The 72,089-nt window shown below is 38.1% G+C and overlaps 1 protein-coding gene across 2 annotated transcripts; it reads right to left on the bottom strand.

The window, feature by feature from the left end:
* Window positions 1-2,892: 2,892 nt before the first annotated feature.
* On the bottom strand, window positions 2,893-38,781 carry LOC149838259 (ras-related protein RABC1-like). Of its 2 annotated transcripts, XM_090006478.1 has the most exons (8): window positions 38,677-38,781; window positions 37,867-38,044; window positions 37,390-37,458; window positions 36,552-36,617; window positions 35,811-35,932; window positions 4,864-4,992; window positions 4,163-4,270; window positions 2,893-4,062 (listed from the first exon to the last, which is right to left on the bottom strand). In XM_090006478.1, exons 2-7 carry the CDS (start codon window positions 38,000-38,002, stop codon window positions 4,166-4,168), a joined length of 627 nt encoding a protein of 208 aa, XP_089862604.1. In that variant the 5' UTR covers window positions 38,003-38,044; window positions 38,677-38,781; the 3' UTR covers window positions 2,893-4,062; window positions 4,163-4,165. The 2 variants fall into 2 exon arrangements, with proteins under 2 accessions (XP_089862604.1, XP_089862603.1); XM_090006477.1 differs by having other exon boundaries at window positions 2,893-4,270.
* Between the last annotated feature and the right edge of the window lie 33,308 nt (window positions 38,782-72,089).

Raw genomic sequence — 72,089 nt, forward strand, 5'->3', positions numbered from 1 at the left:
TAGAGGATTAGGGCATGAATTAGGGCAAGAAGAAGAGCAAAGTGAAGGACTTGAATTAGGGTAAAGAGGCGACCCCGACCCCGACCCCGACCCCGACCCGTTTATTAAACGGGTCAGCCGGGTTGGCGGGTTGGCATACCCCTAACACGAACCCGACCCATTTAATAAACGGGTTAGGCGGGTTGACCCGTTTATTAAACGGGTTAGTTTAAGCAAACCTGAACCCGCCTAAGAGGCGGGTTGGCGAGTCATGTCAGGTTTTGCCACCCCTAAGTTGTACCAATCCTTTGACCTCATAATATTGTAAACAAGAATTAAATTGTTTCATTATAAAGTTTATATAATTATTGAATCGGCGGGTGCCAAGAGAGAGAGAGAGAGAGAGAGAGAGAGAGAGAGAGAGATCAACATTACTAAGGCAGGGGATCAACAAAAAGTTGAGCCCGCAAAAACAAAAAATAACAACAAACCCAAAACAAAGGGCCGAAAGTACAAATGCAGAATTGCGTACACATCAACCAAGATGCAATGGACAAGCATATTGAAAGCAACCAGAATTTGACGGAAGATCGCATTATTGCGAGTCATCCACACAACCCACCAAGAAGTAAGAATCCAAGTTCTCCATATCAGCCGCCACTGCTTGCAACTGTGAACCCATGGCGGACCCCACAGAAGGTCGAGCGCGAAGGATTTCTGTCTCACGATTACTTCAGGCTGATTCCATGTACTTTTAAAGAGATCTACAAAGATTAGGCAGGCCAAAAATAGATGGTAGGCGGATTCTTTCGGACGCACCTACTCGGATACTGAAAACCCACCTTCTTAAGGAAGTTGTCTAATTGTACCCTATCGTGTAAAATTAACCAGACTAAGAACTGAGAGCGGTGAGTTGGCCCATTGGCCCATAAAAGACGCTCAGAAAGTCAGTCAGCTCCACGAGGAAGAAGATACTGATACAGAGTTTTGGTGCACAAAACACTGCTAGGCGCAATTGCCCATTGCAAAAATTGCACGTCAGGACCGAGATCACCATCTTGGATGAGGACGAAAGACATGGCCTTAAGCCACATGCGACGCAAGTGCGAGATATGAAGCCTACGGGGATGATGGATAAAATGGATCGACTCAAAGGAATTGTACTTAACATAGAGCAGAGGAGCACACGGATTGCCTAGACAGTGCGTCATCCAACATTGCTTCACGACAATAGCAATACTTCTTAGTTTGGGAGCGAAGATCCCCAGACCAACCATACGCTTTGGTAACACCAACAAGTTTCATCCAACCAGGTAGCGCTTAGTCCGAAGGTGACAACCAGACCAAAGAAAATCCATCATCAAACTGGAGAACTTAGTGTTTTCTCTCTCTCTCTCTCTCTCTATATATATATATATATATATATATATATATATATATATAGAGAGAGAGAGAGAGAGAGAGAGTATATATATATATATATATATATATATATATAGAGAGAGAGAGAGAGAGAGAGAGTTGCAAGTGGGTCTGGATCCCTAATTCCCTACCCAGGTTCAATTGGAACTGACCTGATGACTTAGTGCTAGATATGGACAATCCATATCTGAATCCGGATTGGAATACATTCAGTCGGGTCTGCTTGCACGGTGGATTAGAAATAACAAATCTAGGTTGGAATCCAGTCTAATCTCATCCGTATATCGTAGAATTTCCTTTTCAGAGCATCTTGTAGCATAGAAATCTAGAATATACTCAAACCTTGAACCCACATGACCTGAGCCAGGTTCAGATCTGGAACCAGACTTGACTTTATAGAAACAGATACCATGCTACCAATGGGGGCTCCGCTTGTCTGGTAGGAGCAGGTAGTGCACGTCTCCTTGTGTTGGGATGTTGCAGGTTCAAACCCCAATGGTATAGTTGTATAACTGGTAGGGGTCTAGCTTGTCTTTCAAAAAAAAATCCAGATACCATGCTGGATCAAGTTTCACCAACAGGGGCTCCGCTTGGTTGGTAGGAGCTATTAGTGCACGTCACCATGTGTTGGGACATTGCAAATTCAAAACCCAATTGTATGTTGTGTAACTAGTGGGGGTCTGCCTAACCCCAACTTGCCTTTCAAAAAAAAAAAGTGAAAAAAATTTATTTTTTTTGTTCGTAGACAATGTCATGAAGGAAAGAGCAACGATTCAGAATCGCAATTTTGACCTGGGCCTTTGGGACAAAATCCAAAGGAACAAAAACACAAATTCGAGTGAAAGTGCAGTGCTCCATTGATCTTGTCAGACTGTCCACCTCCAATAGATTGCCCTGAAGATATGCCGCGATACCTTCAAATACATCTGTGGTCCAGCATTCTGCGACAACCCCAGAAGCAGTGGCGGAGCCAGGAGTTTTTCGTTGGGTGGGCAGACCTCAGGTCTCGGGGACAATGCTATGGTCTTGAAGGACGATCCATTTATTCGGATCAATGGCGGAGCCAAAAAAATTTCGTTGGAGGCACAGTCGAAGAGATAAAACTTAAATAAGCCTCTGAATTATATTGAAATCGATTGGTTATCAATGTAAAAAAAATCAACAATATTTATCACAATATATTCAAATCATTTGAGATCAGTCTTGCATACATTCAGCTCAAATAAACAGTAAGAAACCAGAACATTACGCTGCTTTCCGAAAGCAGTTTCTAAAGCTTAAAACGCACAATCCAGAACCCGGTTGAATGCAGATTTGAACTCGGGGAGTGACAGACGCTGGTCCAGATTAGGTGGAAGCTTAGGGTGTATGTGATACCGCTGCCATGGGAAGACATAAACGTGTCAACACCACTTGCTGATTGCTGTCCTGGGTGAGTGCTCGCCACCTAAAACAAACGGCATCTAAATGACAACACACCACGGACGATAATATCCAGAACAGATTAATTGCTGGATTAAAAGTAAACATACACTTATTTTCTGTTTGTCACACACGACAAATTAAAACACACATAGCGGTAGGCATTAGCATACAAGAGTTAAAATCAGATTCTTTGTTTCTTTAGGCACAGTATTTTTTTTTTCGGTTTCAAATTCTAGGGTGGGCAACTGCCCACCCCTGGCTCCACCACTGCCCAGAAGCCGAATCCAAAGGGGAACACGATTAGATGCCTGGAGTTTCAGGTCCATTCCAGGCGCCCATTAGTGTGCCACCAACGTGCGACCAGCCACTTTCCATGGACCTCCATGTAGAATCCGTGACATCTCTTTCATGTTATTCAACCTTATCAAGAATAAACCTTGATTCATAGAGAAATTTTTGATCAGGGATGCAAATTTCCACAATGCTCTGAGTTCTTGGAAAAGCCGGCTATCTAAGTCCACTTGAAGGGCTGCAACATCTCGTCATGTCTAATCTATAAAGATCTCCAAGAGCATCTTACGTTCATGCTGGACCATGGCACTTTGGGCGATGAGCCAGAATTCATAGAACCCTCCACTATGCTTGTCGCCCATGAACAAGTTGTAGGAGAAGAGGCCGGCAGCCCAGGACTATGAGGAGTGTCATGACGCTCTTCTCCTGCGAGGAGGGGTTGGGAATGTTAGGGGAAACACTCTCCATCCCATCATCCTTCAGTTTGTCCATGCTTTTACCAAACCCATAAACTCTCGTCCCAGCGACCAGTTCCCAAACATTTTGTGTAAGATACAATTCCACATGATCTTTCACACTGCATTTCAAAGTCTTTTTTTCTAAAATGAAAATAGATAGAGTAAATTTCATATGAAGACATCAAGCTAGGAAATGAAAAATCTCTGGCTCACATTTTACAAGGAAAAAAAATAATATTTTTCTAAAAAGAAAACCATGCTGGTTCTGCCGCATAGCTTTCTCAAGGATGCATAAGCAGCCACACGTTGTTTGATCTGCCTACTCAAAGGCCCAATGTATGCATGTGAGCTTGCACAAACAGTAGGTTTTAGAGGGAGAATTCAAAGCAATATTGCAGTCCAAGCCATACATAGCCATTGAATACCGACTGAATAAATAAATGGAATGGTGATTAAAAGGCAGTATCCATGAAACAAATTTACAACCCTGCAACAAATATAACAGGAAAAAGAGACGTCACCATCACAATTATATCAACATCAACATGAAACCATTAACAGGAACAAAAATGCTAGATGAACAATACACTTTAGCAGCAGCCGCTCGTGGCAGCCTCTGGTTGAGGTTTCTGCTTGAAAATATTCCGTTTTACACCTGATGAACCTTCTGCTAAGAGGCTCGGCGTGTCCAAGATCTGCATCAACAGTTATGCCTATTAGAAACCAAAAATGGACAATGAATCAGAGAGACTATTAAACCTAGGCACCACCCTCACACAAGCACACCCACTATGTTTAAGAATCAACAGAACTTGCTTAGTGAAAATGAAATGGTTTCTTCTTTCTTCATCTTCTCTTTTTCCTTCTGTTATTAGTTTGGTCCAGAAAAACACACAATAATTTCAGAAAACTTAATAATCCAACAAAATTTTTTTTTCTTTTTTTAATTGCAATCTGGTAGAGAACATATCTGACAAAATACATGTGATCTATTATTTGATGCCAACATCAAATTCATTATGTATGTGAAGTGAATCAACAACAAAGAATCCTTGAAGTATATAGCTGTTAGGCTGAGCTACAATCCATAAGAATTTGGCATATCTACCACTTCTATTTGCATATGGAGATGGCAGTTAATTTAGCAACATGGCAAACTAGAGACCAACACACATTTATGACTTGCTACTTTCAATACATAACTGAGCATCTAACTAAAACCAAAACAAAATGCAACTATAGAGTCTTCTTTAAATCATGAACCTAACAAGGAATTAGCAGTATGTACCTTTAGAACAAGCTCCTCAAAGCACTGCTCTACATTAACCCGTGTTTTAGCACTACATTCAAGAAAAAGACATTGATAGTCCCTTGCAAACTCGATTCCTTCTTTCTTTGTTACAACCCTCTGACTCTCCTGGAAAACAGAAATTTCCATGATCAGCATAGCCTGGAGAAACTTTAAGACTTAGAAATAGAACATAAAAAGATCTAGAAATGAATCCATGCAAACTGGTGCAAGCACCTGTGTCAATGTGAAGTTTCAAGTGAAAGACACTCCACATAACAGATGACTCGTGAATACAACAAATTTACCAAAACCAACAGAAAAAGTGTCAAGCCTGAGGCTACATCTAAGCAATCTATGACAGTCATATGTCCATTATCTAGCAAGTGCCAACCGCTACCTGCCTCACAATGAAGGACAATGTACTTGTTTGTTTGCTTACATAGCAAAATAGGCAAACATGAAACCTTAAGAGACCACACACACACACACACACATATATATATATATATATATATGTCACAGGGACTCTTCAACTAGGTGCCGCCCCCGCACCCGATGCGGTCAACCTCACCCTGGGTGCAGTCAACGCACCCAGGGTCATTTATGTCCAACTTTTGGACTTTATATATATATATATATATATATATATATATATATATATATATAGAGAGAGAGAGAGAGAGAGAGAGAGAGAGAGAGTAGCTGCCTATGGCAGCCTACCACGACCAAAGGAGGGGTTTCCGAGTTGTTTTTCCCAAATCTAACCATGCTGATGCGTTCGGCATGGTCGATTCTGCTAAGAAATGACACTTGGATAGTGTTTTTTTGATAAAAAAACATTTTTTAAGCCTTGAATATTTATGATATTTATAAAAATTTTACACCATCGATTTTCAAACCTTATAAAAATCTACCTACATATCGGAATTGAATGATGCAAGAGTCCATGTTAAAATGTAAACAACATATATAATAATAATATTATTATTTTATATTTTTGTATTTATACTTTTTTATTTTTTTGTAATTTTTGTTTTTGTTTTTGGTATCTAGTTCTATTAGAACTAGATACATCTAGTTTGGTCAAGTTCCGGTTGGAACTTGACCAACTTTCTAGCTGTTGGAACTAGTCCAACGGCTAGAATTCTAGCCATTGGACTAGTTCCAACAGCTAGAAAAGGAGAGCTCCTTATGAGCTCTCCTTAATACTCTGGTATAAATAGGGGTGCATCCCCGTGTGTAATTCATTCCTCTAAGTGCTTTTTAAGCATTTTGCTCTCATAAATAAAGTGTTGTTTATTTTTATGCTTTTCCATTTATACCCTTTTATGGGTCTTGTCTAAAGTATCTTTTAGATACTTCCTTTTGAGTATATTCAAGTGCATTCGTGGAGCCTACCATTTCATTACATGGTATCAGAGCTACGAAACTCTTAGATCTTCAAAAATTTCTGCCTTGATTTTCATGCCTCTTGTGTAAAGGTGTGTTATCACCTTGTTCTTAGAAAAAGTGTTTTGTCACTTGCCAAGGAGTGTTTCATCACTTGCCAAAAGAGTGTTTTATCACTCTTCTAATGACTACAAGAGGATCCATTTGAAGAAAAGGACTTGAGCAACAATATTGTATTGTATCCCTTTCTCGCTATTTTCCTTTTTTTCGTCTCCTTACTATCTTCTTTACACCCTTGTAAATGATGGATGACCATGATAAGGTCACCATCATACCCATGAAGTTGAATGATACTAATTATGTGATGTGGGCTTCAATTACGAAGCACCACATATGGGGAAAAGACTTATGATGGTTCCGATTCAGAACCTAAACTATCTCCTACCAAAAAAGAGGGTGATAAGGAAGTCCCTATAACGAAAGAGGAGAAGACTAAGGCTTTAGCCTCTTATGAAAAGAAATGGAAAGAGTGGAGGATGGAGCATGCAAAGATAATGTCATGGCTTATTAATAGCGTAGACATTAAAAAATGTTCTAGCCTCGCTAAATTTGAACATGCCGATAAGGCATGAGAATACCTCAAAAATATGTATTCCCTTAAAGATATTGCCCATGTGTGCAATCTTCAAGAAAAAGTTTGGACATTAACTCAAAATGACAAAACTATTCGTGAATATTATAATGAGTTGTCCAAACTTTGGGAAGAGTTGGCTATTCTAGAGTCAAAATGGCATTGCGCTGAAGATATCGAGCTTCGTAAAAAACAACTCGATATAGAACACTTTTACCAACTTGTAAATGGATTAAGGCCGGAATTTGAATCCACCAAATCGGCTCTACTTGATCGTGGTAAAATTCCTACTATTGTGGATACTATTGAAGAACTAACTATGGAGGAAAATCGTCTTAGAAAGAGTACTTCAAAAGTTGTTGATGATTCAGTTTTAGTTGTGTCTAGACCAGGGAATCATACTCGCACTTATAGGCCGCCTCATTTTGGGAGACAGAGTGGTGAGTTTGACAAAAGAAAAGTTATTTGTCACAACTGTCATGAGCCGGGGCACTATAAGCCTCAATATCTGAAGCTAAAAAGGAGAGACAAAAAGAGGGTTGCATTTGTTGAAACCGAGCCAAAAGATCAAGATGCACCTGTTTTCATGGCTCAAGTGATGGAGATTCTTCAACCTCTTCTCAAAGAGGTATCCTCTTTGACTGAAACATCAACTGGAGCGGCAGTTGCATCTGTATCCAGTCCAGGTAACTTTCCTTGGCTCTTAGATTTTGATGCTTCATTTTATGTGACCCCAAATGCTAAATGTTTATCCGAATGTCTTAAAAATAATTCAAGTATATCAAAAGTCTTTACAGCAGATGGAACATCTCTTGAAATAAAAGGAATAGGATGTTTTAAAAGTTTTCAAAAATCCAAAACTTTTTGTATTCTAGAAGTTAGATATATCCCAAAATTAAATTTGAACGTTTTATTAGTTTCACAAATTTCTGATTATGGATGTAATATATCCTTCTCTTCTGATGGTTGCTGGATACAGGATCACCAGTCAGGGAAGCTGATTGGGGAAGGCCATAGAGAATGAGGACTATATTGAAAAACAGTATGGGTCTGGAGCCAGATCAGACCCGTGTGTTTTATATGCCACTTAATGGCTTTATTGTAATTCTCATCTTTGGTTGTAGGGCAGATTAGTACTCTAAATAGTTTGTAAACACAAACTATAAATAATTGATTTCAGAGTTGCAGGTGATATTGGCTGCAGTCGATACACAATTGGTATCAGCCCTTCCCATCATGTCTTCCTCTTCACTGCAACAGATCCTGGTGAGTTCACTGCAACAAATCTTGGTGATACAAAAATTAACATGGTATCAGAGCAGGCCACTGTTGGGTTTGAAGAAGTCTTCAAAAGGTATGACCAAAGAGACGTCTGATCTCTAAGTCAAAATTATTTTTTCATAGCTTTTCTCTCTCTCTCTCTCTCTTCTCTTTTACCGAATCTGCCTCTAAACAGAATCTGTTTTTCACGATCTGAATCTCCCTTTTTGTTGAGATCTATTCATGTGTGAAGTCTTCTTCTTTTCCTTTTTTTTATAACAAGTCTATGATCTGGTAAAATCAGATCATCCACTTCTCGTTATCTCTCTTTTGTCTCTCCCCACTGAATGTTAGATCTGGATATTACATATATTCCCTATTATCTTGCCCCTTCCTTAAGAATCAACGTTCTCCCAGTTTCAAACTTCTATTTCTGAGATCTATTTCATTCACGTGCTTGGGCTTTCTGAGATCCTTTCAATGCTACTGTGTACTGCATTTTATATCGGTTTTGCACGCTATTCAAGGCGAAGTATATATTTATATAAAAAAAGGGCATAAAATATTGGTTAATTGTAGGATCTGAACATGTCTGTTGGCAGCTGATTTCAGATTCGAGCCTGTGAATAGTTGTTGACCCTAAACCCTAAAAAAAAAAAGAGGGGTAAAGGAAGGACGGCTCACGGTTAATCTTATTTACACCTCTTGTGTGTGCTTTGCATTTTCTTTCCTCTTGTGTTATGGATTCTTTCTCGGCCTCCCCCATCTCATTCGGGCCTTTCCTCGAGCTTTCTTAATCAACTTGTTTCTGAAAAATTAAACACCTCAAATTTCTTGACTTGGAAGAGACAAATTATTCCTCTTATAAGGAGTCAAAGCCTCCTTGGTCATCTGGATGGAACTACTTCAGTCCCACCAGAATTTATTGCATGTGAAAGAAAGGATGACAAAGGGGCGATCTCAACTGTATATGTCAAAAATCCAGAATTCGAGACTTGGGGAAAGAAAGATCAGTCAATTGTGGCCTACGTCACTTCAACTTTGTCGCAGGAAGTGCTTGTAGCTATACCTGATGATTGTTCAATTAGCCAGCTTTGGCATAGATTAGTTCAGACATATTCTCAAGTTTCGCAGGCGAGAATGGTGTTTTTGAAGAGAGAATTTCAGTTGCTCAGAAAGGACAGTATGACCATCATGGAGTTTTTAAATAAGATAAAGACTATCACAGACCAACTTGCTATTGTGGGGTGCGTGGTGACACATATATGGTTCAACAGACTCTGAGTGGGCTCGGGCCTGATTACAACATGATTGTTACTTCTCTATTGTGCTTGCCTGCCCTCCCTACTTTTAAAAAGTTGCGCGCCAAGTTGATTCAGTATGAAATGACTCTGAAGGGTTTTTTTGAGGAGTCACACTCTCACACACATGCTCAGGAGGTTCTTGCTACAGGAATGTCATATGGGCGAGGACGAGGAGGTTTTGGGTTTCGTGGAAGAGGAGGACAAGGACGGGGATAACAAGGTGGACGTGGACTGCTGCCTACACCAAATATGATGCCAAATGCGCAAGGGCAAAAGACAGTACCCACTTGTTATCTTTGCAATAAAAGAGGACATATTAAGGCAAATTGTTAGTCTAATCCTCAAAATAAAGGAAAGTCCCCACAAACAGATATCAAGAGAGAGTATGGTAGTGTCAAGGCTAATGATGAAATTAGAGAGTTACTGTTATCTGCATTGGCGGGATTAAATCTGAAGCAAAGTGATCAGGGGGACTTGGTATGTTGACTCCGGTGCAGCAACCCATGTGACTGGTGATGCTGGTAAGATTCTTAATCATATCCCTTATTTTTGTAAAGGTAGCATCGTCACTGGAGATAGAATTCATCACCTTGTCTCTCACATTGGAAACTCCATTGTTCCTATGTCAACCTCTACTCTTAAGTTGTCTAATGTTCTTTATGCTCCCAATATTAAGAAAAACATTGTTTCTGTCTCCAAGTTTGTCGATGATAATCATGCCTCAGTTGAATTCACTCCCTTTTCTGTGCAGGTCAAGGACCTTCGCACGAGGAAAACATTCGTTGAGGGGAAAAGGCAAGGGGACATGTACGTCTTTCAAGAACATATCTTGGATTCTGCTCGCCCTGGTCATTCCATCTCAAAGAATTTCCCCATGTTATCTTCAGCGTTGACTAAGTGTGTTATGAATATTTTTTAATGTAATAAGTCATATGTTTGGCATAGTCGGTTAGGTCATTGTGGGAGTCATTTTATTGAAAAGCTTGTTTTCAATAACCTCATTTCTAAGGATAGTCTGAATACAGGAATGAGTGATCAGATGTGTTTCAGTTGTCGTTTATGCAAGAGTTATGTACTGCCTTTTAATTCTGTTAATAAAAGAGCTTCAAAGCCTTTTGAGATTATTTGTTCTGACGTGTGGGGACCTGCTCTTGTTACTTCTAGTTCTGGGAAGCAGATCCTACTTAATTTTTGTCGACAGCTACTCTCGTTATACTTGAATATACTTTATGAAAAGTAAATCTGAAGTTTTTTCTTTGTTTCAAAACTTCCACTCTCTAGTCAAAAATCAGTTTTCTGAATCTATTCAACATTTCCAATCTGATGGAGGTGGTGAATTTTTCTCCAGTGACTTCATACATTTTCTCCAAATTAATGGGATAGGAAAAAGAGTGTCTTACCCTCATACACCACAACAAAATGGGATAGTTGAACGAAAGTATAAACATATTGTTGAGAGTGCAATGAGTATGATGCACGACAACAATCTCCCTATTTCTTTGTAGATGGAAGTTTTGCATTCTGCTGTGCATGTGATAAATAGACTGCCTATGACTCTTTTGGAAAATAAGTCACCTTATTTCTCTCTTCTTGGTGTACATCCCAACTACCATGACTTACAGGTTTTTTGTTGTGTTTGCTATGTTCATATTGATGGGTCCTTGAGGCACAAATTTCAAGACAAGACATTAAAGTGCAGGTTTGTAGGGTATGCAGACGAGTACAAAGGATACAGATATTATGATCCCATAAGCAAACACATCAAGATATCGAGGAATGTTATATTTGATGAGTTGAACTTTGATCTTCAAACCAACATGACTCCTGCAGATCCTCCACCGGGCAAAATTTATCATCCTTGACTTAGCTCAAAACTTTTTTGCAGAATTGATGATGATTGTCCTTCAAGTTGTATGCAGTCACAAGGGTATACAGGCGCAGAGGATGAGACACCAACCCCAAGAGAAATGACTTTACCGCCTGGACTAGACATGTATAAGGGCATCGTTTACACTCGACGAAATGGAGAGAATCCATCTATTTCGAGACAAGGGACTGAACAACCATCCACTTCCTCGCATACTCTTGATGTCAGGAGATCCACTCGTGTTCGCCACCCAATTGAAAGATGGGTTAATTATGACAATTTTTCTATGGACTTTCAGTTGTTTCTAACGACTTTACAAAAAGAGGATGAACTTGTCACATTCTATCAAGCAAATAACTCTAAGAAATGGGTAGAAGCCATGAAAGATGATGAGATGGAAGCTTTGAATGGGTGTGGAACATGGGAGGTTGTCCCCAGACCGCCCCACAAGAATATAGTAGGATGCAAGTGGGTGTATAACATAAAGTACAAGTCAGACAAAAGCATTGAAAGGTATAAGGCAAGACTTGTAGCTAAAGGATTTACACAGGTGCCAAGTCAAGATTATGACGAGACCTTCAGTCCAGTTGTGAGAATGGGGACCATTAGAATTATCATTTGCCTAGCAGTTGAACATGGATGGAAGCTCAATCAGCTTGACGTAAAAAATGCATTCCTGCATGGCGACTTAAAAGAAGTCTATATGGAACAACCTCCTGAATATGCAGAAGAGGATCCTCGGAACTACCTTTGCAAATTGAGGAGAGCCCTCTATGGGCCGAAGCAAGCGTCCCACTCCTGGTTCGACAGTTTTTCGTCTGAGATACAAAAATATGGTTTTCGCAAATATCTTCTAGACCATTCTTTGTTCATATTCAAAAGTGAAGATGTAGTCACTTTACTGGTTATATATGTGGATGATATTGTTATTACAGGTAACTCAGAGGATCACATTACAAAGGTGAAACAACTGTTAAATCAGAGATTCAAAATGAAAGACCTTGGAGACTTGCGATACTTTCTTGGGGTGAAAGTTGATAGAAGAGAAGATGGGTTGGCACTCACCCAACACAAATACATAGTGGATGTCCTGAGAAAATCAGGTATGAAAGACTGTAAGCCTTTAGCTACTCTGAGCATTCTTCATCAAAAATTGAGTGCCCAAGAAGGGGATTTATACAACGACCCTACCAGATATCGGAGCCTAGTTGGGATGTTAGAGTATCTTACGTTCACCTGACCTGACTGTAATGAAAAGAGGCGGAAGCACCAATAGAGCAAAAGCACTCTTTAAGAGTGACCACAAGAGCCAAGAACACAAACACCAAAGGTGTACACACAAAACTCACAAAAGTAGAAAATGACATAAAGTCATAAGTTGAATATTATTGAAGAAAGAAAGAGAAGGGTGAAAACCCATTGCTTTACAAGAGGAAAAACCTCCTCTATTTATAAAGGAGGGAGTCATAAGAAGGGGACCACAAGGGGCTCCCATGTAGTCGTTGGGAGCCCCAACGGTCATAAATCTGACTGTTGGGGCCCCAACGACTACATGTGTGGGGCCCTTGTGGTCTTACAAAAAGTTGAAAATAAAAAGGAAAAAAGAAAGAAAGGAAAAAATATAAAAAGAAAAAAAGATTACATGTGGTTTTACCAAAATACCCCTATTGGGTATTTTGAGGAAAGAAAAAGAAAAACTATATATATATATATATATATATATATATATATATATATATATATATATACATATATGTATATATATACTTATATATATACATAATTTAACACACCCCCTCAAACTTTACGGGGAGAAGACCGAAAGTTTGCCAAGAAGAAACATAAATCGTGGAGTTGGGAGCGCTTTGGTGAAGAAGTCAGCTAGTTGATATTCTGAAGTGACGTATGGTAATGTGATACTTCCTCTGAGGAATTCATCTCGAACGTAGTGGCAATCCATCTCGATATGCTTGGTCCGTTCGTGAAACGTATGATTGCTTGCAATGTAGATCGCACTTTTGTTATTACAGCAGAGCTTGGTGGGTGAGGAGATGAGGACACCCATGTCCCCAAGGAGTCCTCTAAGCCACACGATTTCCATTGTTGTCATTGTCATAGCCCGATATTCAGCTTTAGTGGATGATAGAGAGACCTTTTGCTGCTTCTTACATCTCTACGAGATGAAAGATTCACCTAAAAAAATGTAAAGACCAGTAATTGAGATACGATCATTGAGATTTTCTCCCCAGTCAGCATCAGTAAAAACAGTTAATTCAAGAGATGAGGAAGAGGATAAGAAAAGTCCCTTGGAGATGGTATTTTTGATGTATCGCACAATTCTCATTACGGCTGCCATATGAACCGAAGTAGGTGCATGCTAAAACTGGCTTGCTGCATGAACCGCATGAGCTATATCTGGACGTGTGATGGATAGATAGGTGAGGGATCCAATTAATTGACGGAAGGGGGTTGGATCCTCAAGAAGAACACCATCTTCAAGTCTCAGTTTTACATTGATAACTTCGGGAGTCTCAACTTTCTTTTCATCAGATATTCCTGATTTGGTACAAATTTCTGCAGCTAATTTCATTTGAGATAGGATGTATCCTCACGCGGAATAAACCACTTCAATTCCTAAAAAATATCTCAAGTATCCAAGATCAGACATATCAAAAGTTTCTTTTAACATAGACTTTACATCATTTACCCCCTTTTTGTCATTCCCAGTGATGATCATATCTGTTAAAATATGTATATATATATATACATATACTTATATATATATATATACATCCGTATATATATATGTATATATATACATATATGTATATATACTATTTCTTCTTTAGTGAAATACCCGATAGGGGTATTATTGTAAAACCACCAATGTACTTTTCTATTTTTTCTTTTTTACTTTTTTCCTTTTTTTCTTTTACTTTTTTTTCTTTTATTTTTTCCTTTTGTAATGACCACAAGGGGCCCCACACTTGTAGTCGTTGGGGCTCCAACGATCAGATTTCTGACCGTTGGGGCTCCCAACGACTACAAGGGAGCCCCCTTGTGGTTCCTTTTTAGAGCCTCCCTCCTCTATAAATAGAGGAGGTATTCTCCTCTTGTAAGCATGGGTTTTTACACCCTTCTCTCTCTTTCTTCAATAATTCTAACTTATGACTTTAAGTCATTTTCTATATTTGAGAGTTTTGTGTGTGCACATTTGGTGTTTGTGTTCTTGGCTCTAGTAGTCACTCTTAAAGAGTGACTTTTTGCTCTATTGGTGCTTCCGCCTCTTTTCATTACATGGTATCAGAGCTCGGTTTGTGATTGAGCTTTTCCTTTGTCATCTTGGAATGCGTGCCTCTCAAAGTTTTGAAGAAAGAAAGAATATTTGGTGCCCATGGAACGTGACTCTAAAGTGGAGCTTTCTTTCAAGCTAAATGGGTCCAACTATCTCATGTGGGCCTCCGCTATGGAAAATCATCTTAGAGGTAAGAAACTTTGGGGCTTTGTTATGGGAACTATTCCCGAACCCTCTCTTGTTCTTACCAAAATTGAAAATGAAGTTGAAAAAGCTTTAGATGGCGATGAGCGCATCAAAGCCATTAATGAACATCAATCCAAAATTGAGGATTGGAAAAGTAACCATGCCAAAATTTTGGCATGGTTTATGAACAATGTAGACCTTAAAAATTGTGCTAATATTGCCAAATTTAGAAGGGCCAATGAGGCTTGGTTTTTCCTTAAGGGTATGTATACCCAAAAGGATCTTGCCCGGCAATTTTTTTGTCAAGAAAAAATTTGTTCCACCAAACAAATGGATATGAGTGTCCGGGACTATTTTAGCTCTCTAACCCCTCTTTGGGATGAACTTTACTTATCAACCCTAAGGGGGTAGGATAAGTAAGAGTCTAATTTGTAGAAAGGATGTACGTTGTAGATGTCGCATTATACACGCAGAGGTGCTTCGTCCTCTACTGCTGCTCCCGCAGACTGGCAGGAGCAAAGGGATTTCATGATGGAAGCCATTCATACCTTGACGGAGACCATGACGGCTCAGGCGACACAAACAGCACAGGCGCTGCAAGCGGCCCAGAACCTCCAGGCAGCACAGGCTGCACAAACGGCGCAAGCGGCACAGGCTGCCCAGGCAGCTGCGCAGGCAGCCGCACAAGCAGCAGCTCGTGACCCTCCTGTCAATATTGTTCCAAACGTGGGTGGAGTTTCTTTCGAAAAGTTCCTGAAGTTAGACCCGCCTTCCTTTTCAGGAGAGACAAACCCAAAGGCAGCGGAGCACTGGGTTGAGGAATTGGAACGGGTGTTCGACGTCTTGTCTGTTCCTGAGGACAGAAAGACATCTTTTGGCACGTACCGTCTGAAGGGCGATGCCAAGAAGTGGTGGGACACCCTGCGGAGAGTGAAGTTCGCCGATTGGGACGAGATCCCCTGGGAGACGTTCAGGGAAGAATTTCTGGACACGTATTTCCCCGCGTACGCCGAGGAACAGATGCAACGGGAGTTCCTTGATCTGACTCAGGGAACCATGAGTCTGGTAGATTACACTACCAAGTTCCGGAACCTCGAGAGGTATTGTCCGAACCTCTTCAAAAATGAAAAGGCAAGAGCGTCGAAGTTTGTGCACGGACTAAAGGATAGATTACGAGCTCGCGTACTGTCAGGTCGGCCTCTTACCTTGGCCGATGCGATCGAGTCCGCCACTTTACCCGGGAGTGGTGTGTTAGTCACAGCTGTGAGTTTGTTTTGGTATACCAAGAAAGTGGCACCAGTGGATGCTGTTTTCTCTGGTGTCCCCGACTTTGGATGTTGTTTTCCAAGGTTCTGATTGATGGTGTTGTTTCCTGATATCGGTCGAGGGCTGAGTTTGGAACCCGGTAATAAAATACAAATTGTGTGTGAAGCTACCCCGGGAACTCTACTTGACCTCGGGAATTGTACCCGTTTGGTGTATCTGCGGGCAATGATAAATTAAAAAGAGGAACTTAAGGATTGTGTGCATTTAATATGACATGCATATGGAAAGAGGGAAACTTAAATGGAAGATAATAAATGGTTCATGCATTGTACACAAATCATGCATATTCTTGCTCTGCATTAGTTCATTCCTGTTTACCTGTTCACTTAGTTGTTTATGTTGATCATTGTATGATGTTGATCTATTTTACATTTAATTGCCTTATTGATTAAGTTGTGATCAATGTTGCATATTTCGTGTTCCCTCTTGTTAAATGTTTAATTATGCATGAATGGTTAATTGACTTAGTAATTGATTATAATCGTATTCCTCAAAATATTACATGGATCTTATTTATGCTCTTTTTCTTATTTGATTCATTAGGGAAACCTGTACGCAGAATTCTTCGGATTTCTGACCCTCTTATTTTGTTGGTTTTTCCCAGGCACAGGTGATCAGTGAAGTCGACTCGCTTCTGAGGGATACGAGGGTCACATTTGTTTCAGACGGCTTCACTTACGGACAGAGTGGCTCTACCTGTGTTTTCTTTTAGTTCTTCTGATTTCCTGCAATTTGATATTTCACTTTTGACATTGAACATATTACTGATTCATTAATAAAAGAGTTCAGTGGATTGGTTATGATTGATAAATGTAAGTTGCTTTGTGGTGTGTGGTTATCCAATTGAAATTGGAACTGTAGGGACCCCAGGTCTCTGGGAAGTTTTCCGCGACTCTTAGAAAAAAAAAATTCCGCATTTTTCAAAGGTAGGAGTTGGGGTCGTTACACAAGCTCATCCCAAAGAGGGGTTAGAGAGCTAAAATAGTCCCGGACACTCATATCCATTTGTTTGGTGGAACAAATTTTTTCTTGACAAAAAAATTGCCGAGCAAGATCCTTTTGGGTATACATACCCTTAAGGAAAAACCAAGCCTCATTGGCCCTTCTAAATTTGGCAATATTAGCACAATTTTTAAGGTCTACATTGTTCATAAACCATGCCAAAATTTTGGCATGGTTACTTTTCCAATCCTCAATTTTGGATTGATGTTCATTAATGGCTTTGATGCGCTCATCGCCATCTAAAGCTTTTTCAACTTCATTTTCAATTTTGGTAAGAACAAGAGAGGGTTCGGGAATAGTTCCCATAACAAAGCCCCAAAGTTTCTTACCTCTAAGATGATTTTCCATAGCGGAGGCCCACATGAGATAGTTGGACCCATTTAGCTTGAAAGAAAGGATGTACGTTGTAGATGTCGCATTATACACGCAGAGGTGCTTCGTCCTCTACTGCTGCTCCCGCAGACTGGCAGGAGCAAAGGGATTTCATGATCGATAGCCTCTGATCGCCGGAAATCTTCATTAAGGTACGGTTCTTCTTCGAACCTGGGTGAGGAATCGAACAGGGGTTCGATTCCATACGTTGATTTGGGGGTTTTTCTTGATAAACCCTAAATACCCAAATCAAATTGATTTGGGGGTTTTCTTAATATGCCCTACATCTTGAAATAGGAAAACAGTAATCGTATATGCTTATGAAAAAAAATATATGTGTTGTTTCATATTGCAGGCCTCTAGTGCATTGGTAGGAGGCGACAGGCCCAGCCGACTCAGTCGGCTGGGTGCGGTGTTAGCAGGGCCCCAGCCGACCCAGTCGGCTGGGTGCTTTACATCTTGTGGGCCGGGCCATAGCAGGCCCAGCCGACCCAGTCGGCTGGGTGCTGGCCTGTAACTCATATGATTCAAAAAAAATATATATATATATGTATGCTGTGTACGTTAAATCCATAGGAGCTGAGTTTATTTTTAATTTGGTTTGAAGGCTTGGATTAAGTTGCTGCATAAAAATTTGGGCATCACGAGCTCTTATGCAAGATTTTGTTAGGGGTGCATTGTGCATGTTGTTCTATGAACATGAGGGAGTTTCAACAGTAGTACATGGTTTATGCATCCTATTGATTAGATCAAAGTGTGTTTTCTGTATTTCACAAGCTTATTCTTTTTCTTATGTTGCGTAGTTTAAGTAACTGTTCCCTAGTGGTGTCCTGGAACAATTGCTTTTTGGCTATTACATTCATTTTAAAGGCTGAATCTACTATTCCAATGAAGTTTGCGTTTGACAGTATGAAGTTGATGTGTTTTAAATAGTTCTTTGTGTTTTTCAAAACTTAGCAGGATTAACTTTATTGTAATAATTTACTTATTATGGTAGACTGTCCTAAAGAAGTCCAACTTAGGTTACCTTCTTGGGTTTTGACACTAGTATATCCTGAACCAGATATCCTTTAGTATAACTGGAACTCTGACCGGGAAAAATACCTGTTAGGTACCCACCTTTCATGGGCTATTCTAGTGCTGAACAGAAAATAAAATCCCTGTTATAAAACTGTATGTGTGTGCGTGGGTTGTTTTGATGCAGAATTGGTGAGGGTAATCAGCTTGAATACGTGTTGGTATACAGGCATTAAGCTAAATATGGTGGTTAAAGTTAGCGTTATCCATAATACTGATTTCATACATGCATAATAGCTGAAGACATTGCTTATGCTTGAGATTTTTTCTTATGTTCCTGCAGCATATGTACATAGCTGGTCTGGTTAATCAGATTTATCATTTAAATTATGAGTGAGTCCCTATGAATGTACCTGTAATCATGGATTCTGAAAAATCAAATTTGCTCATGATAGTCGGTTCTTATGTGTTTCCCACATGCTTTCCTTTTGGTATAGATCCTCAGCGGTATGCGAACAAAAATTTGATGAAAGCTTATGTTGTGTCAGCATAAACAGTGGATTTGGTTGGACGACCCACTCTAGCTGACCCAATCGGCTGGGATGGTTGACAGGCTCAGTCGATTGGACTGAATTGACTATTTAGTTAAGAGGATAGGGGTCCGGGATTAGTAAGCCCGACCACCTTCCCTAGCATGTGCAGAAATTTACATTTTGCCCGGTGAATATGTAAAATGTTATATTAGCATCTTATTGTACTGTTTGTGCAATCATGAATGTGATCATAGATCGGTTGTTGATATTTTTGTGAGCACGTATGCTTGATGAGAATGTGTAATGTATGTGCATACTGACACACTCAAAAGAGGTGTGCATTGGTGAACACCCATATGTGATGTATGTAATACACACATATTGAAATTTCATATGAATGAATTATGACATGCATATGTTTGAGTTTATTATTTCATATGTGCATATGCTTTTGGCACTTTGGCTTAGTGTTATAAATAAAACACTACTTTTGTTTTGTGATGTGATGCATTGATGGCCTGGTTGGACCATCATCGGCCTGGAGAGCCATGGGTTTGGTTTGCTTTCACATAAGTTTTAAATACATCACTTAAACCACATAAGATGGTTTGACACTTTACTACACTGTTCTAGTGGCTTATACGGGCTGGAGTCCCGATTGGGTCCCCGCAAGGGAGGATGCGGGTTTTCACTTTTCTTTTGCATATGGTGTTGCAAACTTAAAAGATGAACTTTAAATAAAAATATAATGAATAAGAACAGTGTAATACACCTTCTGGGATATCTCATCTGGAGTATGAGAATCTTAGTTATCCGGTCTTGGGGAGACTGTGAGGATACAAAAACTCCGTGTGCGTTGTTGCCCCTGAACCCGATATTGAGGTTCTTCTCCTGGCCACGGTTTTAGGGAGAACCCGCCACTTTACCCGGGAGTGGTGTGTTAGTCACAGCTGTGAGTTTATGATACCAAGGAAGTGGCACTTGTGGGCGTGGGGTGTCCCTTGTGTCCCCGACATTAGATGTGGAGGTCTAATGTTCCGATGGATGGTGTTGTTTCCTGATATCGATCGAGGGCTAAGTTGGAACCCAGTAATAAAATACAAATTGTGTGTTAAGCTACCCTGGGAACCTACTTGACCTCGGGGTTTGTACCCGTTTGGTGTATCCGCGGGCCACGGTAATTAAAAAGAGGAACTTAAAAATGTGTGCATTTAATAGGGCATGCATATGGAAAGATGGAATTTAAATGAAAGATAACAGAAGAAATCATGCATTGCACATAATCATGCATTTTTTTGTTATGCATTAGATCATGCATGTTTGACTCATTCTTGATATCATGACATCATTTGTTGGTAGCATATGACTTACTTTGTGAAATCATGCTGAAAGGTTTGATCATTTAGTTATTGATATATAACACTGTTTACTGTTCTTGACTGGTGAGTAAATGCAATTATTGGTAGTCGTGGATATTTAAATGTTGCAAATTTTATATCTGCACTCACTCAAATCACTGCATGAAATCTTATCCATGTTCTTTCTCTCACCTGGTTTCTTTAGAAGTAGCTGTGCTCAGAATTTCGGTTCTGACACCCTACTTTGTTGGTTTTTCACAGGAATTGGTGGACAGTGAAGTTGGACATACATCTGGGGATAGATGAGTTATACTTGGGCTTGTCAGCTTCAGCAGAGGACATAATGGCTCTTTCTTTTGTCTTTCAGTTCTTTTAAATTCTGCAATTGTTACTTTACTTCAGTTGAAGAAAACCTTGTCTTTGAAATTTACTTACTCATTAATAAAAGAGTTTTAGTTGGTTGATTTGGATGATAATTGCAACTTCGTTTGTGGTGGATGGGCTATCCAATGGAAAGTGGAACTGTGAGGACCCCAGATCTCTGGGAAGGTTTCCGCAACTCTTAGAAAAAAAAAAATATTCCGCATTTTTAAAAGGGTCTGGATTGGGGTCGTTACGGCTTGCCCTTCTTGAGCCTAAATGGGTTGTTCCTCAAGATATTGAATTAAGAAGGGAACAAATTGAAAAGGAGCACTTTTTTCAATTCCTTCATGGACTTCGCCCGGAATTTGAACAAGTGAGGGCATCTCTTCTCCACAGAAGCAAAGCCCTACCTATTGAAGATGCCCTTGCCGAGATATGTCAAGAAGAAACTCGACTTGGCTTGAGCATTAGGAGTGATGAAGTTTTGGCCATTAATAGGCCCGGATCAAATGTTAAAGCATATAGACCTCCCCACTTTAACAAAAATAGCAATGGGCCTAGAAAGGGAATTATATGCCACTATTGTAATGAACCGGGGCACATTAGACCGGTTTGTCCAAAGCTTAAAGGAAAGGTTGCCGCGGTTGGAGAATGTTCTCCAAAGAAGGAAGAAAGTACGAAAGAAGGAGATATCAAAGAAACTCTTAATCATATCTCCGAAGTTCTCCAACACCATCTCAAGTCTTCTCCTTCAACATCCGGAGCCGCCATCGCCTACTCTTCATCACCTTCAGGTATGTGGATACTAGACTCTGGTGCTTCTTTTCATATGACATCTCATAAAAACTCTCTTTCAAATGTTTTTTCCGAACCCATGTCTTCCTATGTTTCAACGGCCGATGGAACGTCATTGAAAATTGAAAGTATTGGAACACTTGACTTCAAAAATTCTCAAAACTTTTTCGTTCCTAAAGTAAGAGTCGTTCCAAAAATTAATTTAAATCTCTTTTCCGTTTCCCAAATCACCGACCATGGATGCCAAGTCTCTTTCTCACCTAAAGATTGCACCGTGCAGGATCTCCAGTCAATGAAGTTGATTGGGCAAGGCCATAGAAGGGGTGATCTCTATTTTATGGACTTTTTGACGCTTCCATCTAAATCATCTTGCAATCTTGTTAAAGACAAAAGTATTGGAATTTGGCATAAGAGACTTGGTCATCCAAATTTTGTAAAAATGTCTCTTTTCCCTTTTTTGAACAATACTTGTAAAGACAATCACATGACTTGTAAAGATTGCATTTTTGGGAAATCTAAAGCTACTCCGTTTTCTCAAAGAAGTTACTTTACCACTCGGCCATTTGAACTTGTTCATTCCGATGTGTGGGGACCCTCCCCAATTTTGTCTAAAGGAGGTTTTTCGTATTATGTGGTCTTTATTGATGACTTCACTAGATTTACGTGGATATACTTCCTAAGTCGCAAATCCGAAGTCTTCTCCTTCTTTAAAGAATTTCATGCAATGGTTAAAAATCAATTTTTGAGAAATCTATCTATTCTTAGGTCCGATTCGGGAGGTGAATATATGTGTAATGATTTTCAAAGTTACTTAAAAGAAAATGAAATTTGTCATCAACGTTCTTGTCCCAACACTCCGCAACAAAATGGCCTTGCGGAAAGAAAGCATAGGCACATAATAGAAACTACAAGAACATTATTGATTTCAAAAAATATCCCAAAATCCTTTTGGGCCGAAGCGGTTCTAACCTCAACATATCTCATCAATAGAATCCCTTCATCCTCTTTGAAAAATCTTTCTCCATTTGAAAAACTTTACAATATGTCTCCCGATTATAAAAGATTAAGAATTTTTGGATGTAAATGCTTTGTTTTAACTCGGAAAAATGATAAACTTTCTCCTAGGGCTATTGAATGTATTTTTTTTGGATATGGCGAAAAACAAAAAGGATATCGATGTTTTGACATACTTAAGAATAAACTTTATATCTCAAAAGATGTCACATTCCTCGAAGAAGAAAATGGTTTTTCGCATCAACCAAATGAAAATATTGACTATTCCTTTTTGTTTGACTTGTTACATCAAGAAAACATCATAGATGATCATGTTGATCCTAGTGAACCTCTTAATGAAGATCTTGTTGAACATCCAAATAATGATCAAAACTTAGAAGAAAATGCTTCAAGACAAATACAAGTCTACTCTAGAAGGAATGAAAGAAATCCTCCTTGTGCCCTTGAAAGATTTTCTCAAAGTGAGTCGATAGAAGAAACCTCTCAAAGAAGATCAAATCGCATTCCCAAGATACCAAATAGATTTGTTTCTTATGATTCTTTTTCTCCTAATTATCGAGCATGTCTACTTGCTTTTCACTCCTTTCATGAACCATCTCATTACAATGATGCTAAACAATATGCTCATTGGAATGAAGCTATGGAGCTTGAACTTAATGCCCTTAAAAAGGCACAAACTTGGGAAATCATTGATCCTCCCAATGGCAAGAAACCCATTGGATGTAAATGGGTGTTTAAAGTAAAAACTAAGAGTGATGGTTCATTTGAAAGATATAAGGCTAGGTTGGTAGCCAAAGGATATGCCCAAGAGTATGGGGTAAACCAGGGTTACCGGAAGCGCCTAGCTAAAAGGGGAAGCGTGCTTCCCCGAAGCGCGCTTCGGAAGCGCGAAACCTCGCGCTTCCCCGAAGCGTGGGGGGAAGCGTCCCCCTTTTTTGGGAAGCGCGTTTCCCTTTAATGGGGGACGCATTTCCCTTTAATGGGGGACGCGCTTCCCTTTAATGGGAAGCGCGCTTCCCATCACGCTTCCCCCACGCTTCCCCTGTTTTTTCAATTTTTTTATATTTTTTATTTTTATTTTTATTTTTTTCGCTTCCCCCTCGCTTCCGAGACGCTTCCGAGACGCTTCCTAGGTCGCTTCCGAGACACTTCCCGAATCGCTCCTAAGTGGTCCCACGCTTCCCCGCTTCCTAAAATTTTGAAAGTGCCTCGCTTCCCGCTCCCGCTTCCTCAACTGGAAACCATGGGGTAGACTATGATGAAACTTTTGCCCCAGTTGCTCAAATGACTAGTGTTCGAGCCCTTATTGCTATAGCTTCTGTTAAAAAATGGCCAATCTTTCAACTTGATGTTAAAAATGCCTTCTTGAATGGTAATTTAAATGAAGAAGTTTATATGGAACCACCTCCAGGTATGAATTTAAATGGAAAAGTTTTAAAATTAAAAAAGGCTTTATATGGACTTAAGCAAGCTCCTAAAGCTTGGTATGACAGGTTTAGTAATGTATTAATCAATTTAGGTTTTCCTTCTTGCTACACTGATACTGCTCTTTTTGTTAAAAGGACAAGTGACTCCATTATTATGCTTCTGCTGTATGTTGATGATATGATCATCACTGGGAATGACAAAAAAAGAGTAAATGATGTTAAGTCTATGCTAAAAGATACTTTTGATATGTCTGACCTTGGTTATTTGAGATATTTTTTAGGAATTGAAGTGGCTTATTCTGCACGAGGATACATCTTATCTCAAATGAAGTTAGCTGCAGAAATTTGTACCAACTCAGGAATATCTGATGAAAAGAAAGTTGAGACTCCCGAAGTTATCAATGTGAAACTAAGACTTGAAGATGGTGTTCTTCTTGAAGATCCAACTCCCTACCGTCAATTAATTGGATCCCTCACCTATCTATCCATCACCCGTCCTGACATAGCTCATGTGGTTCATGCAGCAAGCCAGTTTCAGCACGCACCTACCACGGTTCATATGGCGGCCGTAATGAGAATTGTGCGATATATCAAAAATATCATCTCCAAGGGACTCTTCTTATCCTCTTCCTCATCTCTTGAATTGACTGCTTTTACTGATGCTGACTGAGGAGGAAATCCCAATGATCGTATCTCAATTACGGGTCTTTGTATTTTTTTAGGAGAATCTCTCATCTCATGGAGATGCAAGAAGCAACAGAAGGTCTCCTTATCATCTACTGAAGCTGAATATCGGGCTATGGCGATGACAACTATGGAAATTGTATGGCTCAGAAGTCTTCTTGGTGACATGGGCGTTCCCATTTCCACTCCCACCAAGCTCTGTTGTGATAACAAGAGTGCGATATACATTGCAAGCAATCACACCTTTCATGAGCGGACCAAGTATATCGAAATGGATTGCCATTATGTTCGAGACGAATATCTCAAAGGGACCATCACATTGCCATATGTCACTTCAGAGTATCAACTGGCTGACTTCTTCACCAAGGCGCTTCCAACTCCATGATTTATGTTCCTCCTTAGCAAACTTTCGGTCTTCTCCCCATAAAGTTTGAGGGGGCGTGTTAAAATATGTATATATATATATACATATACTTATATATATATACATCTGTATATATATAAGTATATATATACATATATGTATATATACTATTTCTTCTTTAGTGAAATACCTGATAGGGGTATTATTGTAAAACCACCAATGTACTTTTCTATTTTTTCTTTTTTACTTTTTTCCTTTTTTTCTTTTACTTTTTTTTCTTTTATTTTTTCCTTTTGTAATGACCACAAGGGGCCCCACACTTGTAGTCGTTGGGGCTCCAACGGTCAGATTTCTGACCGTTGGGGCTCCCAACGACTACAAGGGAGCCCCCTTGTGGTTCCTTTTTAGAGCCTCCCTCCTCTATAAATAGAGGAGGTATTCTCCTCTTGTAAGAATGGGTTTTTACACCCTTCTCTCTCTTTCTTCAATAATTCCAACTTATGACTTTATGTCATTTTCTATATTTGAGAGTTTTGTGTGTGCACATTTGGTGTTTGTGTTCTTGGCTCTAGTAGTCACTCTTAAAGAGTGACTTTTTGCTCTATTGGTGCTTCCGCCTCTTTTCATTACACATATCATCAACATATAGCAGAAGCATAATAATGGAGTCACCTGTCTTCTTAATAAAAAGAGCAGTGTCAGTATAGCAAGAAGAAAATCTTAAATTGATTAATACATTATTAAACTTGTCATACCAAGCTTTAGGAGCTTGCTTAAGTCCATATAAGGCCTTTTTTAATTTCAAAATTTTTCCATGTAAATTCATACCTGGAGGAGGTTCCATATAAACTTCTTCATTTAAATTTTCATTCAAAAAGGCATTTTTGACATCAAGTTGAAAGATTGCCCATTTTTTGACAGAGGCTATAGCAATAAGAGCTCGAACACTAGTCATTCGAGCAACTGGGGCAAAAATTTCATCATAATCTACGCCATACTCTTGGGCATATCCTTTGGCTACTAACCTAGCCTTATATCTTTCTAATGAACCATCACTTTACGTTTTTATTTTAAAAACCCATCTACATCCAATGGGTTTCTTGCCATTAGGAGGATCAATGATTTCCCAAGTTTGTGCCTTTTTAAGAGCATTAAGTTCTAATTCCATAGCTTCGTTCCAATGAGCATATTGTTTAGCATCATTGTAATGAGATGGTTCATGAAAGGAGTGAAGAGCAAGTAGACATGCTCGAAAGTTTGGAGAAAAAGAATCATAAGAAACAAATCTATTTGGTACTTTGGAAATACGATTTGATCTTCTTTGAGAGGTTTCTTCGATCAACTCACTTTGAGAGAATTTTTCAAGGGCACAAGGAGGATTTCTTTCATTCCTTCTAGAGTAGACTTGTATTTGTCTTGAAACATTTTCTTCTAAATTTTGATCATCATTTGGATGTTCAAAATGATCTTCAATAAGAGGTTCACTAAGATCAATATGATCATCTATGATGTTTTCTTGAGGCAACAAGTCAAATAAAAAGGAATAATCAATATTTTCATTTGGTTGGTGCGAAAAACCATTTTCTTCTTTTAGGAATGTGATATCTTTTGAGATATAAAGTTTGTTTTTGAGTATGTCAAAACATTGATAACCTTTTTGTTTTTCGCCATATCCTAAGAAAATACATTCAATAGCCCTAGGAGAAAGTTTATCATTTTTGTGAGTTAGAACAAAGCATTTACATCCAAAAATTCTTAGTCTTTTATAATCGGGAGACATATTGTAAAGTTTTTCAAATGGAGAAAGATTTTTCAAAGAAGATGAAGGGGTTCTATTGATAAGGTATGTTGAGGTTAGAACCGCTTCGGCCCAAAAGGATTTTGGAATATTTTTTGAAATTAATAACGTTCTTGTGGTTTCTATTATGTGTTTATGCTTTCTTTCCGCAAAACCATTTTGTTGCGGAGTGTTGGGACAAGAACGTTGATGACAAATTCCATTTTCTTTTAAATAGCTTTGAAAATCATTGGACATATATTTGCCTCCCGAATCGGACCTAAGAATAGATAGATTTCCCAAAAATTGATTTTTAACCATCGCATGGAATTCTTTAAAGAAGGAGAAAACTTCGGATTTGCGACTTAGGAAGTAAATCCATGTAAATCGAGTGAAGTCATCAATAAAGACCACATAGTACGAAAATCCTCCTATGGACAAAATAGGGGAAGGTCCCCACACATCAGAATGAACAAGTTCAAAAGGTCGAGTGGTGAAGTAACTTCTTTGAGGAAATGGAGTAGCTTTAGATTTCTCAAAAATGCAATCTTTACAAGTCATGTGATTGTCTTTACAAGTATTGTTCAAAAAAGAAAAACGAGACATTTTTACAAAATTTGAATGACCAAGTCTCTCATGCCAAATTCCAATACTTTTGTCTTTTACAACATTGCAAAATGACTTAGATGGAAGAGTCAAAAAATCCATAAAATAGAGATCACCCCTTCTATGGCCTTGCCCAATCAGCTTCCCTGAATGGAGATCCTGCACGGTGCAATCTTTAGGTGAGAAAGAGACTTGGCATCCATGATCGGTGATTTGGGAAATGGAAAAAACCTTTAGATTAATTTTTGGAACGATTCTTACTTTAGGAACGAAAAAGTTTTGAGAATTTTTAAAATCAAGTGTTCCAATACTTTCAATTTTCAAAGATGTTCCATCGGCCGTTGAAACATAAGAGGATATGGGTTCGGAAAAAACATTTGAAAGAGAGTTTTTATGAGATGTCATATGAAAAGAAGCACCAGAGTCTGGTATCCACATACATGGAGGTGATGAAGAATAGACGATGGCGGCTCCGGATGTTGAAGAAGAAGTCTTGAGAAGATGTTGGAGAACTTCGGAGATATGATTAAGAGTTTCTTTGATATCTCCCTCTTTGGCACTTTCTTTTTCCTTCTTTGCAGAATTTTCTTCAACCGCGGCTACTTTTCCCTTAAGTTTGGGACAAACCGGTCTAATGTGTCCTGGTTCATTACAATAATGACATATCACTCCCTTTCTAGGCACATTACTATTTTTGTTAAAGTAAGGAGGTCTATATGCTTTTACATTTGATCCGGGCCTAGTAACGGCCAAAACTTCATCACTCTTAACGCTTAGGCCAAGTCGAGTTTCCTCTTGGCATATTTCGGCAAGGGCGTCTTCAATGGGTAAGGCTTTGCTTCTATGGAGAAGGGATGCCCTAACTTGTTCAAATTCCGGTCGAAGACTATGAAGAAATTGGAAAAAGTGCTCTTTTTCAATTTATTCTCTTCTTAACTCAATATCTTCTGGAGCCACCCATTTAGGTTCAAGAAGAGCAAGTTCATCCCAAAGAGGGGTTAGAGAGCTAAAGTAGTCCCGGACACTCATATCCATTTGTTTGGTAGAACGGATTTTTTCTTGACAAAAAATTTATCGAGCAAGATCCTTTTGGGTATACATACCCTTAAGGAAAAACCATGCCTCATTGGCCCTTCTAAATTTGGCAATATTAGTGTAAAACCCGAAATTTTTATTATAAAATAATTCAAATTGGGCCTAGATCCATATTTCGGATCTAGGACCCATAAAGGGGGTAATTAGGATTAATTAATTTAAATCCCGATTTAATAATAATAATAGCAATAAATAAATAAAAATTTTAAGTTTTTAAAATTAATCCGAGGATCCACAGTTGGATCCATTTGGATCCAACTTGTGGATCCATTTTGATTTGGGGTCGGGTTACGGGTCTCGGGTCCGGACCCGAGACGCGCCTTGTAGCAGCTCTTTTAAAAGAAAAGGGCAACCCGATAAGGGTTGCCCGATAAAGCTGGAAGCCGAAATCAGAAAGGGGGGGCAGGGGGGTTACGCAGAGCGTAACGACCCCGCGCCTCTCGGCAGAGGAGGTGGGGGTCTTGGCCGATAAAAGGGAGTGGAGAGGGGGGGGGGCTCTTCACTCGTCTCTCTCTTCCCTCGTTTCTCTCTCTCCCCGTCTCTCTCTCTATCTGTGTGCGCGCACCGGAGGAAGAAGAGGTCGCCGGCGAGCTACGGCAACTAGCAGCCATCGCCGACCTCCAGCAAGCTCCCCGTCACGGCAGCAGCAAGGAGCAACCCCAGCCGGCCTTACCCACGTGATTTCAGTCTTCGATCGCCGGAAAAGTCGCCGAGAAACAGGTACGGCTCTTCTTGGATTGGGTGAGGAATCGAACCTGAGTTCGATTTTGGGTAGTGATTTGAGAGGAGGGGTTCGTAACGCCCGGAAAATTATGAGAAATTTGGGGTTTTCGGTAGGGATTTCTGTTTCTTTCTCTTTTGCTGTATTCAAGCAGTATGGGGTTCGGTGAGGCCCTAAATCGAAAAAAAAAGGGGGGGGGGTCCGATTTAGGAAAAAGGGGTTTGCTAACAATGAATGGGGAATTTGGGGGTTTTTGTTGTAGACCTCATCTAGTAAACCTATTGAATGATTTTAGGTCTGAAATTTTTCCTTAAGGGTTCCTAACGTGGGGTTTCTTTATCTTGAATATGCATAGGGAGAGCCATGTATAACTTGGCTTAGTCAAGTTACACGATGTGTATTACGTGCATCGCACAATATAGGTCGTTATGAAGTCTCTTTTAGACAAAGCTTTTTATGCTATGGGATTAAAATTTTCAGGTGTTTTAAGAGGTGTAGAACTGTTTGCTATGATATGATTTGATGATTTCGTGCAGGTTGTCATCCAGTTCAATTACCTATGATTTTTGTTCTTTGAGCTGTGATTAAATTTGATCCCTACGAAACTCTGGGTTCTGTCATTAAACCAGAATTTGTATGCTAATGTATCAGTTATATCAAATATATTCATGTGTGATTATTAATTGATATTCAATCTGAATACATATGTCTTAGTTACCTGTTATCAGACTTGAGTTCTATTCACTTTCTTAACTATTATAATTGAGTTAATCCGAGTTCATGTGATCATGTATGGTCTTACACAGTCTTATATCATTAAAGCATGTATATTTTTTTAAAGAATGTCCTGATTTCTATCAAACTTCCTATTTTCATAAATGAATATACAAAATCCCAAACCATTAAAACATGAATAGTGTAATACACTGCTGCTAGGTTCATGAACGGTTAAAGTCTGATAGAATCTTGCATGCATTACATAATCTGATGTTGTAGGTTGTCTATTGACATAAGATGGTGCTTGAGTGTGGTTAAGCTCAAAGTTTGTAAGATGTAGCGTGGGATCATTGCAACATAACCTGAAAATTTTAGTTATGTATAATAGTGCTCATGTTACACTGTTTAGGGAGGATGGACACATAAAACTGAAATTTTATATGTAATGTATCTTGTTTGGATGTCTCTAGCTGAACTTTATACCTTTGTCTAAAGTTCATGTGTTATTTAAAAGCTTGCGTATTGGATTGTATGGAAACACTTGCCGTGGAGGTTTATGCTTTCACTTGACTGTTATGATTATGGTACGCATGAGTGTGAGCATGATTCAATCATTAATAATTCTTCTTGAACATGTACGCTTGATTATTGTGTGAAATGGTACATGTACACTCATACACTTAAGGAAACCATGGATTTGGTTAATGCCCATATGTGATGTAGGTAACACACACATATTGAGAATGCATATGAAGGAATTATGACATGCATATGTTTGGGTTTATGATTTCATAAGTGCACATGCTTTTGGTACTTTGGCCTAGTGTTATGAATGAAACACTAATTTGGTTTTATTTTGTGGTGCATTGATGGCCTAAATGGACATCATCGGCCTGGAGAGCCGTGGCTTTGGTTTTCTTTTATTTATGTTTTTAAATGCATCACTTAAACCACATAAGATGTTATGAATGAAACACTAATTTGGTTTTATTTTGTGGTGCATTGATGGCCTAAATGGACATCATCGGCCTGGAGAGCCGTGGCTTTCGTTTTCTTTTATTTATGTTTTTAAATGCATCACTTAAACCACATAAGATGGTTTGACACTTTACTACATTGTTCTATGTGTTTACACGGGCTGGAGTCCCGAATGGGTCCCAGCAAGGGAGGATACGGGTTTTCACTTTACTTTTGCATATGGTGTTGCAAATTTAAAGAATCAACTTTAATAAAGATATAATAAGAACAGTGTAATATACATTCTGGGATATCTCATCTGAAGTATGAGAATCTTAGATATCCGGTCTGGGGAGACTGTGAGGATACAAAAACTCTGTGTGCTGTAATTTGGTCCCCTGAACCCGATATTGAGGTTCTTTCTCCTGGCCACGGTTTTAGGGAGAGTCCGCCACTTTACCCGGGAGTGGTATGTTTTGACACAGCTGTTGTTATGGTACCAAGAAAGTGGCACTTGTGGGCGTGGGGTGTCCTTTGTGTCTCCGACATTAGATGTGGAGGTCTAATGTTCCGATGGATGGTGCTGTTTCCTGATATCGGTCGAGGGCTAAGTTGGAACCCAGTAATAAAATACAAATTGTGTGTTAAGCTACCCTGAGAACCTACTTGACATCGGGGTTTGTACCCGTTTGGTGTATCCGCGGGCAACTGTAATTAAAAAGAGGAACTTAAGGATGTGTGCATCTAATAGGGAATGCATATGGAAAGATGAAACTTAAATGAAAGATAACAGAATAAATCATGCATTGCACATAATCATGCATTTTTCTGTTATGCATTAGATCATGCATGTTTGAATCATTCTTGATATCATGACATAATTTGGTAGTAGCATATGATTTACTTTGTGAAATCATGTTGCAAGGTTTAATTATTTAGTTCCTGATATATGTATTGTTTTACTGTTCTTGACTGATGAGTATATGCAATTATTGGTAGTTATGGATAATTTGAATGTTGAAAATTTTATATCTACACTCACTCAAATCACTGCATGAAATCTTATCCATGTTCTTTCTCTCACCTGGTTTCTTTAGAAGTAGTTGTGCTCAGAATTTCGGTTCTGACACCCTACTTTGATGGTTTTTCACAGGAAATGGTGAACAGTGAAGTTGGACATGCATCTGAGGATAGATAAGAGTCGTACTTGAGCTTGACGGCTTCAGAAGAGGACAGAGTGACTCTATTTTTGCTTCTTTTAGTTCTTTTAAATTTTTGCAATTGTTACTTTACTTTCAGTTGAAGAAAACCTTGTCTTTGAAATTTTCTTACTCATTAATGAAAGAGTTTTAGTTGGTTGATATGGATGATGATTGCAAATTTCGTTTGTGGTGGTTGGGCTATCCAATGGAAAGTGAAACTGTGAGGACCCCAGATCTCTGGGAAGGTTTCCGCAACTCTTAGAAAGAAAAAAAAAATATTCCCCATTTTTAAAGGGTCTGGATTGGGGTCGTTACAATTAGCACAATTTTTAAGGTCTACATTGTTCATAAACCATGCCAAAATTTTGGCATGGTTACTCTACCAATCCTCAACTTTGGATTGATGGTCATTGATAGCTTTGATGCGCTCATCGCCATCTAAAGTTTTTTCAACCTCATTTTCGATTTTAGTGAGAACAAGAGAGGGTTCGGGAGTAGTTCTCATAACAAAACTCCAAAGTTTCTTACCTCTTAGATGATTTTCCATAGCGGAGGCCCACATAAGATAGTTGGACCCATTGAGCTTAAAAGAAAGCTCAACTTTAGAATCACATTCCATCGGCACCAAATATTCTTCCTTTCTTCAAAAAGCTTGAGAGGCACACGTTCCAAGATAACAAAGAGAAGCTCAATCACCAACCGAGCTTTGATACCTGTTAAAATGTATCTAATATATATATATATATACTGTATATTACATCAATACCCGATAGGGGTATTTTTGTAATTTCACATAGTTGTTTTAGAAAACAACTATTTTCTTTTTTTGATAAAATGTAATTTTATTTTTTATTTTTTAATATCTTTTTTTATTTCTTTTGAGGACCTAAAGGAGCTCCAACCTTAGAGTCGTTGGAGCCCCCAACGGTCACAAATGTGACCGTTGGGGGCTCCCAACGACTCTATGGGAGCCCCCTTTTGGCTCTCCTTTTAAGGCCTTTTGGCCATCCCTTTGCTCCTCTTCCTTTTGTATAAATAGGGGTGAACCCCTTGTATATTTCCCATTCTTGAGAGCTTTTTCTCTTCTCAATAAGAGGCTTTTTATATTGTTGCCTTCTTAAAGGCTTGTGCTTGTATTGTCCCTTTGTGGACTTGTGATATTGTCTCTTTTATTCATTGTTGTAAGTGCTTGTATGCACTCTTTATATTTCCGCAATATCTCATTACATGGTATCAGAGCCACTCGATTCTTGAAAGAAAGGTGTGGTTTGTGTATCTCATTTTTAGTAGATATCTTCTCACTTCTTGGCAACATCATGGAGGCAAAGATTGACCTATCTTTCCAGCTCAATGGAAAGAATTATATGATGTGGGCATCGGCAATGGAAAATAATCTCAAAGGAAAGAAGCTTTGGGGTTTTGTCATGGGTACCGTTCCGGAACCTAAGCTTATGCTCACGAAGAACGAAGAAGGTCAAGAAAAGGCTCTTGAAGGAGATGCTCGCCTCAAGGCCATTGAAAGTCATCAAAAAGAAGTGGAAGATTGGGAAAGCAATCACGCAAAAATCCTTGCGTGGTTTATGAACAATGTTGAGCTTAAGGTATGTGCTAATATAGCTAAATTTCGTAGAGCCAATGAGGCTTGGTCCTTTATGAAGGGTATGTATACCCAAAAGGATCTTGCAAGAGCATACTTCTTGCAAGAAAAGATTAGAACCACCAAGCAAGGTGATTCTAGCATTCAAGACTATTATAGTGCCCTAAACCCACTATGGGATGAATTGGCTCTCTTGGAGCCAAAATGGGTTTCTATGGAAGATATTGATTTAAGGCAAAAACAAATGGAACAAGAGCGATTGTTTCAATTCCTTTTTGGGCTACGTCCCGAATTTGAGCAAGTGAGATCTTCACTTCTCCATAGATCTATTTTTCCTCCTATTGAGGATGCTATTGCCGAAATCACTCAAGAGGAGACAAGGCTTGGCATAAGTAAGCATGTTGATGAAGTCCTTGCCGTATCAAAACCGGGTAACAATGTTAGAACCTATAAGCCTCTTCATTTTGGGAAACAAGGAAACTACAATGGAGGAAGAAAAATGATTGTTTGTTATTATTGCAATGAGCCGGGTCACATTAAACCCGCTTGTCCAAAGCTTATTGGAACCTTCAAGCCTAAAGTGGCCTCTCTTGAAGAAACCACCACCAAAGAAGATGAAGGCAAGAACAATGACATCAAAGAAAATCTTGGACAAATATCTATGGCTCTTCAACAAATACTAAAAGTTTCTTCCTCCACATCGGGTGTGGCTATTGCTTCAACATCATCACCCGGTACGTATTCTTGGATCCTTGACTCCGGAGCTTCTTTTCATATGACCCCTCATGAAAATGCACTTATTGATGTTTGCACCAATTCAAAGGACTCTTGTGTCTCTACGGCCGATGGAACCTTTTTAAAAATTTCAAGTATTGGCTCTTTTAAAGATTCACAAAATTTTTGTGTTCCAAAAGTAAGAGTTGTTCCCAAACTAAATTTAAACCTATTTTCGGTTTCTCAAATTGCCGACCATGGATGTGAAATATCTTTCTCATCTAATGGTTGTTTTGTGCAGGATCTCCGATCCAGGAAGCGGATTGGGCTTGTGAGTGTGATACCGTTTTGGATCCGGGTCGGGTCCGGATCTGAACCGACCTGAGTCCAAATTAATTTTAATAAATGGATAAAAATAAGCTCGGTCAAAGTTGACCGAGTCCAAAATGTGGATGGACTCGGCCCTAGTACGTTGACTGAGTCTAACACTTAGTTGACCGTGTCCGCCCCGTGTCCGAAGCCGCACCCGTGTCGGGGCGTATCGACACGGGTGCATCGACCTTTTAGCCGAGTCTGTGTGACTTAGCCTTAAAGAAAAAAACTCCCAATGAAAACCTCACCAAGAACAATGTTTGTGGCTATGCCTTCAATTACTATACTATGACTCAAGCTCAAATTTTATAGATTTAGCCAATAGAAACATAATTTTTGTTCCTTGATGCTTTCCAAGATGACCTTTGAAGCTAAATCCTTACATCCTCAACACCTTAAAGGGATTACAGCAACAAATCCCAACAAAGATTTATCTTAGTGAATACACGAGCAAAAAGTGGATAATTGTTGACATCAGAATAACCAACAGATGTTCAGATCAACTCTAACTCAATTTTATAAAAAACTTAGTTATAGATATTAGAACTCTTTTCCCGAGTTTGACTGTAACTTTTACAATTGGATGACTGGTGGTATCAGTAACTAAGGTGTGCTTCTCTGAAGTGTGTCAGTCCAAATTTTACACATGGTGAAGAGTTTCACCTTATGCAAACCTCACATCATAAAAATTGGGTTACTGCAAAAAAAAAGGAAGGAAAAAAGGAAAATCAAGAAATCACCACTAGTATGTTAGAAATTAGATATTGGATTTGCAGATAAGATTTTCTTCAACCAATTACCTAACAATAGAGCAGGGGTGCACACACACACACACAATATCCCAGTGTAAATTATGCACAAAAAACTCTGCAGTTCTCTAGATAGCACACTTAGATGATAAACATTAAAAAAAAGATATGAACCTATATTTAGAAAAAAAAAGATATGAACCACTATTTAGAAGAAAAAAAGAGTCCCTATTCTGGAAAGAACTGCTACCTTGTCCACTTTATTTCCAACAACCATTTTGATGCAGTCCTGATTGGTAGAATATAGATCAATTTCCTTAGCCCATACATCTGAAAGGTTTGTAAATGTTTCACGCTGTGTCACATCATAAGCTGCAGGGATTATAAGATAAAAATGAATTATAATTCAGCATCAGTACAAATAAAATAAACAAAAAACATATATTACTAAATGTAGATCAACTCTAAAATATAATACACAAGGTTCATCAAAATGAGCAGTTCGTCTATAGTTGCCAATCATACAAACCTACATGCACAGGACCACAATTGAACAACAGCAGGAAAATATCCTCTAAAGAACAATGACTGTCAATTAACTCTCTTTTATCACTTTCATAATTTGAAAGCCTAATTAATTGGTCATTCCCATAAGAGTTTCACCTTCTATAAGCTCCTAACATTCACCCCTCGAAGTTCCTTCAGTGAATTAATTGGATGGCCCATCAAGTCAATGCATTAAATCTCAAATATGCCATATCTTTCCTGTAAGTTTCTCATCACTTGTCTGAAACCACCACACCACAAAAGAACACGGACACTATGCTTTTACATCTATATGGAGAGAACTTTCCATAATGATTAACTAGCATTTACATGAATCTTGTTTTCACAGTAAACAAGTTTCTATTAAAATCTCATTACAGTAAACCATAAAAACACCAAAACCAAAGGAAAAGCTAATGTAGATAGCACAAATAGCACAACATACCCATTATTATTCCCTGTGCTCCTCTATAATATGAACTGGTCAATGTTCTGAATCTCTCCTGTCCAGCTGCAATACCAACATGAAATATCCTTCAAATAATGAAGCACTATATTTTCTTTTCCAAGTTCATGATGTATCAATAAATACTACATGAATAAGTTGCATGAAACTTTTGGAGCATTTAAAAATGTCAACTGATTATATTAAAGGATATAGTTTAGCAGTAAAACTTTTGGAGGCTTTCAAAAAATTCATTTCTGAGGAAAATTTTTGGCAATTTTCAGATCAGCAAGTAGGTCAAATTTCTATTAAGAAAAGTTTGTTTTCATTGAAAAGAAGTCTAGTAAAAGTATTGGAAAGTATGTGTTTGGTGGCCAGGCTATACTAATGAACTTACATAAATTATTATGCAAACATACATATGCATCCATCTTTTGCCGATTATTTTATGTGCAATTTACTTATGTACATCAATTTTTAATCTTTATTTTTCGCATTTTCATTTTGAGCATCTATATGCACATATATGCACGATTTATAGGCCTTTATCTCATCACTATTCACATAAGTAAATTTTTTTATATCATAATGCTTATAAACTTATATTATCTCAAGTCTACAGTAGCTTACAGAAAAGTGTTTATTCCTTTCCATGAGCATATATTAATTTATGGGTGTGGCATCCCATTTTATTGAGCACTGTTGGGAGAGTGAACCAGATCCCTTTTCTTGACATAATACATGGATACCACAGGTGTCGCTACATGAGATTGTCATCAAGTTAGAAACATGAATTGGTAAACTTGTTATGCATATGTCATATGCACTAGAACTTTACCTGTGTCCCAGATCGCAAGCTTCAATCTTTTCCCACCGACCGTCATCATCTTGACCTTAAAGTCAACACCTAGAGATGCATCATGATCCCAAATCACAAAGTTAAAGGATAAACCAAAATGTAACAAAATACATATATAAAGTGCTAGCACAGTATCATTTTATTGAAATTAAAGCTTTCAAGATGCTGAATAATCTTCAGATATGCCCTGACTCCTATCTAAGAATTGCAATTCTAAGGTTTTGTCATATCAGATGCAATACCAAATGGTTCAAAACAGCACACAAGTATAAACGTGCAAATTAGCAATCCATCACAGTAGCTTAATCGGAACTTCTAGGGAAGCAGAATAACAAATTTGTGCAACTCCACAATTCGCGAATGATAGAAACATCGACTATTAGCATTTGGAAACCAGGAAGAAGAAACAAAAATAGCAACACAAGGCTCTAGACACAGGAAAATTTGAAGCTTTACCTATTGTTGGTGAGAGATCTTCGAACGTATCTGAAGTGAAACTCAATAGAAGACTGCTCTTTCCTACACCCGAATCTCCAATCAGTAGTAACTTAAACAAATAATCAAATTCTCCTGGTGTTGGAGATATATCCATCAAATCTAGCTCTCAGAAATCCCAATGCAACGTCAATACTACCTACAAATCCATACAGTAACCCATCAAAGACCAAAATTCATCATGCAAAATTTCAACAAAATAAAAGAAGGATTCCACAATTCATAATATAACATAGTTAAAACTAAATATCATCCAACCACAATAAGAACAGTACGATACAAAAAAATGTAAACGACATGCAAACGTCTTCATAGAAAACCATATAACACAATATTTTCAACAATTTAATAATTGAAGCATTCAACAAACTACCCATACCCAAAATTCGCAGAAATATACAATATAAAACGTCACCATGGGAATCTGATAAATTCATTAACAAGAGAACAATTTAATCTCCACCAAAACCCCAAAAAACACATAAATTCCTACCAATTTCGGATCAAATGTACCAAAGAGAGGCAAAAAGAAAACAGAAGCAAAATTTTGGATCACCAATCTACCATGACATAATGACGATACCGAAAACAAAAAATACTCCTTCAATAAACCGTAAAATCTGCCATAAGCCCTAGAAATAACCCGAAATTCCGACCAATTCACGAACTTAAACTATCAAGAAGAGAAGAACTACAACGGGAGGAATCAAGTACGCAAATAAACGAACTTTATCACAACGAAAATTCGTGAAAAATATGAATCTCTCGCACCTCTAAGAATCTGGAAGAGAGAGTGGAAGAGGGTTGTCGTTAGAGAGAGAGAGAGAGCAAGGAATTTTGAGAAATTAATACGAGAAGGTCAGGAACTTCGAAGATCTCGGAAAACAAGGAAGTTAGAAAATCTCATTTAGTGATAGAAAGTTTATTTTGCCCTTGTACATTCTCTCATTTGGCTTTTCTATTCCTGATCGTTGTGTATCGATTTACTAGAACAAGGAACGAACTCGTGGGGCCGGCATTCATATATGGTGAATGGGTGCTTAATCTGGACCGCCAAACTTGAAAAACAGATATCATCTTTTTACGGGTTATGAGATGAGGAGGAGAAAAGGGGCTGAGAGAAGGCAGAATATGAACCGTCAGATTAACTAGATCCCAATGGTCGAATCTTACGAGCTCAATCCCAATCAGATTCACGTCCGATCCGTATTGTTTACATACAAAAGTGAGATTTGGACATGGACCTGGCTCAGACTTACTGTATTTGTATCCAAAATGCATCAACTCATCTTCGAATCGATTGGCCAACTGTAGGATCCAGATGATTTGGATCAGATTCTTTGTCAATGTTACAAATCACAGTATTGGGAAAATCTCGTGATAATAAAAAATAAAATTATTTTTTTGAGGAAGTCTTAAGAAAATACCAACGTATGTAAAATTTAAAATATACAAAAAATATAGATGAAAATATGTTTGCCATTTGATATTTGATAATATCGTGATATTTTAAAGTATGTGATATTTTGGAAGCATCCATGTTATTCTTGAGATGATATTGGTTTTTGAAAATATCAAGATAGGAATGCAGTATTTGATGAGAATCCAACAGATTGGTACACGGAATTGGACTATATTTCTTTTTTATTATGAAAACCGGATCATATCGAATTCGGTACCAGTCATAATCGAATGATACCCAACCCATTGACAAGTCTAGCTGACCGTAAGCATGAGCAGTCACGCCTAGCTAGTCTTTGCTCTCAAAAATCGAGAGAGAGAGGGACGATTAGCGAATGATGGTGGTGGCCTGCAGACTGGTTTCACTTCTGAGCATTCAGGTCAATCCATCGTCGTCTTCCACATGGCCCGCCGGAGTTCTTAGCCGCGGGGCCATCGCCTCGCCACCACCACCACCGACGAGGCGTGTCCTCCTCTCATCTCCTCTATCCCCATCAACGCCATACTGCTCCTTCTCAACTCACCAGTCCTCTCCGCCTCTCCACCGCCTCCGTTCTACCCCGTTGCCCCTTCGGAGAGGGACGCCAGCTTGATGCTCTAGAGAAGGGTCGATGAAGCCGTTCAATTGCTCGACAAAGGAAGGGAATTTCAGGCCAAAGGCGACTTCGGAGATGCCTTGGAGTGCTTTTCGCAGGTACCCACCTCTCTCTCTCTTTCTCTCGTCATCCTTTTTGGAAGCGAAGGCGAATAAGTGTTCCTCACAACCATTCAACCGGAAAGCCTCTTCACTCCCACAAATCTCCTGTGTTGGGGAGTCACTTTGTCTGTCAGAGCTCTAAGCGACCTTCACGACGTACTTCTTTTTCTTCATGGGTGCAGATTGAAGATCTTCAGGAGCTGAAGATTTCTTTTCGTGCCATTAAGATTGGGACTATCTGGGTCCCGGTCCAGTTATCACATGCTCTGCCCAGACAGTTCACCGGAAAATCATTTTCTCCTACCGCTCTGGCTATATCATCACCTCCGGCGTACGTTGCCAAACGACCATCGAACGTGCTGCCGGGGGGCCCCATGATTTCTGTTGCAACTAGTTTTGATTATTATCCTACCGGTGAAAAGTCCATCAGTATTTCTCATGCTCATGCCCATTACGATTTCTCTGTTAGTGACTCAGTACCTTTCACGACTAGGGCCCCTTCTCGAGATGGATTGACAGCTTGGTTAGGCAGTCATGCAAAAGGTGGGAAAAGGTCAATTTTGCTATCGTCCTTCATTAATTTTTCCATTGAGGCATTTTGATTACATGGCGGTTCACATTATGGCGTTTAATGCTCATTCCACTGAGGCTCACAGATGCATGATTATTGGTCTATCGGTTCCTTTTCCTTTATCGTCAGCCGTCAATGAGGCCACCACTACTGCCTCTACCGTCACTGATTTTGTGTGTAGTTTTTGGAGGTGTGTGGCTCTCCATTCCGCTCCACCGGTTCCTCGACAGTCCCTCATTCTGTCGCCTTTGGGTGTTGAGGTTGAAGAGGCAGCCCGGATGCTTGATATCTCTCTCTCATCATCGTAGTTGATTCATATAATTGTCGATATGGTTTCTACCATTTCGGCAGTCTCTACTATCCTAGGTGGCTCCTTAGATCCTTCAATTGATGTTGACTCTGGCCTAAGGGGTGATTTCCCAGGTTCTTCGAGGGCTACTAAGCGTACGGAGGTTGTTCGACACATGCATGTCAGCAGTGGTAGTAGAGGCAAGAGGAGCAACCCTCTCAATGTTACGACTTTTGATGGCAGGTCTCCACGAAGGTCGGCGAGGCCACACACTCCCCGGATTTTTCCAGATTGTGTGTCATGGAGTCTCTGTGTTGGAATATCAGGGGCTTGAATTGCCCATCTAAGGGTACGTTTTTGGCTAATTGGGTTAGACAGAAGAAGCCTGACCTGATTGCTATCTGCGAAACTAAGATGGATGAAGTTTCTCGTTCTGTTGCCTCTGGTATATGGAGGGGTGCTGACTACTTTTTTAAGCCTGCGGTCAGCCATGCTGGTGGTATCCTTATTTTGGGGAAGCAATCTTTAAATATTTCTCAACTGGACATTGGTCTGTTTTCATTGTCTGTTGCCCTAACTTTGCAGAACAGTGGCAGGAGGGTTGTGGTCACTGTTGTGTATGGCCCGAATCACGCTGTCATGAGGCCTGCTTTATGGAATGACTTAAATAGGATCGTCATATCAAATGGGGAGTATCATTTTCTTATGGGAGACTTTAATTGCCTTTTGTCTATCCAGGATTCTAATAACCAAGTTCTTCTCAATCCATCCATGAGAGGTTTTCAAAATTTTGTTAATCAGCATCACCTTTACCCAATTCCTTTTATTGGGGAACATTACTCTTGGTCGAATAGGCGGATTCGCCCATGCTGCAGAGTTCTTGACAGGGTTTTTGTCACTCCAAATTTGCTGGATCTCATTCCCGATGTCAAGTGTGTCTTGATGGCTCCCTCTATCTCGGACCATGGTCAGTTAATCACTATTTGGGGGGATGGTTTTAAACAAGCCAGGAGTTTTGTGTTTGAACAATGGTGGCTCCAAGAGCCAGACTTTCACACTATTATTTCAGACTCTTGGAACAAGCCTTTCAATTAGCAGTGGGCAGCTATTCGGTGTCATGAGAAGTTGTCTCGTCTAGCTAAGGATATCAAAGCTTGGCTCCATAATCAAGATGTGGCTAAATTTCATCAAATGACTACTTGGGAGCAAGAGATTTCAACATTGTATCAAACTATGTCTTCCCCAGAGTCTCTATATGATTCTCACCTGCAGAGTTTGCAGGACAGATCTACTGACTTATCAACACTTTTGAAGAACTGGAGGGTCAAAGAGGAAATTAGATGGAAGCAACGGGCAAGGGTGAAATGGCTTGCGAGCGGAGACGATAATACTAAATTTTTTCGCTCATATGCTTCTCATCGTCATAGGAGGAATGTCGTCCCATCAATCACCATTGGGAGCGTTTCGTACCTTAATCAACACGTTATTTCAGCTGTCACTCAGTATTTTAAAGATTTATATTCTGTTTCACTTATTGCGAAGGGTCTCATTGGCCCTGTTTCTGTCGGTTCGATTCGACAAGATCAAGCCAGAATTATGCAAATGAGGTTCTCTAAAGATGAGATTTTTAGGGCCATCAAAGGTTTGTCTGGGTGGAAAGCTCCAGGTTCTGATGGGTTTCATGTGGATTTCTTCAGAATTTTTTGGTCTTGTGTGAAGCCTGATATTATTAACATGTTTGATGAGTTCTATCGCAACTCCAGATTGCCTATTCAAACCCACTTGACAATTATTTCTTTAATTCCGAAAGAGGATGTTGCCACTGATATCTCTAGGTTTCGCCTGATTTCTGTTATGAGTGCCCTTTATCGGATGATTGCTAAGGTATTGGCTAATAGGTTGAAGGTCGTGGCTCACCAAATTTTTTCGAACTCTCAGTTCGCCTTTATCCACAATAAAAGGATTCACCATTCATTCATCTTGGCCTCTGAAGTCATTCACTCCTTACATCTTAGTGGCCAACCCTATTTTTCTCTTAAATTGGATTTTCATAAAGCCTTTGATTCTGTGCATTGGCCCTTCTTATTTCAAATGTTATCCAATTTTGGCATTGGTCGTCATTTTTCTAGGTGGGTGAGAGAATTGGTCTCTAATGTTCATGCCATGATTAAGATTAACGACACTAGAGGTGGCCAGATCAAGTTGGGGCGTGGATTAAGGCAAGGCTGCCCTCTATCGCCTTTGTTGTTCAATGCCATTGCTGAGGGTCTCGTGGTGTTGCTCAAGCGTGCTGCGGAGAAATGCCTGATAGATCCTCTAGATGTTCCAGATTTTTCGGACCATATTCTTATTTATGCTGATGATATGATTATTTTTGGGCGAGCAAACGTGCAGCAGATGCTTAGATTCAAGCTTATTCTCGAGTTCTTTCTTTCTCTTTCTGGGATTCCCCTAAATGATAGCAAATGCTCTCTTACTATGTTCAATGTTCAGTCTCCTATGCTTGCAGTGGGTAAACAGATTTTTAATTGTGCAATCTCTGAGTTGTCGATGACATATTTGGGTCTGCCGTTACAAGTGAAATGCCTCTCTTCCGCTAATTGGGCTCCAACTATTCAAAAAGTGAAAAGCAAGCTTCTTTCGGGTCAGGCTTCTTATCTCTCCATTGCTGGCTGTCTGACTTTAATCAGACATGTTCTTTCTTCTATCCCTGAATTCTTCATGTCAATGTTTGTGATGCCTGTGGGCGTGGAGAAGCAAATTTGTCGTTTAATGTCGGATTTTCTTTGGTCTGGGTGTCAACTTAAGAGTAAGCGTCATTTGGTTGGTTGGCGAACGGTGGTGTTACCGAGGCGTATGGCTGGCTTAGGTGTTTTTGCTCCAAGACAGAGGAGTATTGCTCTCGTAGCCAAGCAATGTTGGATGACCCATCAACCAGGCTCTCCATGTGCTCGCTTGCTCCATGCTAAATATGGTGCTCCTGATTTATCTCTTTTTCGCCATGGAACCCGGGGTCTGGCGATCTCGCACTTGCGAAGCATGTGGCTGAGAGCCTTATCGTCCTTCAGAAATCAAACTGGGGATGCTGGAAATTATGATCAGTGGTTGTAATGGGCGATTACTCCAAATGGAGCGTTCCACACCCACAAAGTGTATAGATCGTTGCTCCCCCCAGGGGTAGATTGGTTCCCTGAGTGTGTGTTATGGTGTAAGGGCCCCTCTCCAAGATCTCGGTTCTTGGCTTGGTTAATTTTGCATGATAGGGTTCAGACTCACAGTTATTTAAAGAAGTTGGGCTTTCAGTTTCCAAGTTGGTGTGTGTTGTGTCAAGCTGCTGAAGAAACTACTTTTCATTTATTTTGGGGACGTGGAGATCTCCGAACGTAATTGTCAAAGAAGAGTCTTTTGCGCTTGATCTTCTCCTGGGCCCTATTGAAATTAGACGATGCAAGCGGTGGAGACTGATCTGGAAGACATGGTTGCTTACTACTTGGTGGTTTGTTTGGATGGCACGCAATGATGCTACTTTCCGTCAAATTCCGGTCATCTTTAATCATCTTGTCCATAAAATTCTGGTTGATGTATATGCAATATTACGTATGCATCTTAGAGACCTCTCCTCTTATTTGAACGACGTTCACTCAGCGGTGGTTTCTTCTAATCCTGCGGATCCTGGTTGAGTAGGCTTTGTTGTTTTGTTGCTAGCTGTCTGTAGTTTCTTTTTCTTTAGCTTTGTTTTTTCTATATTTTAGTTTTGTTTCTGCTTTGTTCGGTTCATGGGTTCAACATTTTGTTGATCTTCATGAGTATTAATGTTGATCTTCTCTCTCTCTCTCTCTCTCTCTCTCTCTCTTACTGCTATTGATTTGGTGATAAAACAGAAGAAACAAGGCATTATCTCATTAAGGTGTTTGTTAGTGTGAGAGTGATGGGGCCTCGGCCTTCATGGATCTTCAGTTCATGACCAATTTTAGCTGTTACCTAAACGGATAACCTTATTGAACTCTTCTCTGGTTGCACCTGAAGAAACGGTATGCTTGTGATCAATAGTATGTCGGTTGCTGAAGCCAATGTGAGGGAAAATCTTGTGATAAATTTAAAAAAAAAGTTCTCGGGAAAATATCAGCATATATAACAAATAAAAAATTTAAAAAAGACATTATAAAAAAATACAAAAAAAATTGAAAGGTGTTTTTATCTTTATTAATATCACAATAGAAACACAATCTTTCAAAGCAAATGAAATTTCAATATCACTTTTTTTGGAAATATATAGGCTTCTGAAACTACTGCTACAAAAAATGACAAATTTTGAAATATCATGCATGCTTGTTACAATAGGATAAAACTACCGAGCTATTAGGTCTTAAGAACCGCTTCTTAATGTATATCTTCATCAAAATGCTCATTGATAAATTTTAGGTTCCTTGCTTGATGGGGATGGAAGTTGCTTGCTTTTGCTGATTGAATAAGCTTTCTGGGTTTGCTGCCTGAATTTCTTTTCTATGAGAAATTATGATCCTGTATTGGTTCTTGTGTTGGGAAAGCGTTCTTTTTTTCCGGATATTGGTACTGCAGGCATGAAACATTCCATCTGGTATGGTCTTACGTGAAGGTATTTGATAAGACCAGACAAGAAGGCACTCTATTCTGCAAGCCATACTTCCTCCTCTTTGTTGCTTAAATTGAACAAAACATGATTCATTGCCTTACAGTGGAAGCAACTTAATTTGAATTTGAGAAACTCAATGGCATTGATGGAATACCTGCCTCCCTTAAGATATTTCTGTCATATGTTCGAATACTGAAGAATTATCATAATCTGCTTATCTTGATAGTTTGGATTTCAAATTTATTGCCTAAGTGAGCCGCTTATGACGTGTGCAAGTTTTTGTACAGTTCTTAGGGCATTTATGATAAGGCATTTATGAGCTCGTCTTGCATCATTCCAACATTATCAGCAAAGGATTGCATCTGCATCTCACACAAGTGATATTTTACCACACTGGTCATTGTCCAAGTGATCCCTAAGTTGCTTTTACTGTTTGACCACAAGCTCTACTGATTACACTTCTTTTTCATTTCTTCTATATGATGAAGCTATTATCATTTGATTTTCTTTACTATTGGAAACAAAACTTTCATATGACCTTAACCTACTAAACTGTCATCGTGAAGCTCAAGCTGCTCACTTCAACCCACATGAACACGATCCATTGTTCTAATGCATGTTCCTTTCATAAACAAAGCCTAGAATTGAGATTCCACAGACAGCCTAGAAAAAAAAAACTTTGTTAAGCCTGTTTGCACTTTTGCCACGTGGTGAGTGTGCCAAAGAATTGTACTATTCATTTTTGGCACATTGGATAAGTAATCAGATATTTTCTACGATCACTTGAGCACTAATTAGTCACATTTATCTTGATTGTTCACACATACGCTTGTAGTTTGTTCTGACTTTTTATTCTTTTCACCTGAATTCTTTATTGAGATAATGTAATGTTGTAGATTCTATATTCTTTGAGTTTGTCATTTAGAGTTGTATAGATGAACTTTGTAAACTTCATTCTTGTGGTTGCATCTTACATAAAACTTTGACATCCTCCTTACCTCATGGTTTGAAATCATCGACCCATCTTGTGCCTTTAATTTGCATGAATCTAACCTTCCTTTCTTTGGATAAGTCATCCAATGCTTGGTTTGTGCAAGATCTTGCACAAAATACCCTCTTCAGGTGCAAATTAAGGTAGCTCTTGGAAAAAAATGACTTTTAGGGTTCGGTCATTTATAAAAGCATACCTAGTCTTTTCTAATAATTCAAATTCATATCTAGAAAAATCTATAACTCAAAATGATACCTTGTTTTAGCGTTGTTTATTCAAATTCATACACATGGTAACTATTCTCCCTTTAACCACTATTAATAGTTAAAAATTCAAAACTATACTAGTTTTACCCTCATTAATTATGCTTTTCTTTGCCCATTTTACCTCTCTCTCTCTCTGATTAGCAAGTTGGGGTTAGGCAGAACCCCTTACCAGTACAAAAGAATACAATTTATATCATATCAAGAATAAAAAACCATCAAGAGCTGGGGACCAATCAGGTGGTTTATCCTTCCAGACTTTATCCTCAATTATGCCAACCTCTCCAGGCTACAGGCAACTAAGTTACATTCCTTATCCACCAATTGGCATCACTCTTGAGCAAACTCAAAAAGTTGACCAGCAATATATCTCTATGTATCCATGATGGTTTACCTCTGCCTTCCAACATCCTATTTGTAGCTGCAACAATGTCTTGTCTGGAAGATTCTATTAATATCTTCTCACTCTTATGAATGTAGTTCAAAAATTTTTACCACATCACCCATTCTCTCATATATGTTGAATAGTGTAATATTTAGTTGTATCATATGCAATGTTGTAAGTATTGTATGATATGTATCGGAACTATGGCCTAACTTGATACATACACACTCATATCGCGATACAAGTGTGTATGGTATCTGTATGGACTGTATTGTACGATACAGGGTGTATTGTACGATATGTGTCTTGCGCACTTTAAAAGGGCTGGAACTCAACTTTTTTAATTTTGAGTTTTAAAGACCTTCCTAGGGTCGATTCTCTCATTTGTATAGAGGTGTTTAGAGGAGAACCCATGCACCCTAAGAGGCGTGAGAGCGATTTGAGGGCCGATTCGAGTGCAAGGGAGAAAGCTTTTGCAGATTTCTCACGTAAGAGTGCATTTCCATCATTTTTCATTTAAGGGAGTGAGCTAAGGTAACAAATCCATATTCTTTGCTTTCTATTGAATTTTTTTTGGGAAAGATGGCATCAAATGATCCGGCATAGCAATGGGGCACTCAAGTAGTGAGCAGAAATTGAATGCAACTATTGCCATCATATTGTTTTGGGTGGTATCTCTTGGTTGAATCATCATTTAACTGAGACACATCACAATGCTGCCCCCTTATGTCAAGGGATTTGCCGGATGTCGTGAAATGATAATGTCAGCAATTACTCACTTGTTTGAGATAAAAAAAGACAAGAAAAAAAGATGAGTGAGACAGAAGTAGGGTATTCACAACTTTGGGATGATGTGGATGTCGAAAGAGGAGGAGGAGAAGAAGATAATGATGATGATGTTTGAGGTTATATTTTCAAAAAACTTGGTTATTTAACACTTAAGTGTTTATAAACTTGGTTATTTCGTTTTTGTTTATGTAATATGAAAGTTTGAGTCTTGTGGCATGTTCTTAATTGCAAGATATTTAATATTTTGCATTGTTCTTGTGATATATGCATGCAATATTATCTATATTAGTTGATGTCTTATGCATTAAATTCTTCATATGTGATTTAATGGTTGTATTTTATGCAATTCATCATTGTTTCATATGTTATTAATTTTTTAAGGTTTTTACTATTTTTTTCTGTTTTTTCTTGGTTTTTTAAAAAAATTGAAATTTTTTTTGTTAAAAAATTATCATTTTTTACGATATGTTAGAATATGTATCTGACTTTTGGCCCGACTGATACAGGTAACAATACACTACTTATAAGTTATAACTTTGATCATATGTATTACTTCTCATTAATTATGTTTTTCTTTGCCCATTTTACCTCTCTCTCTAATTAGCAAGCTGGGATTAGGCAGAACCCCTACCAGTACAAAATACAATTTAGATCATATCAATAATTAAAAACCATCAATAGTTGGGAACCAATCAGGCGCTTTATCCTTCCAGACTTTATCTTCAATGATCCCAACCTCTCCAGGCTACGAGCAACTAAGTTACATTCCTTATCCACCAATTGGCATCACACTTGAGCAAACTCGAATAGTTGACCAGCAATATATCTATGTATCCATGATGGTTTACCTCTGCCTTCCAACATCCTGTTTGTAGCTGCAACAATGTCTTGCCTGGAAGATTCTATTAATATCTTCTCACTCTTAGGAATGTACTTCAAAATTTCTGACTGCATCACCCATTCTCTCATATATGTTGAATAGTGTAATATTCAGATGTATCATATTTATTACTTCTCATTTGTGTTACCCCACTGCATATATATATATATATATTGTTATTTATTAGGGGTAACAATGTAACTTGTTAGGTAGTTAGAGGTCATCAATATTTGTCTTGTAGTGGGAGGAGGGGTCGACCTCTATTTGTTGTATGTTTTCCATCTTTCTTCTCAATGAAGTTTCACGTTTTCTCTTCTCTTTCTTCTCTTGGTTTCATCATCCTTTATGGCTGAGATTGGTTTTGTACATGGTATCAGACAGAGTTACAGAAAGCTTCTTAGATAGGTGGGAAGCGAAGCGCAATACTCCTCGCTTTCGAAACTTGATGGGAATCTCAATTCTCCCACGCTTCTCATATGCTTTCCAATCACTTCATCTATTCTTATATATTTTCTCACTCTACTTTTTATGTTTTTTATGTGTTTGCTCTCACACTTCTCGCTCACTTTCATGTGCTTTCTCTAAATTGGTGATCATTATTTTTAGATTTTGTTAAAAAATTAATTCGTACAATAAAAAATCATGAAATTTAAGAATAGTCACTTTTATTTTAGTTTTTATTTGTGTTCAATTTTGATTCTCATTCAATTCTTATATTGTTTTTTATTCCTCGCTTCTCGCTTATTCATTTTAAAATGCATCGCTTTTCACTTCCGCTTTCTGTATAGTTTTCTAGTTTGACAACCTAGGTATCTGAGCCAATTCCATCATTTAGAAGAAGATTTTTGGTGTTGTGGAGGGAGGAAACTGCTTCATTCATCTGCAGTGGGATCTATGCCAGATTATGTCATCTTGAAGGTGTCACCTGAGTTGAAGGTTGGCATCTGGCAAATCTAAGTTGGGGCTTTGACATAGGCAGATTTTAGAATATTTCTGAATCAAAGATCGGGTGATTTGCATAAGTATCTAATTTTCTGTGAAATTTCTTCTATTTTCTGGATATAATGTGAAGTTCAGTCCAGATTTGAGAAATATGTTGTTTCTTATCTTATTGGTAGATTTTAAGGTGTTGGGTTACTTCTATTTTGATCATTTTTTTGTGTTAGAAGTAGTTTGGGCTCTATTTTGTGAGGTGTTATAAAGGATTTTGAGGGTTTTATTGATGTTCTTGAGGTGTATAGCAGGTGGTACCCTATTTTGAGGTTTCTTATGATCATCGGCTGAATGTTTTGGGTCTCTATTGTTGGGCTTCTTGATTCTGTAGTGTGGCTGACTCGTATTTTGTGCATCTTGGATGCGATATTAGCCCATTTTGTGCACTTCGAGTACTACTAGATTTTGTGTACAGTGACCTAGTAGCACTCTATCGATTGTGAGTCTGCATGTTGATATGGACAGTCGCTTATTGATATTTGGGAGTTTCCTTTGTTGCAGTATATTTGTGGTGGTGTTATTGTCTCATCTGCTTTTTTTCTTTTGTGCAACAACATATTATTGTAGTTGGGGGTTGTGAAGAGTAAGGAGAAGAAGAAAAATATCCAAATTATTCCTTTGAAGTTTGATGGGACTAATTTTGCATATTAGGGAGAATTTATGTGAACGGTGATCAAGGGTTATAGATACATTGGATTCTTAGATGGGATAAAACCAAAGCCCAAGGCAGACGATGCCAACTATGAGGCAAGTCTTGTAAAATGGGAGAGAGATAATGCCAAGGTGTTGATGAATAAATTTGTACGTTGGGAAGATCTGACTTGAATTTGTTGAAATCGTACGGAACGTCGTTACAAACTCCAATCGTCATTCACTCGACGGGAAGGTAAAGACAAGGCAGGTTTTCTTAATCTTCATAGCCCTAATCGCACAACCGCGGATTCCGATATGCAAATCAAAAGATATAAACGTGTATAAATACCTAATCCAAGGAATATATGGAATAGAAATAAGCGGATTAGGGATAAGGGATTTGGGAAAATACATTTTTCAGACTCAAGGGTATGTTTTATCGTTCAAGCTCGTTCTTCTATCCATTAGCATATAGATGTGGGCGTTCTTCAATGGAGTTTGGACAGCGTATTGCAAAGCTTGGGTTGGCTTGATCTTTAGAGCCAACACGTAGGTATGGGATTTCCAGATCAGTTTCAGATGCTCAAGGTATAGGGATGAATCCTTATTTATAGAGTTTAACACACTTATCCGAAGGAGTTTTCTCGTACAAAAACTCATCCCAAGAAGAGTTCTCTTGTCCTGGAAGACGTGCCAGACGGTTGGAATCGGATAGGGATAAGCCTCAAAGCTTATCCACGTGTTTGGTACAACGAACGATATTCTGATCATGTCATCCTCTAGCGGACGACACTCCTTGTTATATCATCCAACAACAGACGATGTTGCTTGTTTTGTCGTCCAGTAATGGACGGTGGTGCTAAGAGGAGCCCGATTCATGTACCTGCAAACACTTATCTTCAAAAGATGTTAGCATTTAGGCATCATGATTTTTTTGGTTTTTATAGATGCTCATCTTTGTCATTAATTGATGTGATTTGATTTATGACAAAGAAGTAGACACTCAAGGCTTGGAACACTAGGTTGTCAGGACTGAATTTAATCTTGCCAAACTAGGTTGGACTGGTGTCCGAAGGAGAACTGGATTGCTGAGACCGTAATTGGTCTCCCCGAATGAGGTCGATGCCAACATTCAAAAGAAGAGGTTAGACTATTGAGACCGATATGGGTCTCACTGAGCAAGGTCGGATTAGTCCAAGGATAACTGGATTGCCAAGACCATTTAGTGATGTTGTCGAGTGAAGTCGATACTAGTGTCATGAAGTGAACCATATTTTTGAGATCGTTTGTGGTCTCACCGAGCAAGGTCAGGCTGGTTTGAGAAACACTTTGTTCAGAGTGAAAAAAATGTTGGGCATCAGGCAGGGATAGCATAAGAGAAATATTGCTCTCTTTTATGTCTTTTAGGTCCGTTTTGATTTTAGATACCTTTTGATTAATTTTTCTTTTTGAGAAATTGTGAGGGAAAACATCTGGAATCCTACACCTCTTGTGGGTTTATGGATAGGGTAGAGTTGCCCCAGTAAGGTCTTAGAGTGAAGATACCTTTCTTAAGATGATCAATTTAGACGTAAGACTTCTTGCTCCAATGAGGGGAATCAGACATACTTTGGTCAGGTAGCACCGAATAAAGGGTATATCTTTTTGTGTACTTCTTAGACTTAGGATCTATATGGCTAGACTCTTTAATGCATGCAATAAGCTTTTATGATATGCAGTGTGACTCATGCATTTATAATAGAGTGGGTAACCTATGACAACTATGAATGATTAATCATATAAGGTCGCAGATTTTTGCTCTTTCTTCAAAAATTAGAACCTTCTTAACAAGTTGATTCTTACAGTTAATATTCATACACTTTAGACTTTTCTTTCTCTCAGGTTGATCTATGATAGCGGCACTCGGTTTCATTAAAAATGTTCTCCTCTAATTTTGCCTTGGTTTTTTCTTTTTTAAGTGACTAGTTAAAGGACATGAAATTAGGTCTCAAGGCATTCATGTTAGGTCTGATAATCCCTACTAAGTCTTGAACTCTAAAGGACTAGGACTTGGTGAGAACATATTCAAGTACATCTTTTGCCCTTAGGTAAGTTCATTGAAATCTTTGTTTTTAACTCAGAGGGTTTTATTCCTCACTTTCACTATCATTTGACCTGGTAACCATGGGTCTCATGGTTTTCTGATCCAGGAGGGATGCTCCTAGCTATCCAACCTCTGCCTCCAAAGACCATATGACTGGAGTCTGTCACCTTGCCATAGGTCGAGAGGTAAGTATTGGCTTTCTACTAGTATACATTTTTCTATTCCAACCTCTACCCCTAAGACAATCTTATAACCGAAGCCTACCACCATGCCATATATCCAAATGTGAATATTTGTTTTTTTTTCTCAGCGAGATAAAAGAATAAGGCTCCTCAAGGGACCAGCCTATAAAATTGATTAGCATTGAAGGTATTTAATACCCAACCTCTTTTCCTAGAGAGTTGGTAGCCTAGGTGGGTTTTCATCGGATCTACATTTATGCATTGATAATAATCTTGTGCCCCTATAATTTATCCTTATAGACCCACGAGCTAAAATTATTGGATTAAAGTTTCTTGGCCTCATTGTGTTGTTGCCTTATCTTTCTTGAAGACTGATGTCTTACGTGGTAGACTCTCGTGTGTAGGGATACACTTGCAGGAATGACCATTGTGAAGGGAGTTGAATCTGTTTTGGAGAAGTCTCTGACATTTAATGATCTGTCAATGCTATGCTTTGCATCATGATAAAGTTTTATCCTCTTTCTATGATTATGGGAGTCAAGGTGAACTGGACTACCAATGATGTTGTGGGTTTTGCCTAACGAGGTCGGATCAGTTTGAGGACGATTGGGGCATCAAGACCATTTGTAGTCTCGTCGAACGAAGTCGGGCCAGCATTCGGGAGACCGCCATGTAGTCTCGTCGAACGAGGCTGAGCCAGTGTTTAGAGGTAAACCAATATTTCAAGACCATTTGGGTCTCGTCGAATGAGGTTGAACCGGTTTGGATGTATACTTGGCTACTAAAGGTTTCTTTTTGTCTAAAAGATTTAAACTTTCAATGGATTTTCTATCCCTAGGTTTTAGATAGGTTCAGACTCGTTTGACATGCCCTCACACTATTTTAAATAGAAAGGCATCATTGAGAATGGTCTGAAAACTTGACAAAAGCTTCCTTGATTTTATCAACATGAATAACATGCTCCTTTGACGAAGGGGATAGCTTTGACCATAAATTTTTTTTTTGAATTTTCTTATATTTTTTATTTCAAATTTTTTGAAAAATTTTCCATTTTTTTTGAGGATTTTTTATTTTTTTTATTTTTTTCTTCGAAAAGCTATTTACAGAGTCCTGATTTTAAAGGCTTGCCCAGGGTCGTGGGATGGTGACCCGTCGAAGATCTTTTCTTTTGCAGACCATGGTGGTTCTACCCTGACATGTGGTAACCTTGTTCTGAGCAGGGTGTCTTCCTTTTGCTGAAGGAAAGATAACGGAGTTCAGGCTGCCTTGGAGCTTTTTCTGTCTGAAGATGAGTTTTTGAAGAGGAAGACAGTCCTGTGTTATCACCTGTGATGGGCCTCTCTACTAAGCTGATGTTGGTTGACCCCTTTCTGCAATGCTCATTCAGGACCCACATGAGCTTTTCTCTTTTGCCCCTTTTTTGTTTGAGCCCTTTGTGGCCGAGACCCTGGGTTTTCCTTTTGGGTGGGACTGAAAGGAATTTTCTTATGACCTGGGGCTTTTTGGAAAGGTTTTTTACACACTTGGCTCGAATTGGATAATGCCTCACAACTAAGCTTGTTAATGGGGTCATTTCTTTTTTTTTACCAAACGGTTGCCATGTCAGTTTGCCCTTTGGGTTAAGACAATGAGATTGTATTCTGCATAACCAGAGGGTTGCTCCATATACACCTCTTCTTTTAGGCTACCATGAAAAATTGCATTTTTGACATCAAGTTGACTGAGAGTCCATCCATACTGAACCGACAAAGACAAAATTAATCGAATAGTTCTCATTTTGACCACAGAACTAAAGGTCTCATCGTAATCTTGCCCATATTCTTGAGTGAAACCTTTTGCCACCAACCTCGCCTTATAGCGTTCAATAGATCCATCAGGTTTATACTTTATTTTGTAGACCCATTTAGACCCTACAACATTTTTGTCTGATGGTCTAGGAACAATCTCCCAAGTCCCACACTCATGTAAGGCTTTCATTTTCTCATTCATGGCTTCAACCCATTTGAGTGACATAGATGCTTGTGAAAGACTAATAGGTTATTTCTGCTTTTCAATCTGGGAGATGAACAGTTGTAAGTCTGTAGAGAAGTTGTTATAACTAACCCATCTTTCAATAGGATGACGAATCCTCTCAGGCCTTCTAGTCTGCACATTAGTTTGTTGAACATTGTCTTTATTTCGCCGAACATATACAACACCTTGGAACTTTGCAATATCTGAAATGCTAGGCACAGTGTCCTACATATTTGGCGATTCTTCCCTTTGTAATTGCACATCAGGTTTATTTTGTTCAGTCGTTAGTGTATGATATGAAGAAGCACTGTGAGTAGCCATTTGATCGAACATCTCAGCAGCGAGACACGGTTGATAACCTTCATCATTAACGTTGTGTTCTACCTTTTCTGAGCTCTCAGTATGATTTTCATCAAACACAACATTCTGTGAAACTCTGATGTGATTAGTAGTGGGATCATAGCAATGATAACTTCCGTGCTGATCAGCATATCCAACAAACTTACACTTGCATGCCTTGTTCTGAAACTTGTTACGTTGGGAACTGTCAATATGAATATAACATATGCATCCAAACACTCGTAGTTCATTATAATCAGGATGAATCTCAAAGAGTGTAAAATAAGGATATTGATTTGCAAGTAATTTCATTGGCAATCGATTTATGACATATATGGCAGAATGAAAAAGCTTTCGTCCACAAGCTTAAAGGAACATGAGTGTCATGTATCATGCTCAATGCACTTTCTATAATGTGTCGATATTTTCTTTCTGCCGCACCATTTTGTTGCAGTGTGTGAGGACAAGATATTCGATGACTTATTCCATTATCCTGGAGAAATTCAATAAATTCCTTTGATAGATATTTTCCCCCACCGTCATATTGGAAATGTTGTATTGGAGATGAGAATTGATTACAAACTAGGACACAAAATGAGCGAAAAAGTTTGAACACTTCATATTTGTGTTTCATAAAGTAGATCAAGTGTATCTAGAATAACTATCGATAAAAGTGACATAATAGCGGTTGTCTGATAAAGAGGATTGCGGGGCAGGTCCCCAAACATCAGAATAGACAATTTCAAAAGGCATAGAAGCTTTTTGATTTATTGATTGAAATGGAAGAATATGACTCTTATATAAATGACAACTAGAACAAAGAGAAATATCAGACTCAATACTCAAACTAGATTGTAGAACGAGTCCACTAGACACAAGTCTTTCAATGAATGAACGATTACAATGACCCATACGACGATGTCAGATTTCTGGCTTATTACACTGAGACAGACTAAAACAATCTTTAAATGACACTGGTTGAACTGGCTGTGAATTTATTTGAGCAACACGAACAGAAGGAGACTCCTTGAGGACATACATATTTCCCTGTCGTTCTCTTTCAAATAGAGCCTTCTTCGTGAGAAGATCCTTGATACATAAAGAAGAGGGAGTAAATTCGACATAAGAATTAGTATCATCGACAAGTTTAGAAACAGAAACAATATTTTTAACAATGTTAGGTGAGTGATAAACATCAGATAAACGAAGTGAAGAATTGGGGAGTAGAAGGGAAATGTTTTCAACATGCGATATAGGGTGGAGAACTGTTAAATTATGTATATATATATATATATACATATACTTATATATATATATATAAGTATATATATACATATATGTATATATATACAGTTTTCCTTTTCTTTTCTCAAAATACCGATAGGGGTATTTTGGTAAAACTACATGTAATCTTTTTCCTTTTTATATTTTTTATTTTCTTCCTTTTTCTTTTTTCTTTTTTCCTTTTTTATTTTCAGCTTTTTGTAAGACCACAAGGGCCCCACACATGTAGTCGTTGGGGCCCCAACGGTCAGATTTATGACCGTTGGGGCTGCTAACGACTACATGGGAGCCCCTTGTGGTCCCTTCCTCATGACTCCCTCCTCTATAAATAGAGGAGGTTTTCCTCTTGTATAGTAAGGTGTTTTTCACCCTCCTCTTTCTTTCTTCCATAATATTCAACTTATGACTTTAAGTCATTTTCTACTTTTGTGAGTTTTGTGTGTATACTTTTAGTGTTTGTGTTCTTGGCTATTGTGGTCACTCTTAAAGAGTGTTTTTGCTCTATTGGTGGTATCAAAGCAAGGTTGGTGATCTGGCTTCTACCTTCTCCTTTTGGTGCCTTGGGACGCATGCTTCTCAAGCTTTTTGTAGAAGAAAAGAAGTTCTTTTCGGCTCCCATGGAACGTGATTCTAAAGTTGAGCTTTCTTTCAAGCTCAATGGATCCAATTATCTTATGTGGGCCTTCGCTATGAAAAATCATCTAAGAGGTAAGAAACTTTGGGGTTTTGTTATGGGAACTACTCCCGAACCCTCTCTTGTTCTCACTAAAATTGAAAATGATATTGAAAAAGCTTTAGATGACGATGAACGCATCAAAGCTATAAATGATCATCAATCTAAAATTGAGGATTGGGAAAGTAATAATGCCAAAATTTTAGCATGGTTTATGAACAATGTGGACCTCAAAAATTGTGCAAATATTGCAAAATTTAGAAGAGCCAATGAGGCATGGTTTTTCTTTAAGGGTATGTATACCCAAAAGGATCTTGCTCGACAATTTTTTTGTCAAGAAAAAATTTGTTCCACTAGACAAGCGGATATGAGTGTCAGTGACTACTTTAGCTCCTTAACCCCTCTTTGGGATGAGCTTGTTCTTCTTGAGCCTAAATGGGTGGCTCCGGAAGATATTGAGTTAAGAAAAGAACAAATTGAAAAGGTGCACTTTTTCCAATTTCTTCATGGTCTACGAACGGAATATGAACAAGTTAGGGCATGTCTTCTCCATAGAAGTAAAGCCTTACCCATTGAAGACGCCCTTGCCGAAGTATGCCAAGAAGAAACTCGACTTGGCATAAGTATCAAGAGTGATGAAGTTTTGGCCGTTTCTAGGCCCGGATCAAATGTAAAAGCATATAGACCTCCCCACTTCAACAAAAATAATGGATATAGAAAGGGAGTGATTTGCCACTATTGCAATGAACCGGGTCACATTAAACCGGTTTGCCCAAAGCTAAAAGGGAAAGTGGCCACGGTTGGAGAAAACTCTCCAAAGAAGGAAGAAGAAAGTGTCAAAGAGGGAGATATCAAAGAAACTCTTAATCATATCTCTGAAGTTCTCCAACATCTTCTCAAGACTTCTTCATCTTTAACATCCGGAGCCGCCATCGCCTACTCTCCATCACCTCCAGGTACGTGGATACTAGACTCTGGTGCTTCTTTTCACATGACATCTCATAAAAACTCACTCTCTAATATTTTTTCTGAACCCATATCTTCTTATGTTTCTACGGCCGATGGGACATCTTTAAAAATTGAAAGTATTGGGACACTTGATTTTAAAACTTCTCAAACCTTCTTTGTTCCTAAAGTAAGAATCGTTCCAAAAATTAATCTAAATTTTTTTTCCGTTTCTCAAATCACCGATCATGGATGAAAAGTCTTTTTCTCACCTAAAGATTGCACCGTGCAGGATCTCCAGTCAGGGAAGCTTATTGGGCAAGGTCATAGAAGGGGTGATCTCTATTTTATGGATTTTTTGACTCTTCCATCTAAGTCATCTTGCAATCTTGTAAAAGACAAAAGTATTGGAATTTGGCATCAGAGACTTGGTCATTCAAATTTTGTAAAAATGTCTCTTTTTTCTTTTTTGAACAATACTTGTAAAGACAATCACATGACTTGTAAAGATTGCATTTTTGGGAAATCTAAAGCTACTCCATTTTCTCAAAGAAATTATTTCACCACTCGGCCTTTTGAACTTGTTTATTCTGACGTATGGGGACCTTCCCCTATTTTGTCCAAAGGAGGATTTTCGTACTATGTGGTCTTTATTGATGACTTCACTCGATTCACATGGATTTACTTTTTAAGTCGCAAATCCGAAGTTTTCTCTTTCTTTAAAGAATTCCATGCAATGGTCAAAAATCAATTTTTAGGAAATCTATCAATTCTTAGGTCCGACTCGGGAGGTGAATACATGTCCAATGAATTTCAAAACTATTTAAAAGAAAACGGAATTTGCCATCAACGTTCTTGCCCAAACACTCCGCAACAAAATGGTCTTGCGGAAGGAAAGCATAGACACATATTAGAAACCACAAGAACCTTATTAATCTCAAAAAATATTTCAAAATCTTTTTGGGCCAAAGCGGTTTTAACCTCAACGTATCTTATCAATAGAATTCCTTCATCTTCTTTAAAAAATCTTTCTCCATTTGAGAAACTTTACAATATGTCTCCCGATTATAAAAGACTAAGAATTTTCGGATGTAAATGCTTTGTTTTAACTCACAAAAATGATAAACTTTCTTCTAGGGCTATTGAATGCATTTTCTTAGGATATGGCAAAAAACAAAAAGGTTATTGATGCTTTGATATATCAAATAATAAACTTTATATCTCAAAAGATGTTACATTCTTAGAAGAAGAAAATGATTTTTCGCATAAACCAAATGAAGATATTGATTATTCCTTTTTATTTGACTTATTGCCTCAAGAAAGGGTCATTAATGATAATATTGAATCTAGTGAATCACTCATAGACGATTTTTTTGAACCTTCAAATGATGACCAAAATTTACAAGAAAATGTGCAAAGGCAAATACAAGTCTACTCTAGAAGAAATGAAAGTAATCCTCCTTGTGCCCTTGAAAAATTCTCTCAAAATGAGTTAAATAAAGAAACCTCTCATAGAAGATCAAATCGTATTTCAAAAATACCGAATAGATTTGTATCTTATGATTCTTTTTCCCCAAATTTTCTTGCATGTCTACTTGCTCTTCACTTAATTCATGAACCAACTCATTATAATGATGCTAGACAATATGCCTATTGGAATGAAGCAATGGAACTGGAACTTAATGCACTTAAGAGGGCTCAAACTTGGGAAATTGTTGATCCACCCAATGGCAAGAAACCCATTGGATGTCGATGGGTTTTTAAAGTTAAGACTAAGTGTGATGGATCTTTAGAAAGATATAAGGCCAGGTTAGTGGCTAAGAGATATGCCCAAGAGTATGTGATAGATTATGATGAAACCTTTGCCCCTGTTGCTTGAATGACTAGTGTTCGAGCTCTTATTGCAATAGCCTCTGCTAAAAAATGGCCAATTTTTCAATTAGATGTCAAAAATGCCTTTTTAAATGGAAATTTGAATGAAGAAGTTTGCATGGAACCACCTCCGGGTATGAATTTAAATGGTAAAATTTTGAAATTAAAAAAGGCCTTATATGGACTTAAGCAAGCTCCTAAAGCTTGGTATGATAAATTTAGTAATGTATTAATCAATTTAGGATTTACTTCTTGCTATACTGACACTGCTCTTTTTGTTAAGAAAACAGGTAATCTCATCGTTATTCTTCTGTTATATGTTGATGATATGATCATCACTGGGGATGGCAAAAAAGGGGTAAATGATGTGAAGTTTATGTTAAAAGAAACTTTTGATATGTCTGACCTTGGATTCTTGAGATATTTTTTAGGAATTGAAGTGGCTTACTCCCCGCGAGGATACATTTTATCTCAGATGAAATTGGAAGCAGACATTTGTACCAAATCTGGAATATCTGATGAAAAGAAAGTTGAGACTCCCAAAGTTATCAATGCAAAACTGAGACTTGAGGATGGTGTTCTTCTTGAGGATCCAACTCCCTATCGTCAATTAATTGGATCTCTCACTTACTTATCCATCACCCGTCCAGGCATAGCTCATGCAGTTCATGCTGCAAGCCAGTTTCAGCACGCACCTACTACAGTTCATATGGCGGCTGTAATGAGAATTGTGCGATACATCAAAAATACCATCTCCAAGGGACTCTTCTTATCCTCTTCCTCATCTCTTGAATTAACTGCTTTTACTGATGCTGACTGGGGAGGAAATTCCAATGATTGTATCTCAACTACTGGTCTTTGCATTTTTTTAGGTGAATCTCTCATCTTGTGGAGATGTAAGAAGCAACAAAAGGTCTCTCTATCATCCACTGAAGCTGAATATCGGACTATGGCAATGACAACAATGGAAATCGTGTGGTTCAGAGGACTCATTGGTGACATGGGTGTCCTCATTTTTTCACCCACCAAGCTCTGCTGTGATAACAAAAGTGTGATCTACATTGCAAGCAATAATACGTTTCACGAACGGACCAAGCATATCGAGATAGATTGCCACTACGTTCGAGATGAATTCCTCAGAGGAACTATCACATTACCATACGTCACTTCAGAATATCAACTGGCTAACTTCTTCACCAAAGCGCTCCCAACTCCACAATTTATGTTTCTTCTTGGCAAACTTTCGATCTTCTCCCCGTAAAGTTTGAGGGGGTGTGTTAAATTATGTATATATATACATATACTTATATATATACATATATATATAAGTATATATATATATACATATGTGTATATATATACAGTTTTCCTTTTCTTTTCTCAAAATACCCGATAGGAGTATTTTGGTAAAACCACATGTAATCTTTTTCCTTTTTATATTTTTTCTTTTCTTCCTTTTTCTTTTTTCTTTTTTCCTTTTTTATTTTCAGCTTTTTGTAAGACCACAAGGGCCCCACACATGTAGTCGTTGGGACCCCAACGGTCAGATTTATGACCGTTGGGGCTCCCAATGACTACGTGGGAGCCCCTTGTGGTCCCTTCCTCATGACTCCCTCCTCTATAAATAGAGGAGGTTTTCCTCTTGTATGGTAAGGTGTTTTTCACCCTCCTCTTTCTTTCTTCCATAATATTCAACTTATGACTTTAAGTCATTTTCTACTTTTGTGAGTTTTGTGTGTACACTTTTAGTGTTTGCGTTCTTGGCTATTGTGGTCACTTTTAAAGAGTGCTTTTGCTCTATTGGTGCTTCCGCCCCTCTTCATTACATAAAGAAGAGGGAGTAAATTCGACATAAGAATTAGTATCATCGACAAGTTTAGAAACAGAAACAATATTTTTAACAATGTTAGGTGAGTGATAAACATCAGATAAACAAAGTGAAGAATTGGGGAGTAGAAGGGAAATGTTTTCAACATGCGATATAGGGTGGAGAACACCATCTCCAGTTTAAATACTAAATTTACCACGATAAGGGATAGGTTGTGAAATCTTACCAACATCACCTGTCACATGTGCAACAGCTCCAGAGTCGATGTACCAAGTCCCCTGCTCAGACTGCTTGAAGCTCAACTCGGAAAGAGCAGAAATTAAGAGATTCTTCACATTCTCCTTTTCATCCCCTTGTCCTCTAATGGAAGCCCAACACCATTAAATATGCCTCTGTTTTGCGGGTTATGCCAACAATTTGCCTTAATGTGCCCTTTTTTATTACACTGAAAACATGTTGGTATATGTCTAGAAGATTGATTCCCTGGGAATGAATTGGGTGACACATTGGGCATGGGAAGTAATTCATGACTTCCTTGATTACCTCTTCCTTGTCCACGTTCACCTTGAAAACCTCCACGTCCTCGACCTGCCACCATGCCTGTGACAAGAACCTCATGATTGCTGGAATTTAGAGCCAACTCCTCACCTCTAATAGTGACTTCATACTGTAGTAGTTTTGCGCATATATCATCAAAGTTAGGCAATGAAGGAAGGCATAGAAGATAGGTGACCAACATATGATAGTCAGATTCAAGACCATTCAGCGCCTGTTGAACTTTCTCTTTGTCAGGAATTATACAACCCACCATGGCTAATTGATCTGTGATGCTCTTGACTTTGTTCATGTATTCTGTAACCGATAAATTTTCTTTCTTCAAGGGTTGAAACTCTCTCTCTTTAAATGCAAAATCCTAGCCTCTGAAATCTGTGAATAGGTTTGTGCTAGTATCTGCCACAGTTCACTAGCTGAACATTCATCGGGAATGGCCACTAATACCTCTTAAGAGAGTGTAGAGGTAATGTAAGCCACAACCGCCTGATCTTTCGTTTTCCATGTTGCAAACTCTGGATTGTGAGCTAGTTTATTAGAAACCTCCCCTTTATTGTCTCGCTCTTCCTGCAGGACAAACTCTGGTGGTGCATGAATCGCTCCATCGAGGTATCCAGAGAGATCCAAACTATGAATAAAAGGCAAAATTTGCCTCTTCCAGGTCAAGTAATTTGAGTTATTAAATTTCTCATAAATGAGTTGACCAAGAAAACTGGACGGGGGCGAAGGGGAATCCATGAGAAATGATAAACACGAATTGACTCAATAAAAGGAATCCAAGGAAACAATAATAAACAGTAAGGAAATCTTTGTCCAGCCGTGCAGCAAACCCAACAATTGTCTGGTACTCTTCTTTTTTCTTTTTTTTCTTTTACACGAACAGCCTGGTTACAGTTAGTCAAAAATAATCTACGAAAACTTGATTTGAGCAATTTTGGATCTTATCAAAAAATTTAGTTGATACAGAAATAAACTTTTGAACTTTAGGAGTCACACACGTGAAAGATGAAAAAAAATTTATAGGAATGATTTGTTCTAATCTGATGTGAAATTATCAGATCTGAAATTTAAGAAACGAATAGGAGAATGAACAGAATTTAGAAGATTGGGATGTGATTTGTTCCAATCTGATTTGTCGTAACCTAACCAGATCTAAATTGATTTGTCTTGAAACGCTAAGATCTGATCTAAAACGATCAGATCCAACGTTAGGGAAAAAAGAGGGGATGATATAAGAAATAGGATGATTAAGTAAAAAGGGGAAATCTGATCCGACACAATGATTAAACGAGAAAGAAAAAAATTTATTCAATACAATCAAATCGATTTTCAGAAAGAGGAGGAGAAGAAACAAGTTTAGAATCAAAGGAAGGAAGAAAAGAAAGCCCGACCTGATCAATGGACCTCAACCTTGCTCTGATACCATGTTAGAGCAGCAAGATCATTGGCGTACCTGGTACGAAGCCGGTCTGGATCTGTGGAAGTGGCAACAATGATGGAGAACACGCTGAGTGACTCTAAGCACAAAGGTTGCAGCTGTATTGCCCAAGCGTGAATCTTCGTTGTTCTTCAGTCGGTTGTATTGTAGAAGACGAGAGAGAACGAGAGGAGAGTGACAATAGGGTATCACGATTCTTGAATGAATTAATCGTGCCCTACATTCCTTCATATATATTAAGTAAATATTGGATTGAGTATGTGATCCTTCAGTCCAGACCTGAGATGGATATACAGAGATACGGGTCCATATCTGCACCCATATGAACATGTACAATCTTAATACTATGGACCTATGAAAAATTCATGTCTAGCTTAAAAGGGTGGAGTGGTAGCTCTTAAGATTAATGTAATATAAGTATATATATATATACATATATGTATACGTATATGTATATATATATATTGTTTAATATATATTATGTATATATTGTAATAATATATATTATATATATTGTAAATATATATAATATATATGGGAATCAAGTCAATGCTAGTTTGACTTGCTTCCAACGGCTAGAACTCTAGGCGTTGAGAGTTCTCTCTCATTCTTTAATGAGAGAGGACTTCCCCTCTCTATTCTACTCTTCTCTCATCTACTTTTCTCTATAAAAGGGTATGGATGTGTGTGTTGTAAAGTGACAGAGTGATTGGTAGTATTAGGTATTTTATGGGTATTTTTAGAGTTATGTAGTGAGGAACTCATGTAATTTTTCATTTTATATCTCTAGTGTCCATTATGACTACAGTTATTCAATGTAATTTTCCTTTGCTTATTATGAATAGAATTGTTCATTCACTTTACATGTAACCTTTTAGCTCTCATGTTTTTATTAAAATGTTTTATGTTCTTGGAGACCATTATTGAGTGTGTTGGGATCCGTGCCATTTCATGACATGGTATCCAAGTCTTGGCATCATGATCATAGAAATGATTCATATTTATAAATGATATGGACTCAAGGATTCCACATTTTGTTATGTATCTTTGTCTTTCTACCTTTATATGTATGGTAGGTGGTTTTCTAAATGGGTTATGTTAATATTACATGTTTTCTTTTGAAATTAGAATACGTAGAGATTGTTATCTTTTGATATGTGAAATATATGTTTTTGAATTATGAATATATAGTGAAAAACTATATTTTTGCAAAGATATGTAATTTCTTAAAATCTTATGTGTTAAGTGTTTTGCAAAATATTAAATTTCATATTTGAATGTTCTTTAATGTATGCGTATACATGGACTACGTTGGGATTGTTAATATATTACGATGTTTCTTTTGGCTATTTTGTAATTATGAGATCAATATTTATGCTCTTATAGAGGTCTTTTATATCATCATATGAATGCGTTATTAGGTGTGAGTGAATGTGTTATTTCATGAGTGATATGGCTCTATCATTACACAACTTATTAAGTAAGATTATTTTCAAAATTAATAACTTGTGAAATCTCTTGGTATATACCTTCTTGCATAAATTGATCAATAAAATATTATTTTATTCCTTGTGTTCTTGCCCCCTTAGTGAGTGTTTGTGTGTAATCCCATTTTGTGGCTTTTGTATTCCTTTGGTGCTTTGGTGGAACTCGTATCCACTCTTGTTGTTTCTGTGTATATATTTTGGAAGACCTTGTTTCCTTACATAGTATATACCTCAAGGTATTTTTTTATGAGTATTAAGAATGGCTTATACTCGAATGCATACTTTAAATATTAAATGTGTTTCTTTTAGAGGATTATTGTGCTTATGCTTCCTCTTGAGCATTGTTAAATCTTACTTTTTCTTTTTAGTCCTTAGTGGATTTATATGTTTTTTGTCCATTGGTTATTTATTGATTGGGGAACTTGTGCACTCTTGCAACTCCTAGTGGATTCTCTTTTGCGCTTTGATATTTTTCTTAGAAATTTCATATTTATTGTTTTTCTTAGGTTTTCCTTACGGTCAAAAGGGGTACAAGTGTTATGATTCGGTGAAGAAGCGAGTTTGGATATCTAGACATGTTTTTCATGAGGACAAGTCTTATTTTAGACAAGATAAGGTCAAAGAAAAGAACATTGTTGATTTCTCCTTTTTTATATCATTTCTTGTAGAAAGCAAAGTTAAGAGATATTTGGGGGCCCAGCAGGAGGCAACTCAAGGAGGAGATGGTAGATTTGGCCAAATTCCTCAATTACGTTATAGTACTAGTCTCTATCCCTCTTACTCGCTTTATATCCTATGAGTCTTTTACTCGTCAGCAACATGCCTTTTTAACTCTAATTTACTTCTATGTCAAGCCTAGTTCTTATGCACAGGCAACTTCTAAAGAGGAGTGGTAACGAGCATGGCTGAGTTTAAGGCTGAAAAGATATTGTTATTGGGTCTTGGACCCAAGATGGCTCTGTGCAGGACGAGACCAGACTTCTGTACTGGATCGGGTCAAGATCCAAATGATATAAGTTTGTTGTTAGAGAGTATTTCTGTACCCTAAAACTGTGTATTAGTTATATACTCAAAACCTAATACAAATAAAGATACGTTGATTTCCCTTTAACGAGTTTTCCTTGCAGCCTCTTCTCTCAATATTTTGTTCCCTCTTTCCTGCACAGGTGAACATGGATATCTCCTTTTTCTAACAAAAAGCTCTTGAAATAATGCATACTTGGGTTTTTATGCATATTCAACCAGGCAAAAATATGGTTGGTTGCAAGTGGGTATTCAAGATAATCAATTAAGAGGTATAAGGCCAGATTAGTAGCCAAGGGATATAGCCAACAATTTGAAACCCCAGTTGCTCACATGACTATCATACGAATGTTGCTTGTTGTTGCAATAATTAAATAAAGTCTTTGGCAGTTGGTTGTGAAGAATGCAATGTTGTAAGTATCGTATTGTATCGTATGATATAATGCAATACATGTTGTAACAATGGCTTAACTCGATACGATACACACTCGTATCACAATACGAGTATATATTGTATCCATATTGGTTGTATTGTATAATACAGCCATGTATCGTACTATATCATACAATATAACCATGTATTGTATTGTATTATACGATACACCCTGTATAGAAGCCTTTAGAGGCACACTTTAAAATGGTCAAAACTCGACTTTTTTATTTTTTGGTTTTAAAGACCTCCTTAGGGCCGATTCTCTTATTTGTGTAAAGGCCTTTAGAGAAGAACCCATGCACCTTAAGAGGCGTGAGAGTGATTTGGGGGTTGATTTGGGTGCAAGGGAGAGGGCTTTTGCGGATTTCTCACATAAGAGTGCATTTTCATCATTTTTTCACTCAAAGGGAGTGTGCTAAGATAACAAATTTGTATTATTTGCTTTCCATTGAATTTCTTTTGGGAAAGATGGTATCAAATGATCTGGCATGGCAATGGGACACTCAAGTAGTGAGTGAAAACCGATTGAAAATCGAGTGCAACTATTGCAATTATATTGTTTTAAATGACATCTCTCCTTTGAAGCATTATTTATCTGGGACACATCATAATGTTGCCCCCTGCAAGTCAAGAAATTGGCCGGATGACGAGAAATGGCAATGTCAGCAATTACTCATTGGTCTGAGAGAAAAAAGACAAGAAAAAAAATGAATGAGGCATAAATGGGGTATGTGCAACCCTGGGAGGATATTTATGATGAAGATGAGCTCCCTACTTCTAATCCTACAACCCTTAGCATAACATCAAGAGAAGAAGAAGAAGTTAATTATGATATGATTGAAGTTATATTTTCAAAAAAACTTGGTTATTTAACACTTAAGTGCTCATAAACTTGGTTATTTTGTTTCTTTTATGTAATATAAAAGCATGAGTCTTATGGCATGTTCTTAATTGCAAGATATTTAATATTTTGCATTGTTGTTATGATATATACATGCAATATTATCTATGTTAGTTGATGTTTGATGATGTCTTATACAGCTTATAGAGACATAAATGTTTCATATGTGATTTTATGGTTGTATTTTGTGCAATTCATCATTGTTTCATGTATTTTGATTTTTTTGAATTTTTGCTATTTTTTCTTTTTTTTTCTTTTTGGAAATTTTAAAAAAATTTATTAAAAATGTATTATTTTTATGATACGCTGTGATACTATCTAACTTTGGGCCAGACCGATACGGGTAACAATATACTACTTACAACCTTGGAAGAATGTATTCTTGAATGAGGAGGTATATATGAAACTTTCACCTGGTTATTATGACTCTTAGGGAACGGTGTGTAGGTTGAAGCGAGCTCTATATGGGCTTAAGCATGCACCCTGTGCTTGATTTGAGAAGTTCATCATGGCTATGAAGTCTCTTGGATTTGAGCAGTAGATTCCTCTTCTCAAGGGGAATGTATGTTGTTCTTATATGTGGATGACATGATTATTTAAGGAGATGATGTGGAAAAAATAATTGATACCAAGAGCAGGTTAGTTGGTATCTTTGAGATAAAAAATCTAGGATACTTGAAATATTTTCTGGGTCTTGAGGTTGCTTACTCTAGAAGGGGGCTCTTCTTGTAACACCATAAATACGCTGCAGATCTTGTATGTAAGGTGAGACTGACAAATCACTTAAAAGGGGTGACTACACCTATGCAAACAAATATCAAGCTGAGAAGTTTGGATGGAGAGGGAACTTGAAGATCCTGTGGTATACAAGCAACTAGTGGGCAGCTTGATATACTTGACTATCACCAGACCGGATATTACTCATGTGGTGCATGTTGTTAGTCAGTTCATGAGTTCGCCTACGTTAGTGCATCTTGCATTTGTGCTTAGAATTATTCGATATGTGAGAGATACTATGCACTTCAGTATTTTTTTCTCTTCCTTATCTTCCATAAATGTTATCATCTCTCTACCAATGTTTTTTATGTGTTTATTGGGAGCTTATTGATTTTCTATAAGAGTAGAAATCAACAATGAGTTGCTCTGTCTACTGCAGAGGCAAATTATAGAGTTATGGCTCAAGCTATCGTTGAAGTCATATAGATCAGATGACTCTTAAAAGAGCTTGGAGTGATAGATTTTAACAAGGTTTTAAAACCCAGTGACTCGGGACTCGACTCGTTCTTTATTGACTCGTGACTCGGTGGGTCAACTCGGTGCCTCAGACCGGGTTTTGTTAACTTTTGATTTTAAAAGAAAATTAATATATAAATTGTCATTTAAACATATAAAGGCTTGTAGAATGACTTAATTACTAGTTTAATTGATTAATAAGTAAAATAACATCAAGTAAAACTATATCTAACTTATAATTACTCATCTAATAGCAAGAAATTGAACAACCAAGCAAAACAATAATTCAATATTTCAATAGAAACAAACCCTAAAGTAAAGTTAAGTTAAAAACTTACAAGAGTAAGAGTAAAAACTAAAGTAAAGATAACCATACTTGAGCAATATGCAATGCATTTCAGCAATCAACTTTCGCTTTTCACTTTTCACTTCAATTTGTACTCATATTGTATCATATGTAATCTGCAAATTTAATGAGTGACAACAATTGTAATTTTTTATGTACCAAGTCTTAATATATTGAAAATTTAGAAATCATCATATGATAAGCTAAAGATGTTGAGTAAAGTTATAAACCATTCACCACAATCTAGTACAATTGTACAAGTAAGAAATATAAAGTATAAAGTATAAAGCATAAGGCTCATGGCCACATAACACAATTACAAAATTCATAAGTATAAAGTTAATTATCATAATACAATGACAAAGTCTATCACTAAATTGATACCCAAAAAATCAAATTTCAAACATCCACAATTCATCCACTTTTGCAAAATATGATATCTCAAGTCAAGAGTCAAATCTCAAATAAAGGTGAAGTGTTATTATTTGAGACTTCATTTGAATCAATTCTTGAATTGGAAGTAGAAATTAATGGCTGAATTGGAGTACTAGTGGTTGCATTTTCCCGTGTATCTTCATCTTCAACTCCATCACAACCCTCATCATCAATAAGATTAGCTTCTTCAATGTTTTCAACTTCCATCTCCAAGTCCCTTAAGAAATCCTTCATTCAATAAAATATGACATATTCTTAAGCATGCAATAGAGAAAGACAAAAATTTAAATTGAAAGAATTTTAATCAAGTTAAAATATCAAGCAAACTTTTACGATTTTACCTCATCTCCATCTAACTCCTTCTTGCATGACCCATTCATCCATTGGTGTTTGCAAGTATATATTGTCCAAAGAAATTGGGTCAAGACTTGTTCTCTTTAATTGCTTTTCTCTCAAACGTAAATTATAATGGACAAACACTAAGTCATTAAGTTTCTTTTGAGTTAATCTATTCTTTCTCTTAGTGTGAATTTGGTCAAAGGTACTCCAATTTTGTTCACATTCAAATGAAGAGCATGTTTGACTAAGTATATAAATAGCAATTTTTTGGAGATCGGGGGCACATATTGAAAAAGGATCCGACCCGAGTCGACCTGATCCATGTAAAGATTGTGTACATAGTATATGCTTACCTTTAATCGGGTCTGGATACACCAGGCCTGGATCCATATCATGTAAAGTAAAGTTATAAATGCATTGTTTTAGGTCACGATTTCATACAGAAATCATGACAGCCACAGATCCCTTCTTGCCTTCGCCTCTCTCTCTCTCTCTCAATGCAGGTACGGGTGGATTTCTAACATGGTATCAGAGCGGTGTTGAAGCCTGGCCTGAGATCGCCTTCTCGTTTGTGTGCATCTTCTTCCTCCTCGTTTTCTTTCTCCTTTTCTTCATGTTCTCTAGTTCCGGTAAGATCGATAACGACTCCTCCTTCTCTTCCGTCAACATCTCCTCTTTTCTTGTTCTTTAAGATTTGATTCTCTCTGAAATCAAAGTGGACTTTCAGTTGAATCTGCCGACGTGAAGAGATGCAGACCAGTTTTCCCTCCCTCAATCTGAATATTCTATTTGCTGAAGTTAATACTTGTGCTATTTTTGTCTGCATAAACTCTTCTACTCTTCTTCATTTTCTTTCTTCTCTTGTTCTTCCCTCCTCTTCTGAATTTTTCTGTGTATTCTGTTCACGTGAACCCAGACCGTGAAAAATGAGGGCTTGTATTTCACGTGAATCGCTGAAATCGATTCACGTGAAACATCAGACCAATCGTGTGCCCTATTTCAGTTTTTGTTTGACATTGCCTGCTTGACTCCCTTTTACTGTTGTCGAACGCTCGATCTCCCTTTGTCCAATCTCCATTTCTACATATTCAAATATATATTTGTCATGTAGTTTTTTTTGTCTCTCTTATTGCTACTCGTTTGAAAATATATCTAACGTGGGAAAGTTTTTTTTTATATCAGTTTTTTGGAGAGCATAGAAAAAGGTTTCGTCTCTTTATTCTTATTCTCTGAATCTGACAGTCGCAAAAAAAAAGTGGTTGTGCATTTCGTGAACACTCTTGCTGAAATTCACTCTCTATGGATCCATATTCCCTTCAATCAAATATTTCTTCAAGTTTTCTCAACCAACTCATTTCTGAAAAGTTGAATACCTCAAACTTCTTGATTTGGAAGAGACAAATCATTTCTTTTATAAGGAGCCAAGGTCTCTTAGGTCACTTGGATGGAACCATCCCAGTCCCACCAGAATTTGTTCCTAGAGAAGAGAAAGATGATCAAGGTGCGAGTTCGATCGTATGTGTCAAAAATATAGAATTTCTCAATTGGGAAAGGAAAGATCAATTTGTTGTTGCATACATCACCTCAACCCTGTCTCAAGAGGTCCTTGTTGCCATTCCCGATAATTGTACAGCATTGCAACTCTGGGAGCGACTGGTTCAGACGTATTCACAGGTTTCACAAGCCTGGATGGTTTTTCTAAAAAGGGAATTTCAGTTGCTAAGAAAAGATTTCATGATCATCATGGAATATTTGAACAAGATAACAGATTAGCTTGCAGTTATAGGATGTGTCGTTAGTGACAATGACATGGTGCAACAAACTCTGAGTGGATTGGGATCTGACTACAATATGATAGTCACTTCACTATTGTGCCTTCCTGTTCTTCCTACCTTTGATGAGCTACGAGCCAAATTAATCAAGTATGAAATGACTCTGAAGGGATTCTCTGAAGAAACTCACATTCACCTAAATTCTCAAGAAGTTTTTGCCACTGGAGTGACTTATGGTAGAGGACAGGGACGAGGAGGACACGAACGAAGTGGACACGGAGGGCGTGGTCTACTTCTCACTCCAAACATGTTAGCTCATGCGCAAGGATCAAGATCCATCCCTACTTGCTTTCTTTGTAACAAAAAAGGGCATATCAAGGCAAATTGCTGGCATAATCCAGAGAATAAAGGAAAGGGTCCACAGACGGAAACCAAAAGAAAG

The sequence above is a fragment of the Nuphar pumila genome, chromosome 5 (genome assembly GCF_984573655.1).
Source record: "Nuphar pumila chromosome 5, dmNupPumi1.hap1.1, whole genome shotgun sequence".
NCBI lineage: Eukaryota > Viridiplantae > Streptophyta > Magnoliopsida > Nymphaeales > Nymphaeaceae > Nuphar > Nuphar pumila.

Excerpts from the sequence above, each read along its gene's own strand:
- LOC149838259 (XM_090006478.1), bottom strand. The coding sequence starts at position 38,002 with ATGGATATATCTCCAACACCAGGAGAATTTGATTATTTGTTTAAGTTA. Across the intron at positions 36,618-37,389 it reads GCTTGCGATCTGGGACACAG|CTGGACAGGAGAGATTCAGA; the intron begins GTAAAGTTCTAG and ends TTGGTATTGCAG. Across the intron at positions 4,993-35,810 it reads TTGGAAATAAAGTGGACAAG|GAGAGTCAGAGGGTTGTAAC; the intron begins GTAGCAGTTCTT and ends TCTGTTTTCCAG.